Source organism: Podarcis bocagei, assembly GCF_964188305.1.
Source record: "Podarcis bocagei genome assembly, chromosome: 12".
Lineage (NCBI taxonomy): Eukaryota > Metazoa > Chordata > Lepidosauria > Squamata > Lacertidae > Podarcis > Podarcis bocagei.
Window position 1 is genome coordinate 40,363,316 of NC_138137.1, and position 71,096 is coordinate 40,434,411.

A 71,096-nucleotide genomic window follows, 5' to 3' on the forward strand; every position below is an offset into this window, starting at 1 on the left:
TTCTGTCTCTTACAAAGAGGCCTCAGCAGTGCTAGACTATATGGAGAACACACGTGACTATATCTGTATTGTGGTCCTACTGCTGATTTCACAGTGCCCATACAAATGCACAGTCCTGACCCCACACTGTCTGGGGCCTTGTGCCATAAGGCTCCCAACTTCCACTGCCAGCCAAATTCATCAGCTCTCTCTGAATTCTGTGATCCAGCAACCCACCAGTGGGGCATCTTTCAGTGGAAGCCATTATCTGGTTTGGGATGCTACAGAAGCAAAGCCCAATGGAGCTAAGATGTATTGTGCCTTTTGTTTCTCTTTTCACATACTTCCACATTTTTCTAGAGCGGGGCGGCCTAACAGATGTCATTGGGTTACAGCTCCCATCATCCATGGCCATTGGCCATGGTGGCAGGGCTGATGGGCGCTGTGTTCCAGCAACATCTGCAGGGCCACAGGTTAGCCATTCCTGCTCTGAAATGTTCATAGTACCACATTTTCCTCCCATTATTTTGGGGTGTATTCAGTTCCAGCTTATCTGTAAAGTTTACAGGGGTGCCAGAACCAGAACCTTACATGGAATTCAAGAAAATGAATATAATTCATGGGAAGCCTTAGTAGTTCTTCTGTTCAGTGCACTTCTGCCCATCTGCCAGACAAGATGTTGGGGCTGAAGGAGCTCAGGAGCAGTCACCATGGTAAGAGGGGACAGAGAGAGAAAGGGAAGGTGAACCAGGGTCTAGCCATGGTTTAGGAGATTGGGACCTAAGAGCTAGTCTTACATGGTACAACCAGCCATATGGGTGTTGTTTTGAACCAGGGTTGGGGGACCTTTTTCAGCCTGAGGGCACATTCCTTTAACCTGCAGCTTCCTGGGGACCCAGCAGCAAAGAGTAGCAGGGGCTAGAGGCAGAAGTGGAGGACATAAAAGATGTGACTCTCATATCTGTACAGTAGGCTGCATTCCAGCCTTGCAAAAGTCAGAGGTTGATGCACACCCAGGCATTATCACAGATCAAGGATGTGTTCCAGCCAGGCTTGAACCATCCAACTTTTTGCTTCCACTGCAAGCTGCCTTTGTACTCTTCTCGGTTTCTCTCTAGCTGGGCGGAGCTGTGGTGGGATGGTGTTAAACATTTCAGGAACCAGAAATGTTCAGAGAGTTGCTTTACTCATTGTTCCCAAAGGTCTGTGGCAGGAGAGTCACAGCCCAAAGGCTGCTCAAATATGACTGCTACTTACACCTCCCCTAGCTTCTTCCTAGCTGTCGCTGCTTTGTGGATTGTTCTGGTGGGTTGCTGTGTATTTGCAGGCAGAGACTAGTGGTGACACTCAGAAGGTTATGGTTCACCACGGAATCTTTAATAACTGGGGCATATGTGATGTGTGAGTGAGTTTGTTTCCTGGCACCTCCTTTTGTTGGGAGACGGCTCTGCCACAGTCTCCATCCCCTTCACGATGACGCAGAAGACTTGAAGAATCCATTTCCAGAGGAGCAGCAGGTTGCAGCAAAAACAACAGAGTCTTGTGCACACCTTAAAGACTGACAAATCCATTACAGCATCAGCTTTTGCGACTCAAGCCCACTTCATCAGATGCCAGTCCGTTGTGGCATCTACACTGCTGCGGCAGGCAGGGTGGAATCCAATGTGTTTTCCCCAATAGGCAAGGTCACTTCCAGACAGACCCGCCTGAAATCCGAGCGCGATCAGAGGATCCCTCTCACTTTTCCAGGCTGATCCTGAAGCAGCATCCCAGCACCGATCTCGAATGTCTTCCCTCCCGAATGTCTGAATTCCCTGTCTGAGCGCACGAGCCGGAGTCCTCGGCCACCACGTCTCCCACACCTCTGCGCTGTCCCTGCGAGGCAGTTCTTTCCGCGAGGGGTCAGCGCGTTTGTCGCCAGAGCCCGAGTCGGCCAGCGCTGCCCTTTCCGCCGCCTGGAAGGGAGTCGTGATCAGACGCACAGGCAGCGCGTCCCTTCGCCTTCCGCGCCACAAGTCCCGGGGCTAAAGAGGCGATCATCTGGCGGAGCGCAAATAAATACACCCCGCCGCCTGCCCGCCTCCTCTGTCCGCTTGGCTGTGAAAGCGAAGTGCGAGCGGATCAGCACCATGGAGAGCGCCTAGCGCAGCCGCTCGCTCGTCTCCCGCCCACCCAGCCAGCCAGCCAGCGCCGGTGTCTGTCTGGAGCGCACAGCCAGAGCGCCACGCTCAACTGCTTCTCCCGGCGCCGTCGTCGCCGCCATCGCCACCCGCCTTGCCCGGCCCTCTCGCCCAGCCACAACCCCGCCACACGCTCATTCACACACACACACACACGCTCCCTCCCTCCCCCGCCCTCTCCGCGTCTCTCTGTCTTTCGCACACACAGCCCAGGCGCGCTCGCTGCACTTCACCGGCTCCTCGCAAGCACCGCAGATGGCAACTCCCGGCGCGGGTTTTTGGTCCTTCGGGTCTGAAGATGGATCCGGAGACCCTGAGAACCCCGGTCCAGGTAGGAGCCCCCACTCACTCACTCAGTCACCCCCCCCCCCAGGAAGACCACGACGCATCTTTCAGCGCCTGCCTCCTGCGCAAAGTTGCCAGCCCAGATCCTGGAAGGCTTGGCTTGACCCTGACCTGACTTTTTTCCCATCCCCCACCGCTGCCACCGTCGTCTGGTTTTATAATCGTTCGTGCCTTTGGCCGCCTTAAGAAGATCGAGGGGGCCGCCCGTCCCTGACTGGAGAAGGCGCCCCTCTAAGAAGGGATTCATTTGGAGGGGCCAAAATACCAGCATGGCAGGACCTAAAGAAGACGCAGCGGGCCGCCTCACCTGCGCGCAGCGAGGGACCCGGAGCGCCCCTGGCCGGCTCGGAGAAAAGCAGCTCAGTGGAATATCTCTCAGGATGCTGCTACCTGGCTGGGACTCACCCAAACACAACTGGCCCTAAATAAAGGGAAGGAGCGGGGTGGGCAGAAGGGTGGACACAGGTTGCGTCGCTGAGAGGGGACGGGAGCGCTTTTCGCTTAGAAAGTGTCCTGGATTGCTGAAGGATCTATATGCTTGCATCGCCAAGACTGCTTACGCGCATTTGTCCGCTTGCTTCATTCTAACGCGCCTCTTCCCATATGGAGGGCTTGGGGGCAGCTAGCAATACGTGCGCAGCTCAATCCTAAGCATCTTCTTACTCAGAAGTAAGGACCCTTTGATTTCATTGGGGCTTCCTCCCGTCTAAGTATGCGCAGGATTGCAGCCCTTACATTACCCATAACATAACCCATATACCATGCGCTAAATCCTAAGCAAACCCCGGCGAGGGGGAAGCATCATGTCTGGTCTGCAGTGACCCTGTTATGTGTGCTTGCGTGGGGGGCCATCTTCCTCATCGAACCCACACGAAACGACCCGTCTGATCCTATATTCTTGTTTCTCCCCCCTCAGCAAAAGCTTGGTGTCAAGCTGCCCAGAAGTTTACAGGAGGCATTTCAACCAAACTCTGTGGTAAGCGATGAGAAGGAAATGGGGGAAGCAAATCGCAGGAAGAAGCTTTAATAAAATAGGGCGGGGGTGGAGACGTTTTACATAGGAAACAAAACAAAACAAAACAAAAAAATACTCCCTCTCCCACCCCCCAGCGCGCGCACCCTCCCTTTTCCAAAGGATCCGAGGAGGACTTCCCAGAGTAAGTTGAAGACTCGGTGATGGGTCTATGGAGCTGCCTTGAACGAACCGTGCTGGGTCCCCCCACTCGGTGCTTTTGAGCCTCCGCTGTGCCATTTAGGCTTCGCCCTTTGTGTCTTTGTTAGCTTTGCTGTACGGAGATGGGGAGAAGCCCATGGAAACGGGGGCTGCTAAGGAGGACCCGAGCTCGGCCGCCAGGAAGGCCCCTTGCACCTGCAATAAAAAGCCCTGCGGTTGCCAGAAAGAGGATGTCAATTATGCGTTTTTACACGCGTCAGGTAACCATCTCCTAACTGGGGTGGGGGTGTCAGAATGGGGTCAGCCGGACTGGATGCTTTGGAAGCCACTCATCAGCTGGTATATGTTCCAAAGGAGGAAGCCTTTGGGTGGAAAGCATTATAATCCTGGTTCATTAAATCTAATGGGAACTTTGCCATTGACAGAGGCTTGGTAAACATCTCTGTGCGACCACCCTGGCTTCCTCTTGCCAAGAGGATTTCGATTAGGCAGAGGCTGAGCAATGCATAAATACGTGTGTGTATATACCAGGACACACTTGATTGTCGTTAGCATTCTAGGTTCTAAAGGCAATAAATGTCGTTATCCCACTTTAAAGCGTGTGTTCGGTGGTGATGTGTGAATGGGTGTGCGGCGAGAGGGAAATCCAGCAGTTGGAATCAGGTTGTTAATTCTGGAAACTCTTGCCAAAAAGCTTATTGACAGGATATGAATCTTTCTGCTTCATCAAATCCCTCCGAAACCTTCTACGCCGAGTGGCAATGTATTAAACCGATAAATGGCCTTCCTCGGAATCACAGGCGCTGGTTCGACATTCTCAATTAGTCAGCGCCTGAAAATATTGGAGACTGATACCATAGATTCTTTTCCTAACTACCTTATGTGGTTTCAGCACCACTTGGAGGGACAGCGACTAAGAACAATTTAAGCCTTAACTGCGGGGTGAGGCATATTGGTAATTGACGACATAAATGTCAGAATTAAGGAGAAATTAGTGGTGGGAACTCATTACAAAACATGGCATGCACGAAGTACAAAGATGTTTACTATTTTGAAAGCGAGGCAATTGCACCTTGATTTTTTAGTTTTTTCTTTTTCATTTAATCTGCTTTTTGATAGATGATGGTAGATGACTCTTATTTTTTATTTTTTGTTAAAAATAGAAAGCTCAAATATTCAGTATAAGTAGAAACATGAGTAGGAGCAATGAGATCTTTAACGGACCCATTTGCAAGTAATAAATCAACTTCTAACTACAGGAGTTTGCTTACTGACAGAGACATAAAAGTACAGTATTTATATTACCAGGAAACGAACATTTGTAAAATAAAGCTTCAGTGGCTTTTGTAGTCGTCTGTACCTCTGAATAATATTTAATGTAAAAGAGACCAATTTCGATGGTTCACTGTAAGTAGAAAAAGTGTCCAAAACCTAACTATGAAATCAATGTCCTATTTCACCGCTTTCCATCCTTTCAGATCTTCTGCCAGCCTCGGACGGAGAATTAGCTACTTTGTCTTTCCTACAAGATGTTATGGACATTTTGCTCCAGTACCTGGTGACAAATTTCGACAGATCAACCAAAGTTATTGATTTCCATTACCCAAACGAGCTACTTCAGGAATATAATTGGGATTTGGCAGATCAACCCCAGACTTTGGAAGAAATTCTGTCGAACTGCAGGATCGCGCTAAAATATGCCATTAAAACAGGTAACAGCTACATTCGGGTGTTATAATGTAAAATGATTCTAAGTTAAAGTCACAGGCGCCCCCCACCCTCCCTCCGTCTCTTTCTGCTTTTGGAATCGGGAGAGAAACCCGGCCGGTTTTTAGTATTTATTGTCTTGCGATGAGGAGCAATGTCTGACGTTTGGAACAAACAAGCAGTAATTCCTGCGCTGAAAGAAGGTAGAGAGGGGAGCTCTGTCTATTCGGTGCAGATCACTCATAGCTTCTTGGCTGAAAAGATACTACTAGCTGGTTTTGTTTTATGAGATCATGTAGCGATGGCTTGTGGTGGTGACAACAGGTTCTTGAATTAAAGACACACATTTTTGGCGTGGTGTAAATTACAGATTTCCTTATGACTAAGAGTAAGATTGTACAGTCGCTTCTTTTAGACGTCCTCTCCCATTTTTTATTTTAATGGAAATTGAGCCAGCAAGGGGAAATTGTTTCTTCTTTTTTATTATTATATCATCACTAAACATACCCAGGTCCATAAATGAGGTCCCGATCCTTCTTTCTTTCACGTTTAAAATCCTAGCAGGGACTTCCAGAGCGCAAATCTGGACGCAAACCGGACTTACTCCACTACGGCCCTACTTGCTTACCTTGGAGTAAGCTACATTGAAAATAGAGAGGCTTACTTCTGAGTAGACATGTGTAGTGTTGCAGTGTTATGCCACTTAACAGAAGGAGCTCCTCTAAAAGAAGGGTTCAGTCAGACTTCCTGAAGAAAGGAATTCACCCAGAAGGGCATGGGAAGCAATCTGGGCTGTTTGGGCAGAACCAACAGGGCAAGAAGCGGCGGGTAAATTGAGCCCTGGCGCCTGGAGCAAAGTCCTGACCCCTGATGGCAAGTCTGGGCACCCTGAGCTGCACTGAACTGATTCATTCTCCTAAATGGACGGCGGCCCAATAAACAAGGTGAATTACATGCCAAATGGCCTTTTAAACTCCACTTTGTCGCCCGGTTCAAAAAGAGGTTGGAACCTGATTGCTGGAAATATGAGCTAATAATCCATAGTGTGTCGAGGAGATTTCTCTCTCCCCCGCCCTTCTCTCTCTCAGACACACACACATACACACGCGTAAGAGGGTGGACAGCCATGGAGATACAAGCTTTGGGCTGCAATTCTACCCACGCTTACCTGGCTGGGACTGAGCCCACCTTGGAACCTAGTAGGACATTTCTGAATAAACAGGACCCAGATGATTCTCTCGCCGTTGATTCCCCCCACCCCACCCTCAGAAGTAAATCCTACTGTATTCAACGGGCCTTACTTCCAATTAAGTGTCCATAGGGTTGCAGCCTTTGACTACCCTACAGAATCAACAAACACAGAGTGTGAGGTTTGTATTGATTTTGCTTCGAGTTTCTTTTCTTTTCTATTATGGCATATTTCTGATGGGCGGGTTTCATGTGTGATTTTCATTGTGAGTGATGGTTTTTGCCTTCGATTCCTTTCCTCCCTCCCTCCCTGTACCTTGTAGGGCTTGATCGTGTTTTTTAATAATAATAATAATAATAATAATAATAATAATAATACTCCCTGTCAAGAAAACTCAGACCCAGACGTCACGATTGGTTGCATTAGCGTTTGACGTGCTGATTTACGACCTTGCCATCTATCAGCGGAGATGAGATTATTTCATGCCTTAAAGTGCCTCGTTTTGGATGCAATCCATAACACCAGTTAAAGGCGGCGCCTTAAAACGTGCCATTGGTTTCAGGGTGGTGTGGGTTGGCCTTTGACAGTCGGATCCCAAACATAGTCTCTTGGAAGTAAGGCCCGTTTGTTTCAGTGGGATTCATCCTCAAGCATGTATCTGACCGAAGCCTTAACTTACCGGTAATAACAAATCAAGAAACGTGACGGAGGAAGGGACGGCTAAGACCACAATCTTATACCTGGGAATAAACCCTACTGAACTCAATTTGTCCGAATAGACAAATCTAGAACCTTGGGAGTAAGCCTCTTTGAAACCAGTGGGGCTTATTTCTGAGAAGACACGCGTTGAGCGTTATGTCTGCATGCGTGTATTTGTAGGCATCGCTGTAAACACATTGGAAATTAAAGGGTTAGGCGATACAGACGTGGGGGATGGGATTTCTAGTGTCGGCCACACACGTGCACACATACACAGATTTACGTATAAGGCGTGGGTATAGAGAGGGAGAAAGCGTAAATAGTGCGCGCGTGTAGTCAAAATGCCGCGCAATCCAAGAGGCACGATGCGACAGGGCGCGGCTTTTACGGAGTCGGGCTTTCGCGACCCCCCCCCCCAAAGGAAAGTGACATTAAAGGCGATGGGACGTTGGCGAAAGCAGTGAAAGCAGCGAAGCCGGCTGAGTCTCGCCTGCCCATTCTGACCGATGTTCCCAAAGAAACACGAGCAGATAATCGGAGCACGTCCAGAACATCTTTAACTGCCAGGTGGATGTACCGGGAGCTGAGCTCTCCCCCCGCCCGCCGGGTGTGGGGGATGTAACGGGAGAAGCGCCTCACAACGTCTTGGGGATGACAACCTCCCAATCAAAATGATTTGTTAGCCATTATCGATCATTTCCATCGCGCGCTCCTTATTATATTATTTCGATTCCTTCAACGGGTGTAAATTCTTCCAAACGAGGTTCCTACCAGAGCGTCCGCCCTTTCCCGGGATACCTAGAGAGAAGCGTGGCCGATCAAAAACCAGCAATTAGGAGTGTTATGTTGTCAAGTGACTGAAAAACCGAGCCGCGTATAAATTAAATGTATGACGTGCACACTACATATATAGGCATTATTACCTGACTCCAATTTTACAATCACTGTAATACAGTTTCTATTCCATCTCCCTCTCATAGATATAGATATAGATTAGATATATAGATAGAGATAGAGATAGAGATTAGAGATAGAGATTAGAGACATAGATAGATATAGATATAGATGATTTTCCTTAGGAGCAGTTTTGGGGGAAATGATTTAAATATTTTAAATTTGATTTTAGTAGTCCTTCTTGCTTGTAAAATTGGTGTCCCCTTCCTAATTGTTTTGTTGAAAAGAAAGTGCACCTGTGAGTTTGTGTTTATTAGGAAGGAACCATCTATCGGTTCATTCAGTGCCCAAAGCCCTCAACTTTACGGCCCTGAGGCTGAGCCACGTTTGTTTCGACCCGATTCGTTTATTGACTTCGGCTGAAATCCTAAACACGGTCCCTAAGGAGTCCTTTCCATTGAACTCAGGAGCACTTAGTTCTGCGTAAACATGGATAAGATCCAGCTATTAAAAATACAGGGGGAAACGTCAACAAGATTTGCGGCAATCAAATAGCAAATTCTGTTTTGCGTATGACATTTCTGTCCACAAATCGGCCAAACCACCAGTAAACAACCCTGGACATTCTTTTGTAAGCGTCTTCTTTGAAAGAAAGGAGAGTCACTTCGGAATAAGTAAAGGATTCGACGGCTGTGAGGCTATAGAGCCGAATTTCTTGGAAGGAAGCGCGGTTGAAATCTGTTTGAAACGTCTTCCCAGTGACTCCGAAATATTCTGTGTTTTGCGCAAGCAGGAAGAGGTCAAGTGTGTCTACGAAAGCGCAGCTCTCGTTTGTAGTCAGTCGCTCTGGGATCGTACGGGCGATTGAGGATTGCTTCGATTGAGAGGGTGAGGCTGGGGTTGGTGGTCTTTTGTTCTCTCCCCATCTGGGTCTCTCTAATCCCACAGCTGCCAACCTGGCTACTCCGGTTTAAGCGTTTTGTGGATCGCAATCACGGTTGCGCGTATTAACATCCGAGCCTAAAGAAAGATGTATTAATTAGGAGTGGCGGGGGGGGGGGGAGAGACTTTTGCCACTGGGTATTGAATCTGATGCGCACAACTGGATCTGTCGGGTGTCTCGTGTACAGTACTTTAAGGCTGCGTTATAAAGCGAGTAGCTGCTGAAGGGTCACGATCCGCGATTGGCGCCTCTCCAAACGCTCCGAAATGAGAGCAGTTACCCGAGCGGCGATCGTCACATCCCATTTGCGCGTTTCCCTTTCTCAACGCGTTTCCTAACGATCGCCTGTCCCGGAGGGGATCTTATTCATTAGAGCGCCTGGAGCAAGATGGAGCGGGCGGGCAGCCACTACCTGCTTGCTTCGCTCTGCGCCTCCAGGGAGCCTTTTCAGAAGGAACCTGTTATACTGAGGATCGCGGTGCGCGGATATGGCAGGCGGACCCGCTCGCGCGTGTTTTGGGGGAGGAGGGAGCTGGCAAGGAGGAGAAATGAGCCAAGTAGGACACGCGCAACCAGGGCTGGGAAAGGCAGCGAGACACTTTCTTGCAGGACTCTTCGCATTTCTTGCTGCCAGCCAGGCAGCTTGTGGTGAGTCAACGGGCGACACTGCACGTGGGAATGAAGGACTCCATCCTAGGAGGAGGATGGGCAGGTGCGTTAGCAGAGGTACAAAGAGTCGGTTATATCGAGGAAGGACTGTGATCATATGTGTAAGTGTACACACAACATCTTACAAAGCAGAGACATCACCTTGCCAACAAAGGTCCGTATTGTTAAAGCCATGGTTTTCCCAGTAGTGATGTATGGAAGTGAGAGCTGGACCCTAAAGAAGACTGATCGCCAAAGAATTGATGCTTTTGAATTATGGTGCTGGAGGAGACTCTTAGAATCATAGAATCATAGAATCATAGTTGGAAGAGACCACAAGGGCCATCGAGTCCAACCCCCTGCCAAGCAGGAAACACCATCAGAGCACTCCTGACATATGGTTGTCAAGCCTCTGCTTAAAGACCTCCAAAGTAGGAGACTCCACCACACTCCTTGGCAGCAAATTCCACTGTCGAACAGCTCTTACTGTCAGGAAGTTCTTCCTAATGTTTAGGTGGAATCTTCTTTCTTGTAGTTTGGCTCCATTGCTCCGTGTCCGCTTCTCTGGAACAGCAGAAAACAACCTTTCTCCCTCCTCTATGTGACATCCTTTTATATATTTGAACATGGCTATCATATCACCCCTTAACCTCCTCTTCTCCAGGCTAAACATGCCCAGCTCCCTTAGCCGTTCCTCATAAGGCATCGTTTCCAGGCCTTTGACCATTTTGGTTGCCGCCCTCTGGACACGTTCCAGTTTGTCAGTGTCCTTCTTGAATTGTGGTGCCCAGAACTGGACACAGTACTCCAGGTGAGGTCTGACCAGAGCAGAGTCCCATGGACTGCAAGAAGATCAAACCTCTCCATTCTGAAGGAAATCAGCCCTGAGTGCTCACTGGAAGGACAGATCGTGAAGCTGAGGCTCCAATACTTTGGCCACCTCATGAGAAGAGAAGACTCCCTGGAAAAGACCCTGATGTTGGGAAAGATGGAGAAGGGGACGACAGAGGACGAGGTGGTTGGACAGTGTTCTTGAAGCTACCAGCATGAGTTTGACCAAACTGCGGGAGGCGGTGGAAGACAGGAGTGCCTGGTGTGCTCTGGTCCATGGGGTCACGAAGAGTCGGACACGACTAAACAACAACACACACAACGGGATGCACCGACGTGGCTGGCTCAGAGAGAGCGAAGAGGCCCCTAAATAAGCGCAGCAGGGAGGGGATTGCACCAAGTCTATCTCTCCGATGTGCCACGTAGAAGGTTTGTGCGATTCTGTAGCAGAGAACGAGAGAAACACTCGAAAATATGATCCCCTGCGATACTAACATGGTTCAGTCGGTAGCGCAGGAGACTCTTAATCTATGATTCCACCCCACCCGCTTCTGGAAGGATCATTAAAAACCAAAAGCCTGGTTATGAGAGGAAAGTTTTGCCTGGCGCCTAAAGGCTTGGGAGGAAACTCCATAGAATTCAATGAGATTCTATGCGCAGGATTACATTGCCAAGCGCTCCAGTCCGCTCCATCGGATGCATGAAGAGCCTGAAAATTCAATTTCAGAGGGATTGGCTTTCCAGCAATCAGGCTTGTGGCAGCTCATTTACTCCGGAGTAAGGCCCTCTGAGTTTTCAATGGGTCTCGTCCCACCGCTGGTCTCAACTGGATTTAAATCGATCAAGATGTATTTCAGAGATTTACGTTGTTGTCTCACAAGCCCCATAAACTTAACCTACTTCTTGCCCATCGGTTGCGTTCTTCTTTGTTTAATCGGAAGTCAGGTGAGCCGATTTCGATGGGGTTTTCTCCCTGGTAAATGATTCCAGTTTTGTATTGCGCTTTGTTTGCAACCCTGAATTCGAAACTTGGGGAGGAAATACGAAAGCTACAACATGACTCAATTCCATCAGCCCTAGCCAGCGTGACCAATAGGCAGGGAGGGCGGAAAGTGTAGTTCATGGAAATTCAGCTACTCCCGATTTATAAAAGCCCTGAGTGGTTGTGTGAAGTAGAGTGGCTTCTTCATCCGGGTCTGTCTCTGGTTTGGCGGGGGACGGCTGTGAGCAGAGTTCGTACTAAATGCATTCTAAAGAGCAATCAATCCGATTTAAACCATGCATTGCGGGGTTTTGCTGTTAAAGGGAAGGAGGGTGGGGGAGAAAAGCGGCAACATAGGCGGCAGAGGCAGTGGGGGGCGAGCAAGAACAAGAACAAAGGCCTAGCACCGCGTGTGAACGGGCCCGCTGCACGTCCTTGGCAAATTGGACTCTCTTCGGAGTAAAGCACGCGTAGAAATGCTCCGTGGAATCGGTGTTATGTCAAAAGCAGGAGAAAAACATCAGGCCGCCAGGGGGCGCTGCTGTGAGCTTGGATTCTGAAATAGTTCTTTCGGGCTGCAAATTCCAAGCCGGATTCGAACCAAACATTCTGCTCAAGAAGGCCTGGTGTTGTCAGTCTACCTGGTTCCCGCTTTCCAAGCAATGAAATTCCCCATCTAAAGCTGTGAGGGTGGTGGCTGCGTTTGATGTTGAAAAGTAATAGCCAAAAATGATAGCCCTACTACACGATGGAGGTGTCTTTCTTCTGGTTCTGCAGAGCGGGTTGGCTGAACTATGTTGTCCTTTGGCCTCTTCCAGGAAGGCAGTTTTAGTGGATGAGGAATAGCTAATTCTGGTGAATTTTATCCCCCCCTCCCCCACATCAAGGATGGGGAACTTGTGGTCCTCCAGACAATGCTGGACTGCAGCTCCCATGACCACAGGCCATTGGCCATGCTGACTGGGGTTGATGGGAGTTGGAGTCCCAACAGCGCATGGAGGCCCACTGGTTCTCAGCCATGGTAAGATCACAGCCCCTCCTGGAGTTCATTTGAGTTGGAAACTGCTGAGCTGCTCCCATATAATCCTATTTTTTCTTTCTCCTGCTTTATGGCTTCTGTTGCAGTACAGTGGTACCTCGGGTTACATACGCTTCAGGTTACGGACTCCACTGACCCAGAAATAGTGCTTTAGGTTAAGAACTTTGCTTCAGGATGAGAACAGAAATCGTGCTCCGGCGGCACAGCAGCAGCGGGAGGCCCCATTAGCTAAAGTGGTGCTTCAGGTTAAGAACAGTTTCAAGTTAAGAACAGACCTCCAGAACGAATTAAGTACTTAACTCGAGGTACCACTGTACTTCCACCTTTTGCCATTCTGTTGTCTTCTTCTTCCTGTATGTTTGAACTCTTCTAAAGATTTCCCTCCTATGAAAATCAACAAATAGATAGATGATAGATAGATGATAGATAGAGATAGATAGATAGATAGATAGATAGATAGATGATAGATAGATAGATAGATAGATAGATAGATAGATAGATGATAGATAGAGATAGATAGATAGATAGATGATAGATAGAGATAGATAGATAGATAGATGGATAGATAGATAGATAGATAGATAGATAGATAGATAGATAGATAGATAGATGATAGATAGAGATAGATAGATAGATAGATAGATAGATAGATAGATAGATAGATGATAGATAGATAGATGATAGATAGATAGATAGATAGATAGATAGATAGATAGATAGATAGATAGAGGTAATGGTCCTCAAACTTGGTACTGGATATTAACCTGGAATCTAAAAAGAATGCATGTGAAAGTGATACTAATTTCCCATCTCCTGCTGTTCCAATGTTGTTGCAGGGTCATTGTTGGCTAGGTGAAGTAAGGGCAAGTGAGGGCCCACAGCAGGGGTGGGGAAACTGTGGCCCTCCAGATATTGTTGGAGCCAGCTCCCAGCATGCCCGGTGTTCAGAGATCATGGAAGCTGTAGTCCAGCATCTGGAAGATGACGTGTTCCTCACCCCCTCATTACTGCCTCTGAAATAGATTATACTGGAAAATACACTTGCAACACAGTTCTATCCATTTTTACGCTGATGGTTTCTTTTGTGGTCTTCTGTTAAACGGCTGCCTGCTGTTCTCACTGACAGAAGAAGAAGAAGAGTTTGGGTTTGATATCACGCTTTATCACTACCTGAAGGAGTCTCAAAGCGGCTAACATTCTCCTTTCCCTTCCTCCCCCACAAAAAACACTCTGTGAGGTGAGTGGGGCTGAAAGACTTCAGAGAAGTGTGACTGGCCCAAGGTCACCCAGCAGCTGCAGGTGGAGGAGCGGGGAAGCGAACCCGGTTCCCCAGATTATGAGACTACCGCTCTTAACCACTACACCACACTGGCTCTCCACAGGTGGATCTGCAGGGGGATCAGGCCAGTGACTCATCTAGGCTGGCATCCTGTTCTCACAGTGGACAACCAGAATCCTGGGGGAATCCCTCCATCAGGGCATGAGCACAACAGCTCTCTAGCTACCTTTGATTCCCAACAAGTGATATTCAGATGCAGTGGATTTTGGCTTTGATCGCGCTGGGAAGGGAAGAAGTCAGCCTGACCTTCCTGTGTGTGCAACCTTCCCTGTGCACAGCTATTAATGAAAGAAAAACGTGTAGGCTACATATCAAGCAAATGTCTAGCTGGCCTAGGTTCCATGTCATGTAGAAGCACACCCTGTCGGACTGGGACCAGGGAGACCCACAGGGTCTCTCTCACTCTAATCTTCCTCACAGGGTCATTGGGTGGTTGCCAAACCATCTAGTCCACCTTGAACTTAAGGGCCAGTATGGTGTAGTGGTTAGTGTGTCAAATAGGACCTGGAAGACGAGAGTCCAAATCTCTCTCTCGATCATGATGCTCACAGGTGACCTTGAGCCAGTCACCGCCTCTCAGCCTAACCTGCCTCACGGGGCTGCTACACATCACCTCGAGCTCTTTGGAGAAGAGGTGGGACATAACTGTAATAATATAAAGCAAAATTCCTTGGTAGCTGACACATGCCTTCCGCCTGGCATAGCATGGCCAAGGGCTAGGGAGGATGGGAGGGTTTCACATTGCCTACCCCTGCCTTGGTGGAAGGAGACATATTGCTCTTATTATATTTTAAAAAACATAACAAAGAAAAAGGCCAAGTAGCAGAACCAGTGCTGTTTTGCGGCTGCTAGGCACTTCTATCCAGTCAACATCATTTAAGCGAAAGTAGCTGCCTTAGAAGGGTGAGGCAGAGACTCCATTTATAAGAGAATAATGAGTTTTGCTGCTGCTTCCCACACCCCTAATTTCCCTCCTTTTGCTTCACCCACACAACCTGATTTCTGAGCCTTTGTGTGCCCGTACCATGGATGACGGACAGGGCTGAATTCTTTGTGTGGGGTGTGTGTCTGACTGATACAAGACTGCTGGAGACTGATAATTTCCCTCTTAGGTTTTTGTATGCCTTTCCTTAATAGCTCCTCTGTATCTCCCACCTTACAGGCAGGCAGGCAGCGATGTTCTTTTTGCCTGGGTTGGAACAGGTGTTCCTGGCCTGCTTTCGTAATCATCCAATGCTATTGAAGCGCCTCTTAATCTTTCTCTCTCTTTGCTGGTATCGAAACCTAGATAGGGCTTTATTTCGGATGTAGCCAGGCAAAGGTGTTCCGTGGCCCTAATGAGCTTCGGGAACATTTCCTTTATGTTTCAAAACCTCTCTGAAAGGGCTGCGAAAGATCTACAAATCAAAACAATGAGAAGCCCTGTAAATGGACTTATCAGGCCACTGACTATTTTCTCATGCATCACTCTGACACAGCAAAGATGTTGACTTGAATTACATTTATTTGTTGTTGTTGTTTGTTTTTGTTTTTAAAATCACAATTACCAGGAGATTCAGGGCTTCATAACTGTGTGTTCTGACAAGGGAGAAATGATCTGTATTTTCTGGTGTCTGGGCAATCTGCATGCCATCCTCAGCCCCTTCACTCACGGCGCAAAGCAGTCAGCAGAGAGTTCCATTTGCTCATTTTGCCCTGTCTCTTGTAATCATTAGAGGTTATTACAAGCCCCAGCAAGCTCCTTGGCTCATGGGCCTGCTTCCGCCTCTGAAATATAGCGTTCATTGACAACATGTGGCATGTGAGCAGAGGTCTTCCAAAGGGCTGTTGCTACAAGGCACCGTGAAGTTGACTTTAAAGAGGAGAAGGAAATGCAAACCTCAGCTTATCATTTCAAGCTTTTCTTGAGCTGTGATCAGATAGAAAACTGCTTCCAGAAATCCATTTTTCTGCTCAGGTCCAGATTAAATATTTTGATAAGTATTTTGTAGAGCAGGATAAGTATTCTGTAGAGCAGGGTCATAGCCCAGTTGCGCTCCCTGGTTTGCTCCTGGCAGTGTGCATCCTTTTTTACACTGTGTGCCAAGTGTATCTAGAGACACCTCCAAACCATTCACCTTGGCTTATGTCAGATCTCTGCAGTAGTCAATGGAGGCTGGTGCACTGGGGATAATGGGCCACTGTCCTTCCAACCTCAGCCAGCTCCCACCTGCCCATCGTCCTACTTACATGCAGTCCAGAGGCTGGCCCTGCCTGTCAACGTCCTGCTCCTCCATCTCAGTGTTTCCCCTTGAAGAACTTAGCAGAGAAGTGGATGGGGACAAAACTGGAAAGAGTTGGCTCCACCCATCTCTGGCTCTGGCTCCACCTACCGTGCAGGTTCCCTTCCTACCAGTCCCAAGGATCACCACCCCTGAGAATAGCTTTGCAGATCTGCACCCTTTCCTGAGCAACAGGACATGAAGGTCAGCCTTGAAAGGGGCACTTTGTAGTGGAAGAGAAAACACTACGGACTTGCTTGGCATCTGTCTGTCTTGGGAGACAATGGAGGAGTGCGCCTTTGCGGGTGAGGTCAAGCTGCTGGAAGGTTGCAGGCAGTGCCTGCTGTGGCTGTAGAGACTGATATGGGAGAGACAAGTTTTGTTGCAGCTGGGGCAGATGAAGGCGTCCAGTTGTGCTGCTGCAGATGCACCATGGCGTTTCTTCTCGTAGGCAGAGAAGATTAGTCTAGTTGAAGTCTCATAGATATTAATTGGATGTCATTAGCTATACAGTAGGCATGCATGGGGTTGCCACTAGGTCACTAGCTTCCTCTGGATTGGGGCATAAGGTCTTTGTGGCAACCTGCCTATTCATAACAGCACAGGCATTACAGTTTCATTGTAATGCCTGTGTGCTGGTCCCGTGGGTTAACTGTGAGGTGAGGTCCGAGTCCAGTCCGAGGTCGAAGGTACAGCTGGGTGCAGGGCAGAGAGTCGGGTGAGGTCAGGAGCTCCAGCAGGAAAGCAGGACAGGGTTCAGGCAGGAACAGGAAACCAACGATGTTGCTCCCGCAACCTGGGACTGGGCGGGCTGGCCTTTATCTCCTCTAAGGCATAGGGTGGCCCCGATCCACAGGTGACTCGCCTCTCCTGGCCTGGAGGTGAGCACTCCTCCTGCGGGAACTTAGTTCCCTCCGCCTCTCTGCCCTGAGCCTCTGCAGCTCAGGAGAGGCTGGAGGGTTACCGGACCCAGAGGCAACCTGAGCTTCCCCTGATGGGGCTGAGAGTGGAGCACCTGCAGGCAATGGGTCCTCCATCACCTCAGGAGCCAGAGCAGACTCAGCTGGTGCCTGCAGCTGAGGATCCAGCACAGGTGAGGACCCTTCAGGCTCATGCCCCAGCCCCGGCTGAGCTGGTTCTGGAGGTGGGGAATCCTGTGCAGGCTGTGATTCCTCGGGTTCAGCCTCCGAGTTCGAATCCCAGGCCATCACAGCCTGTTTACTTCTCCCCCACCTGCCACTTACCTACCAAGACCTGGATTGCTCATTTTCAGTTCTCTTTTCACTCTCTCTCTGCACCTGAGCAAACCAGTTTTAGCCTCCTGTGTTTGCATGTGTGTTAAAGAACATTCCAAGGTGACTTTGATAAAAGACCAGCCTAATTGGCCAATTAATGTTCCCCGTTAATGTTGAGTCCCAAGGGAGACCCACTTTGTGCAACAGAACAGCATGGTGTGGGAAATAATACAGTTGTACTCCACAGAAGGTCAGGGGATATTTGTCAAGCCCAAGTTCTGTACTAGCATATCGTTCTTCCAGCACTACCTGGTCAGCCATTTTCTGGCTGTCTCCTTACATATGATTTTTCAAATAGTGACAGGGAAATAGGATGGAGCAGGGCCTTCCAATGCGCTCTCTCTCTCTCTCTCTCTCTCTCTCTCTCTCTCTGTGTGTGTGTGTGTGTGTGTATGCATGCCTGCACATGCATGAACATACCCCTTGCATTTTGGGAGGAACACTTGCATGCTGGGGAATACAAGGAAAGTAGGCTGACTACATATCCTGTTTTACAGAGGTCAGTCCTCTGTTTGAAGGCATCTTTTACCAGAAGGGAGAGGAGGGCCCCCTAGGGGTGTCACATGAGCTCATAGTGCCCGGGGTGGGCACGTGCGAGTGCCAGGGGACGGGTGCATTGGGGGGGGCATGGAGGGTGAAGGAACCCACCAGCCCAGAAACAAGCTCCCTTGGCCACGACGCCTCACAGGGTCAGGGCCGATGGAGCTCGTTCTTCTACATGCTGGCAAGCAAGGAGGCAATAAAGGTACAAAGGACAGCTCCCAGGTAGCAGTCAAGTTGCCTTGGCAATAGGCAATCACATATCAACAAATTCAGGTCACACAGTTATAGTTGGTTGGGAGGTCTTACACAACAGGCCCACTGGAAAGTGTGGAATACCACTTGTCTTGATATAATGTTGTTTTAACTTCCCTGCAAAAAAAAAATCAGAATTAATGCTCATTAAGTATAGTGGTACCTTGGTTTGCAACCATAATCCGTTCCTAAGGTCCGTTTGTAAACCAAAACAGGTTGTAACCCAAGGCGCGCTTTTGCCAATGGGGCCTCCCAAAAAAATTTGTTCGTAATCCAAAAAAAATGGGTTGTAATCCAACAAAAGGTTGCAAGCCGGGACACGCACTTCTTGGTTTGACGTGTTTGTAATCGAAAACGTGTGCAAACCAAGACGTATGCAAACCAAGGTACCACTGTAGCCAACATCATCTAATCTCCCTAAAAACAAATCCAGTGGAATACTCAATGAACAGGTTGTCTGGAAGCGCCCGGTGTCTTGCTTGCTGTTTGTGCCAAGTTCTGCCTCCTCTCCAAGGACTGTGAATTTTAAAGGGCAGGAAGCATCCTGACTGGGATGTGCCACATTGAGTAAGACAGGTCATACTGATGGTTCCTTAGGTGTGTCTTTAGCAAGGGTTGTTGGGGATGGGAGGTGAAGACTTGGGACAGATGGTGTGTCACTTCTCAGAGGGTTCGTGCTTGGCAGTTTAGATGATCAGCATGTCACTGAGTTCTTGGTTTTTTAAACAGTTCATATATAGCAGATTTTAAAAGCTTGGAAGCTGGAGCTGTTCAGTCCCACCACCACCCATTCTGTCTCATTCACACAAACTAGCATTACTTAAAAGAATAAATAAAACACAAAGAGGTCTTATTGGCAAACACTTTTTTATTATTACAAAGATGTCTACAGATCCTAAGCCTACATGGCGGACTTGAGTTTCTCAGGGCTGCATTCTACAGCAGAGAGAGAGCGCACAAGGAACAGGAAGGGGTGGAGCTTGGGAGATTAAGAGAAAGCCACAAAGTGTGTTTTCCCCTATCTTTTAGTCTCAACCCTGCCCTCTGCTGGCTGGAGGCCTGCAGGGTTGCTTACAGCCAACAGGAGTCTCATCTGCTTGGTCCTGGTCCAGGAACAGTTAGGGTCTCTTCACATCAGGTCTGGTACTCGGGTTTTCTTTGGATAGATATATATGACTACAGGGGTTGAGTCACTGCTTAAGTCTAAGAATTTGACATCAGGCAAAACCAGTCAGTTCTCTCAGGCCGTTCGCCCTTTAAACGTCTCCTTTCTGCTTGTGGCACACTGAAGGCTGGATGGATTACCGTAAATTTCGCTCCATAACACGCAGATTTTTCCTCCTAGAAAGTAAGGGGAAATGTCTGTGCGTGTTATGGAGCGAATGCCTACAGATGGCGGGGGAATCTGCTGCAGTCGTGAGCAGTCCGTGGCTCGCTTTGAAACAGCAAAGCGGGTGTAAGCGGCTCCTGTCAGCTAGCGGAGCCGGGAAGGAGGGAGAGAAGCAGAGCGGGAGTTGGCTGCTTTAAAACAACCCCGTGCTCTCTGTCCCTGCCTGCAGTTTTTTGCTGTCCGATTTTGGATTAGGCACTGTAGGGGCTGTGTGTGTGTGTGCGTGTGCTTGAGCTATCGTTCTCCTCCTCCTGCTTCCCCTTCACTCTCCCGACGTTAGAATCCACACTCTGTGTGTCTGTGTGTGCGTGAGGGCTGCTTCTCCTCTTGCTTCCCCTTCACTCTCCCCACGTTAGAATCCACACTCTGTGTGTCTGTGTGTGCGTGAGGGCTGCTTCTCCTCTTGCTTCCCCTTCACTCTCCCTCCGACGTTAGAATCCACACTCTGTGTGTCTGTGTGTGCGTGAGGGCTGCTTCTCCTCTTGCTTCCCCTTCACTCTCCCTCCGACGTTAGAATCCACACTCTGTGTGTCTGTGTGTGCGTGAGGGCTGCTTCTCCTCTTGCTTCCCCTTCACTCTCCCTCCGACGTTAGAATCCACACTCTGTGTGTCTGTGTGTGCGTGAGGGCTGCTTCTCCTCTTGCTTCCCCTTCACTCTCCCTCCGACGTTAGAATCCACACTCTGTGTGTCTGTGTGTGCGTGAGGGCTGCTTCTCCTCCTGCTTCCCCTTCACTCTCCCCACGTTAGAATCCACACTCTGTGTGTCTGTGTGTGCGTGAGGGCTGCTTCTCCTCTTGCTTCCCCTTCACTCTCCCCACGTTAGAATCCACACTCTGTGTGTCTGTGTGTGCGTGAGGGCTGCTTCTCCTCTTGCTTCCCCTTCACTCTCCCTCCGACGTTAGAATCCACACTGTGTGTCTCTCTGTGTGTGATTTGCTTCCCATTCACTCTTCCTGCGACTTTAGAATCCACACTGTGTGTCTCTCTGTGTGTGAGGGCTCCTTTTCCTCTTGCTTCCCATTCACTCCCCCAGCGCCCCTGCGACTTCCAGCGCCCTGCAACTTTAGGGCCAGTTCTCTCTCTCTCTCTCTCTCTCTCTCTCTCTCTCTGTGTGTGTGTGTGTGTGTGTTGACCTCACTGTGCTTGTTGGGGCAGAGTGTTGGTCGCACTTTTTCTTGATTTGTCTCAGAGTGGTTACTATCGTGGTTTCCTTGCTGGGGAGGAGGGAGAGATGCAGAGCCTGCTTGTTCTAAAGGAGCAAAGCCGGAGAGGAGCCTCTCCTGCATTATTAGCAGCACCCTTCTCCACACCCCCCCACGTGTGCTCCTTGTCCCTTGAGTGCTTTTCCTTCCCTCCCCACTTAAAACGTGGTTACAAAGCACGGATCCACATGGATCCTCAGGATTTTTGCACTGGGTCACCCCAAATTCACCATCAGATCACATAGCATGTCCATGGCTACAGCCTGCACAAAAAACACACACACACCCACTGTTTCATGGGGCCGCAATGGGGCAAAAACGTGGTTACAAAGCATGGACCCACATGGATCCTCAGGATTTTTGCATTGGGCTACCCCAAACTCACCGTCAGATCACATGTCTGTGGCCACAGCATGAACCACAAAAATCATACATCCACTGTTTTGTTTAGAATATTTTTTTCTTGTTTTCCTCCTCTAAAAACTACGTGCGTGTTATGGTCAGGTGCGTGTTATAGAGCGAAAAATACGGTACATGGGTCAATGCGCTGGCAGGTATGTAGTGCAAATGTAGGTAGACAAGAAGTTCAGCCATGTGGCATTCGTGTCTCATGCTTTGATCGCTTTTCCAGTGCAGTGAAATATACAGTTAACGTTTCAATAAAGTGATTAAGAAAACATGATTCACTGGAAACAAAAAAATGCCATCCACTTTTTCAATGCTATGCAGGACATCCCAGATATTTCAATCAGCTTTCAACTGGACTGGATATGGTCGGATTGGCGGCAGACTGGCTAACTTCTACGGCCAACACTAATATGTAAGTATGTGAATTTGCTGGTGCTTTTAATTATGGGGTCTGTCTAAGCTTAGTATTGAGTCCAGATATCTTTTGAAAAATTTAGTCTGGCCATTACAATCACTGCAATCGTGTTGTTTCCCAATGAAAAAAATTACAGTTTCAAAACTTAGCAACATTCAAGAAATGCAACAGAGAATTATTTTGTGTTTTACGTGAATACATGTATTATTATTCTGCTTCTCCACCAATGAGCTTACAGCCTGTTTCTCTTCCCTGCCCCTTTAAATCTTACAACACCCTTGTAAAGTAGGCTAGACTAAGAGATAGTGTCTGTCTCAAGGTCGCTGCATGAGCTTCATTGCCGAATGAGGATTAGAACATGGTTTTCCCTGAGCCAAGTCAAAACCTTTATTTCCTACATCACTAATCCTCACTAGATATAGGTAAATCTTTTTATTTACTCTGGGATTGTGTGAATTGGTAACTTGTAGGTTTCAGTTCCTTAATCTGCCCTCTATTTACATCTCACACTTGTATCAGTCTTGGAATGCCTGTTGCTGTTAATTAAACTTATTCATCACTCCTTTTTGAGCGACTTGCAACAAATACATAAATGGCACATGCATTAAAACCCAGCACAAAGCAAAGCAGAGAAAAATCTAAAACTCATTCATGTTTTTAAAAGGCGGGACTAAAACATCCCACTCCACTAAAGGAGGCTATGTTATACAGTAGTACCTCGGTTTACGAACTTAATTAATTCCAGAAGTCCGTTCTTACACCAAAAACGTTCTTAAACCAAGGCGTGCTTTCCCCAATGAGGCTTCCTGCCGCTGGTGCCCTTCCACCGGTCGACTTCCATTTGTCTTCCAGGGCAAAGTTTGCTAGCCGAAACACCTACTTTCGGTTTTGCAGAGTGCATTGCCCGAATCGTTTGTTAACAGGACTGTTCTTAGGCCGAAGTATGACTGTAGTTAAATCATAGGGGGGGGGCATTCTGCCCATATCTTAACCAGGTCAATAAAATATGGGCACTGCTGTGTTTCAGGTTCACCTATGAAATTGCTCCAGTGTTTGTACTTTTGGAATATGTCACCTTAAGGAAAATGAGAGAAATCATTGGTTGGCCAGGAGGTGCTGGTGATGGGATATTTTCACCTGGTGAGTGATCTTTTTTAAAAAAACCTATTTATGTCTGTAATGTATGATGTACTTTGCAGTCTGCAAGATTCAGAAGGGCGTTCATTCACTCACAATCCTGAGTATCCTTTCCTGGGTACATAAAAAATGCATATTTATGGCAGTCCAGAGACATGATTATTAAAGACATTAATATCTGTCCCTGCTGAATACTTCCTTCTGCTTCGTAAACACCCAAAGTGGCAGTCTGGGGGGAAATTAATCAGAAGAGACATTTGCCCGGTTCTTCTGTTACATTAAATATTTTTGAAGTGTTCTGAAATGAAAGAAAGGAATTACAGCTATTTTATTTAATATTTACTAATGAGGTAGTGGTGCTCTCTTGAGCCTTTTAGTAAATAGGAATAGAAACACAAATATCAAGGAAAATGTACTCTCTCTCCTGTCTTTAAATCCAAGTTGCCCTGTAAATTTGTGTTTGGTTATTAAAATGTTTACTGCTTCTCAGGCAAAAGCAGCCTCTCAAAATAGTTTGGGGCAGCCTTCTCCAACTAGTCTGCTGGGGGAAATCCTACACTATGTAGGATTTCCCCCCAAACTGCAGGTTGGGACAGCCAGTGTGTCTATAGATATTGTTGGACTCCAACTCCCATAAGCACCAACCAGCGAGGCTGATGGTCAGGGATGATGGGACTTGTACTCCAACAACATCTCGAAGGAATCATGTTGGTTATCTGCCATACGGGACTTGACATTTGACCAGAAGAAAGGGGTGTCCAGACATGGAAGGAATATCTGGTCCCTCACCAGAGAAAGTCAGTTTCCCAATGGGACAGTTTCCCCCCATTCATTCCAATGGGAGAAGTACAGCTAACTAGGCTGGAATCAAACGCAGTGTATATAGAGCCATTGGGCAAGCAGGGTATTTCCAAAATAAATATGCAGCCACGGGCACTTGGAAGTATCTAAAACAAGGGTGGGGAATCTTTCTAAGTCCAAGAGCCATGTTTCCTTATGGGCAACCTTCTGAGGGTTGCATGGCAGTGTTGGGCAAGGAAAAGAAGCCACAGATGCAACTCTTACCTTAGTATGGTAAGCTACATTCCAGCCGTGCAATAATGAAAGGTTTCCATGCACACACTGCATCTCTCCATTCTCTGTCTAGGGAAGAAATAGGCATAATAAACATGGGTGGCGCTGTGGTCTAAACCACTGAGCCTATTGGGCTTGCCAGTCAGAAGGTCAGCGGTTCGAATTCCCACGACAGGGTGAGCTCCCGTTGCTCTGTCCTAGCTCCTGCCAACCTAGCAGTTCAAAAGCATGCCAGTGCAAGTAGATAAATAGATACCGCTGCAGCTGGAAGGTAAATGGCGTTTCCATGCGCTCTGGTTTCTGTCACGGTGTTCCGTTGCACCAGAAGCGGTTTAGTCATGCTGGCCACATGACCCGGAAAGCTGTCTGTGGACAAACACCAGCTCCCTTGGCCTGAAAGTGAGATGAGCGTCGCACCCCATAGTTGCCTTTGACTGGACTTAACTGTCCAGGGGTCCTTTACCTTTACCTTTTTATCTATAATCTCAGTTCAGGAACACATGGCCTGGGGAGAGTCCCAAGGGCCAGACAGAGTGGTCTGGAGGGCTACTTTTCACTCCTGGGCCTGAGATTCCCCAGCCCTGTTCTAAAATGTTCTAAAATGCAGCCCAAGGTCCAATCTACTGTAGGCGGACTCAAGGACATGCTCAGTGGGTTTTCTCCATAGCGGGTGGGAAATGGAGCAACCTAAGATCAAGCCAGGCCCTCTATATGAGAAATGTCTCTTGTTTTGAAAAAGTTGCATGACCAGTACAGTTTGTGCTTAAAGCTTTTGTGCCGTTATGAATAGAGGAAGTAACGCTGTATTACTGTGGACTCCAGGTGGTGCCATATCTAACATGTATGCTATGTTGATTGCACGTTTCAAGATGTTCCCGGAAGTTAAAGAGAAAGGAATGGCAGCTATTCCAAGACTGGTTGCCTTCACATCGGAGCATGTAGGTGTTTTCTCTTTCAACCTTTTGCTAGCCTCACTTCTTTGCTGATAAAACCAGGCTCCTTCAAACGCCCCTTGGGGAAAGACGTAGTCGTTTTCCTACTGTAACATGAGAGTCCTCTGTTTATTTTCTGCATACAAATGAGTTATGAGCTCCTTCTGAAATGTGCTGTGTCAGTTATGTTAGGAAGGTGTGTTTTTATGAAGCTGTCGGATCTCATGTTGACCTTTTTTAGCTTCCATTTATGTCCATCTCATCCAGCCTCCCCCAACATGGCGCTGTCCATGCTGACCACACTGGCTGGGACTGTTGCTGTAGTCCCAAACATCTGAAAGACGCCAAGTTGGGGAAGACTAGACTAATGTAACTCCTGTGGTGTCCAAGAAAAAAACAGCCATCTGAGAGCATTTAGCAACATCAGCACTTCAGAGTTCAAAGCTCTTCCACATATGTTCTGCCAGCCCTTATTAAATTGCATTCGGTGGTTGACTAAACACCTAATCACCAAACAGTCAAGCTATAGATGTTTAAGGTCTCCACGCAGAATTTCCCATTCATTTCACCAGGGCTTGCAAACAGAGCCTCATTTGTACAGGAATAAGGGCTTGCTGGATTGTTCCCCTAGGTGCTGCTTCATGATTCTTTTACAGCTGAAGAAGTAAAGCTGCTCTAAACATTGCAAAAATAACCCATGTGCTTTTTCAGAGTCATTTTTCTGTGAAGAAAGGAGCAGCAGCCTTAGGAATTGGTACTGACAGTGTGATTTTGATCAGGTGTGATGACAGGTAAGCACAGCCTTATGAATGACAGCAGGAATAGCCATTCTTTGAATGCAGCAGAAAGAACAATTTTTTTAAAAAAATATATCAAATGGCCTGTTCATGTAATATAGCCTTGCCCCGTGTTGGGCTAAGGAAGCTCTGCCACATAGATGCTGGGCATTTTTCAGAGAGTTCAAAAAGTGGTTTATAGCAGGTTTGTTGAGCCAAACTCATGGCCCCAGGGCTGTACCAGCAGAGTTATATATTTTGTGACCTGCACAATACATTTTTGGATTGCCGAAGATCTGTCAAGCACCATGTGGACATTAGTTAGTGAACTGTGAGTTCAGGAGCAAAGGCCCTTGAGTACATCAAATGTACTAAAAAACCATAACTCTGCATTCAGTCATTTGACGTCTTCCACCCACTTCATTATGGATAACTTGAGATTCACATAAACATTCAGATTTGCAAAAAACAAAACAAAAGTATACATTATTATTAGTAGTACTGTACTAAGAAACAGTACTACTAAACGGTACTACGTCCCGGGACGCGGGTGGCGCACCTGGACACGGGTGGCGCTGTGGGTAAAAGCCTCAGCACCTAGGGCTTGCCGATCGAAAGGTCGGCGTTTCGAATCCCCGCGGCGGGGTGCGCTCCCGTTGTTCGGTCCCAGCGCCTGCCAACCTAGCAGTTCGAAAGCACCCCCGGGTGCAAGTAGATAAATAGGGACCGCTTACTGGCGGGAAGGTAAACGGCATTTCCGTGTGCTGCGCTGGCTCGGCAGATGCAGCTTTGTCACGCTGGCCACGTGACCTGGAAAGTGTCTCCGGACAGCGCTGGCCCCCAGGCTCTTAATTTGAGTCAGTTGCAAACCTCTTCAACTGACTCAAATTCAGTTAAGGAGGCAAATCATGGAGGGTGGAATGAATCGCTTCCCAAGTGGCTAGTTAGGTTTATAAATGGTGGGTAGATCTTTTCATAAATCACTATCTTATCTAAGTTAACTAACCTGAGTAGCGGACGGAAAGAGCTAATAGCAAAACGCTGGTATTTTGATTTCTTTTTTCCCTTTTCTATTGCAGAGGCAAAATGATTCCATCTGATCTTGAAAGGAGAATTGTTGAGGCAAAGCAAAAGGCAAGTAGATTTCCACCTACAGTCAGTAATCTGTAGGTGTATAGGAAAGCATACCATTTTGGGGAGTGAGGCAAGGGAATTGCCTATGGAATTTCAATCATTGTTTTAAAAGTTGAGTCGCCTTATAAATCTGCACACAAAGATTCCCCACCCCCACCCCGCCCTTGAAATGAGAGCTAATGATGAGTTGGGCCAAGGCACTGAAAGAAACCTGTCCGAAAAATAGACTATTCCGAAATAACGTCACAAAGTGATTCACTGAGTGTGCATGTGCAAGAATGTTGGGTCACCCCAACTCTTTTGAGCTCTCTCCATCCTCTAGTCTAGACCCTGTGATCGTAGGAGGCGCAGGCCCATTGACGGAGAGCATGCATTTTGCAAGTCCCACATTCATTCTCAACAATTTTTTAAAAAATTGAACTGTCTGGTTTTCAACAAACTGTTTCTTACACCGCCCAGCTGAGGCCAGAAGAGTGTAAGTCACTCGTTCAACAGAGTTCAGAATTGCAAAGTAAACCTAGCCTTTCCAGATGCTCATTTTTACTCCCTGCCAGGAAAAGCCTTATGCAAAAGCCAAACATCTGGACACATTTTGTCGCCTTAGCAGTTTGCTGCCACCTGCAGGCAGAAGCATTGATGACATAAGCAAATTACAGTAAAAGGAGGAAGAGAGAATGTCGATGGGTCGCAACATTGGGCTTATCCACACTTAACTTTTGCTCCACTCTCGCCAGGCATAGATCTGGGCTTAAAAGCTGCATGTCTGAGCGTTTTGTTGTGTGTTTTTTTTTTTTTTTTTGGGGGGGGGGTGTTGGTAGAACTTTTTGTCCCAGAGTTTCCCCTACAAAAACCTGCTCTTTAGCACTCAATTGGGTTTTAAGCAGATTGCCCTTTGCACTGATTGAGATTTAAAGAGCAAGTTTTCACAGGGAACGCTCTGAACCAAAAGAAGAAGAAGAATGTGACACTCAGGCACATAGCTTTAAAGCTTGGACGGTTCCTTGAAAGAGCGGAGGAAAGGTCAGTGTGGATAAGCCCATTTGCTAAGGGTATTATAAGACAGTGTGCAAATAAAATAAAATAAATAAAAGGTGTCAGTTTCTGTCCCTTCCAGCATCTCTAGATAGGACTGGGTAAATAGTCCTGCCTGAAACTCTAGAGAGCTATTGCCAGTCCGTTGTAGGAAGAGGAAGCCAAGATGTGCAAGCGGCAGTCTCTTCTAACATCTAAGCTTTGCTTGGCAGCATAAATCAGGCATGTTTCTTAGATGTTGAGTCTGTGATTACTGGTATGCCTCGCCCTAATGATATTGTTTCACACCACCCCAATCTCTGCATGTGATTCCAAGGATCTCGGGTGCTTATCTAGGGTTCGTGTTTCCTTTTGGGAATGAGGCACAGCGGAGAGTGTGGTGTCTTTAGGATATATGGTTTATTTACACACATATATACCACCTGAGCCTATGATGGAGGTGTGGATAGCATTACACCCCAAGAGGGTCTTATGCTTCTCCCATAGGTGCAGCAGTCTTGGGTCTCAAAGACAGAAAAGCAGTCATGCTCTCTGTCTCTTTGTTACAGCCTATCACAGCCAGCCAATATGATGTTCCTCCCCCCCCCCACCTTCTTCTTCCTTCTCACAGCTAACAGACTCAAACAATTTCCCTGGCTTATCTCCTCCAATCCAAAACCCTACACCCTTTAATCCCTTTGGTCTATGTCCACTAACACACACTGAAGGAGAGCCCCTACCCCTCCTGGTCTGGCATAGTTTTCGCTCTCTTGAAGGCTTTCCTGGTGAGTTACTGACTCGGCCATTATCAGCTTTGTTCCTCCACTGACCCACACTCTCAGGCTGGCTTGGCTTGTTAGCATTAAATGCATCCAGCAGTGTATGGCACAGTTTAATCAAACCTTGATTAATTCTAACTTTCACTAAATCTAGGAATAACTAGGAGGATTTGGCACCCAGGAGTTTTGGGAATCCTTGCCTTCCCCCAAAACTTTTAACAGTATTAAGCCTCTGTTCCACGCCACTTCCCAACAGGGCTGTTGTGACTGAAAGACGCTCAATTTCAGAAAATAGTCTCTATGTCTAAAGGAAATTTTCTCCGCTGGAACATTTTCCTGTTGTTTTTGTTGTTGTTTCCTCCCTGCAGGGATTTGTTCCTTTCCTCGTGAGCGCCACAGCAGGAACTACGGTCTATGGGGCATTTGATCCACTTATAGCTATTGCAGATATCTGTAAAAAGTACAAGATCTGGATGCATGTTGATGTGAGTACAGAATTACAGTCTAAAAGGACTGAGCTACAAAACAGTAAGGTGGCAGAGCCAAAAACCATGCTGTTCACTGTGGAAATGCATTTCCTAGCAGAATCTCTGAAGGATGTTGAGAACCACAGATTCTGGAAGCTGTCAAGGAGAGCAGGAAGTTGTGGGCCATCTCATTTTCTTTGTCCCAAGTTTTTGATATTCAAAGCTATATTACCTCGAGCTCTTGTGGTTAGTAGCAAGTAGTAGGCCCATCCTATACGAATAATAATAATAATAATAATAATAATAATAATAATAATAATAATTTTTATTTATACCCCACCCTCCCTAGCCAAGACTGGGCTCAGGGCGGCTAACACCAGGTAAAACCAATTGATTAAAATACAACTTAAAAACAAGATTAAGTACAACATTAAAATGCAGCCTCATTCCAGTAGAAACTCAAATCAAAAACTTTTGGGGGATGAAAACGTCAAATCTTCACCAAGGCCAACTATCTAGGCTGGTCCTACGTGGGCCAGAAAAAAGCCAGGGAAGTCAGGGAATGTGACTGTTTATTTAAGAACATTAGAAAAGGCTACTAGATCTGGCCAAAGGCCCATCTAGGCCAGTATCCTGCCAAACCCGTAAGCCGAATTTGTGTACAACAACGCTTTCCCTGCCCAAAAACTGGTATTTGAAAGCCTACTGCCGTCAACAGTCAGAGCTGGTTCAATCTAAGCAGCTGTGTAACTTCTGCTAGGTTGCTAGGTCATGTGACCAAGTTGGAAAGGGTTTGGAACAGGTGTGAGTGCGCCCCTGCCCCACTGTGCCCCCATCACTCCCTTGTTGGGGGACTGGTCTTGGCCAGGGGTGTAACATGGGTGGGTCTGCTGGGGCGATGGTCCCATTTTTTCTTGGCAGGGCAGTGTGAAGAGGCTGCAACAGGCATGCATGCCCCAGACACAGTGGAAACATGCTCTGATCTTGGCCTCAGCTAAGCCAGCTGCCCCAGTGTACCGCTAACTGAGCTGGAATGAGGGACTTGAACTGGGTTAGCCCCAGCTAAGCCCAGACTCAGACAGAGATTCACCTGTTTCAAACTCCACTCATCCCAGAAGATCTTGGGTGTTGGATTGCTCTCTTGCTTTTTTTAAAAAAAAAAAAAAGCTGGGAAAACAGCTTATGATTTATCAGGGCTTCCTCCTCTTCCGCCCACTGAGATCCAGTGTGGTGTGTGAGAGCCAGTGTGGTGTAGCGGTTAAGAACGGTGGACTCGTGATCTGGTGAACCGGGTTCGCTTCCCTGCTCCTCCACATGCTGGGTGACCTTGGGCCAGTCACACTTCTCTGAAGTCTCTCAGCCCCACTCACCTCACAGAGTGTTTGTTGTGGGGGAGGAAGAGAAAGGAGAATGTTAGCCGCTTTGAGACTCCTTAAGGGGAGTGATAAAGCGGGGTGTCAAATCCCAACTCTGCACAAACATCCACACTCCTCCCTGACCATTGGTCCTGTTGACTAGGGCTGGCAAAGTCTAACAGCATCTGGGAGGCCACAGGTTCCCCTCTCCTGTTACAGCACAACTTTTGTCTGCACAGAATTGACAAAATGCAAGGGGACAGTCACTTGAATTGAAGGGCTTAAGGTATTTCTTTCTTTTCTACAGCCACTTAAACCAACGGCGTCATTTCATCATGTGGTTGTAAATTTCAAATGTGCACTTGGGGAACATGTTTCATACACTTCCCCTGTTTTGAAATTTCCTCAACAATATTTTTTTGGCTGCTTCCCTGATCACACAAGGAGAACATTCAGAAGTGACTTGTGGACTTGGATATTAGAGCCTTGAAATCCATACGACTGAATACAATTATTGCTCTTTCTTTTCTTTTCCAGGGAGCATGGGGTGGTGGGCTGCTGATGTCAAGGAAACATAAATGGAAATTAAATGGTGTCGAAAGGTAGGGATTATGGACATGTCATTAAATATCACTTATGTGCTGCAGTGACTGATGGAAATATTATTACACACTACTCATATGCTGTCTTGACTGCCACCAAAATTCCTGCAAATTTAAAACCAGTCAATATCCTCTTGTCAAATGTAGCAGCAGAAACTATTTTTCAAGTTCCAATCATTATTAAAATATTTGACCAAATATTTGCAAAGCATAAGAGCCTGCTGCTGTTCCTTTTACGTTGTTGTTGTTGTTTATTAAATTTGTATACCACCCTTCATCCAGAGATCACAGGGCAGTTCACAACATAAAAAATACAAAATGAGAACACAAATACATAATAAATACACAATAACAAATCAATAACCCCCCTCCCACAAACACGTTTAAAATATTTAGCCAAAGGCCTAGTTAATAAGCAACCCTGAGGAGAACATTTCACAAATGGGGAGCCACAACCGAAAAGGCCCCTTCTCATGTTGCCACCCTCCAGACCTTTTGAGGAGGAGACACACAAAGAAGGGCCTCAGATGATGACTGCAGGATCTAGGTCTGTTCATATGGGGAGAGGCGATCCTTAAGGTATTGCGGTCCTGAGCCATTTAAGGCTTTATAGGTCAAAACCAGCACTTTAAATTGGGCCTGGAAACTACCGTATTTTTCGCTCTATAAGACGCACCAGACCACAAGAGGCACCTAGTTTTTAGAGGAGGAAAACAAGAAAAAAAAAATTATGAATCTCAGAAGCCAGAACCGCAAGAGGGATCACTGCGCAGTGAAAGCAGCGATCCGTCTTGCTGTTCTGGCTTCTGGGATAGCTGTGCAGCCTGCATTCACTCCATAAGACGCGCACACATTTCCCCTTACTTTTTAGGAGGGAAAAAGTGAGTCTTATAGAGCAAAAAATACGGTAATTGGCCGCTAGTGCAGTTGGGCCAAGATTGGTGTAATAAGCTCAAATTCTGTGGCTCCGGTGAGCAACCTGGCTGCTGAATTCTGCTGATGTTTCCCAACCATCTTCAGAGGCAGCCCTGCGTATAATGTGTTGCAGTAATTTAACCTAAAGGTTACCAGATCATAGACAACAGAAGTTAGGCTATTCCTGCCCAGACAAGGGTGCAGCCAGTGGCGTAGCGTGGGTTGTCAGCACCCGGGGCAAGGCAAGTAATTTGCGCCCCCTAACTCGTGGATTTGCACCCCCTAACCCTAACCCCCAGATGTTGCGCCCGGTGCAGCCGGCCCCCCCTGCACCCCCCACGCTACGCCACTGGGTGCAGCTGGGCCACCAGTCAAAGTGCCCCATGACATCCAGACACAGGGAACTGTGGTTTGTTTGGTTAGAGAAAACATGCCAAGGTACCACTCTCTCATTAACCATAGTCTAAACAACTATGGACTTGTAAAAAGACATTCACTGGAAAAGCTCCAAGCTGAAAAATCTCTGTCATTTCTAAGGAACATTATCTGTGCCAATACATTTATATTAACTGTTATTGGATGTTCGTAAAAAGCCTGATTATGGCATGAAATAATGACTCTACATTACTTTATTTTTTAGCTTGCTTGGCTTATTTTCAGCCTTAATGTTCTGGCCATACAAGAGCCGCCTTTTTATTTTGGTTTTGCTGTTTGCATTTTACGCCTCTGTGAATGCAATCCGCCATTGCCGCACCTCATGTTAAAGTTTGGTTGCTGTTCTAGGGCCAATTCTGTGACATGGAACCCACACAAAATGATGGGGGTCCCGCTGCAGTGCTCCGCTCTGCTCGTACGAGAAGAGGTATGTTTACATCCATATTGACACCTTTCACCTAAAAAAGAATAATAAAAAATCTGTAGTCAATCTGAAATCACAAAATAAAATTAAAAAATGGGTGCAGTGGTTGTTGCCTAGAAATGGGGATATCAGGAGGTGGAGTCAGGCATAGATCAACAGTAAAACAAAAAGCACCCAATGGCAGTGAAGTTAACTCTTTATTCAGAGAAACAGAACAGCTTGGTCACAGGAACCCTTCTCAATAGTTCTTGCTGTGAGGACTAATGTTCTCCACCTTCTCCTGCTCTCCAAAGCTCCTCCTCCAGTTCCTTCGACAGCAGCGTAAGGCTCCTTCACCCTATCTTTCTTTTCCCAACTAGTATGGAATATTATGGGGGATTCCGTGATGGGGGCACTATGCTACTTTAGCAGACGAGTGAATATGAGAAGCAAATGGGGTTTCCAAAAGGTTCCTAGCTTTCCTTACTGTGGATTTAAGAGCTCAGCGACGCACAGTTGGTTACTAGGTACTCCCATCTTCACAGCAGCCAGGACAGGAAAAGCCAACATGGTGTCTTCCAGATGTTGTGGACTACAACTCCCATTATGCCTGACCGCTGGCTGTGCTGGCATGGGATGATAGGAGCTGGAACACAACAGTTTCTGGAGGGTGCCCCATTGGCTACCTCCGGCTTGGGAGCCCCCGGTAGGAGGTGGGAGCCCCTGGTAGGAGGTGAAAATAGCACATATTCAGCTGAATTGTTTATAGAGTTGGGGACGAGGGTAATAGCTATAATGGCAAGAATATATTTATGTGATGATGTTGCAAGCAAGTCTGGGCTATGTGTATGGAGCCTGGGCTGCCCTCTCGGCCTCACTGATGTGGTCACAAGGAAAGCAGAACAATACATTTGGCACCAGCTTGGCTGCAGAAATTTCCAGAAGGAGGCGTACAAGACTTCATCTTAGGGACTCCACTCCAGATCTGTGTAGAGTTTGCTCCTTCTTAGCCTTTTCTTCTCCCAAAGGTGTCCCACAAGCATGGACAAAAATAATGCTCTTGACTTCATAATATAGTCTAAAGATACAACTGATGGCCCCTTCGGCCAGCACTGGAGCCTGTATCCTTTGCTTAGGAAACCTTAGGGAGCCAGTGTGGTGTAGTGGTTAAGAGCGGTAGTCTCGTAATCTGGTGAACTGGGTTCGCGTCTCTGCTCCTCTACATGCAGCTGCTGGGTGACCTTGGGCCAGTCACACTTCTCTGAAGTCTCTCAGCCCCACTCACCTCACAGAGTGTTTGTTGTGGGGAGGAAGGGAAAGGAGAATGTTAGCCGCTTTGAGACTCCTTCGGGTAGTGACAAAGCGGCATATCAAACCCAAACTCTTCTTCTTCTTACAAAGTCAAAGAGTTACGAGGCCTTCACACACACACATCAACTGTTCCTCGCAGCACAGCCAAGGATGGGGAATTGTTTGCAAGCGCTTTCTTGAATCAGTAAAACTTCCCTGTTATTCCACTTGCCCTTCAGAGTGTGTTTGCTTCTTTAAAGGGCCTGATGCAAAGCTGTAACCAAATGCACGCTTCCTACCTCTTTCAACAAGATAAGCACTACGACCTGTCATACGACACTGGAGACAAAGCCTTGCAATGTGGGCGCCATGTTGATGTCTTCAAGCTATGGCTGATGTGGAGAGCAAAGGTGAGTATTTACAATGGAAGAGGGAGCGAGGGAGTCAGAAAAAGAGAGGGGAAAGTAGGTGTCTTATTTCCCTCAGAGAGGTACAATTCCCAAATTCCCAAAGTTTCCTGGAAAGAGTGACTCATCATCATTTATTATTATTATTTATTATTATTAGCAATATTATTAAACTTATTAGCTTCTTTACAACTCTCAGCATCCTTAGCAAACTACAGTTCCCAGGATTCTTTGGGGGAAGCCATGACTGTTTAAAGAGGCCTAATGCTGCTTTAAATGCATGGTATGAATGGGGCCTTTGCCATATAAAGTGACTGGTTGGGATTTTGTACTGAGGTATATATAGATGGGTGTGTAATTGTGAGCATTATTGGTTGAACAGCATAATATCTTAATGGGGTTTTTTTATTTCATTATAAATGCATTGTATTGCATTTGAGTTCTGTTTTGTATACCGCTTTGCGATTCTTTTGAATGCAAAGCAATTAAGAATTTTGCTAAATACGTAAATGCTGGTTGCTAGGTTGCTAGGCAACTGCGGCTGAGCATTCCTACAAGAGCTGTCTCTGGGTAAGCCACTGCCCTCCCTAACACAATCCTTCTGTGCGTGAAATAAATAAAAAGCGCAAACCTGGGAGTGAACAAATGAATAATAATTGGCAATTCACCTTTCAGCCATGAGGAATTGAGTGCCGCTTTCAAGCTTCGAGCCTGTGACATCATGGAGCAGTTGCTGCACCTCGACTCCAGCCAATTTGGCAGCCCAACAATTCTGTTTTAGCGTAATCGGGCTAAAAGCTTTCGAGAACGACAAGAGGATTTTGTTGTATGAATTCTTAAAACTAGACATGGCAAAACTGTGACTAGAACACCTGCTTCCATTTTATGCAGCAATTAGGAGCGGGCGTAATATTGATGTGGGGAAACCAATTATAAATCTGTTGTTTTCTAGGGGCATATTTGTAAAGACTCTCCGAGGACCAGCTTATTTTGCAGTTTGGAAATATTGCCAAATATAATGCTTCCTGCTGAGTGGTTTCAGATTCCTCCCCCAAGATTTCCTTTAAGATGAACAAATTCATTTACTACAATGGCCTGCAGGAAACACACATTTCATGCGGCTGTAGATGTTTTTGCCACCCATTGTTGGCATCATCTTATAGCTAACCTTAACCAGGTTGCCACTGCTTTAAGTCAGGTGTGCATCATTTTTGATCCAACAAGGAAATGCACACCATGTCCCAGTTATAGAGGCCTTGCAGCTGCTCCATAAAGCTCCTGGTTTCTCTGTATGTGGATGCAAAAAGAGGAAATGAAGGGAATGATCCAGGACCGAGCAGCACCATAACACAGAGCTGGTGGTTCATGAGTTATGTAGGCCCGACAGACTGAATGAAATCAAGGTGATTTAACTCATTGATTTTATCCACTCAGGAAAAGAAGAGGATGGTTTAAATCAAGTTTCACCCTGACTACATTCATATACCATACTTTTTGCTCTATAAGTGTGATGGCCTGGGATTCGGACTCGGATGCTGAACCTGAGGGATCCCAGCCTGCACAGGATTCCCCGCCTCCAGAACCAGCTGGGGCCTGAGCCTGAAGGGTCCTCACCTGTGCTGGATCCTCAGGTGCAGGCACCAGCTGAGTCTGCCCTGGCTCCTGAGGTGATGGAGGACCCATTGCCTGCAGGTGCTCCACTCTCAGCCCCATCAGGGGAAGCTCAGGTTGCCTCTGGGTCCTGTAACCCTCCAGCCTCTCCTGAGCTGCAGAGGCTCAGGGCAGAGAGGCGGAGGGAACTAAGTTCCCGCAAGAGGAGTGCTCACCTCCAGGCCAGGAGAGCCAGATCACCAGAGGATCGGGGCTGCCCTATGCCTCAGGGCAGATAAAAGCCAGCCAGTCCCAATCCCAGGTTGCGGGAGCAACATTGTTGGTAGCCTGTTCCTGCCTGCATCCTGTCCTGCCCTCCTGCCAGAGTTCCTGACCTCACCCGACTCCCTGCCTTGGTCCCCGCTTCAGCTTTGACAGACAGCCTCCATACCACACCCTCGACCTCAGACTGGACTCGGACCTCGCTGCATGGGTAACCCTCGGGACCAGCACAATAAGGCGCACATTTTCCCTTCCAAAAATTAAGGGGGAATGTTTGTGCGTCTTATGGAGCGAATGCAGGCTCCTTGGCTTCAGCGATAGCAATGCGTAGCCTCCGAAGTGCAGTGGGAGCGCTCCCGTCGCGCTCCGGAGGCTTCACGTTGCCTTCGCTGAAGCCTGGAGAGCGAGGGGGGTTGGTGTGCAACGACCCCTCTCACTCTCCAGGCTTCAAAGATAGCTGCCTGAAGCCTCCGGAGGCTTCGGGTTCCTTTCGCTGAAGGGTAGGTGCCCCTTCAGCTAAGGCGCAGTGCCCCTTCAGCTAAGTGGGAGGAGAAATGAAAGGGGCTCTGTTTCTCCTGCCACTTCGCTGAAGGGGCGCTGTGCAGAGAGGGGGATATATTTTTTTCTTGTTCTCCCCCTCTAAAACAAGGTGCGTCCTATGGTTGGGTGCGTCCTATAGAGCGAAAAATACAGTATTTCTCGAATTGTGGAATTAAGGGTTTATGTTCTGTGATCTCTGTACAAAAGGATGCATTCTAACTATGCCTACTCAGAAGGAAACCCTACTGGATTCAATTGGAAAACTTTCCCCAGAACTTTCCAGGAGCTTGAGCAATAATAAATACAATATGCAGCCTGCTGCTTTTGCTACTTTTTAAGGAGGACCTTGAGCGAGGCCTCCTGTAAGTGAGCAGAGAGGGTTTTAAGGTGGGAAGTGGTGCAGATACCCTCCCATTTGTGATCTTCAGTTAGGTAGCCTGTTTCTGATTCCCATACAATTCAGAGACCTCCAGCATCCCCTGCTAATAGATTGCTGTATATTAGAGAAGCAGCACCCTTCAGGTCATATGCTGGTCTGTTGCATAAGGATTTGAACAAGGCAGTGCCTGCTGTGATGCTTTTTTTTTTTTTTTTTAGTGCATCCTCCAAAATCAGAAAAAATAAAAATATTTTGTTCTCTTCTGATTGTAAATTTCTTCAGGGGTTCTTGTAGCCAAGTGATATATACATTTAACAAACCTAACCCTCCGTTCCTCTCTCTTTCTTCCTTTGTTCCAAAGGGCACTGTAGGATTTGAAGCACACATTGACAAATGCTTGGAACTTGCAGAATACCTGTACAACAAAATAAAGAACAGAGAAGGCTTTGAGCTGGTGATTGAGGGAAAGGTCTGTGTGTTTATTTTAACATAGCTTTGAAAAGCAAATCCCTCCACACTTACCTAAGAGTAAGCATCACCAATCACAGAAAGGCAGACTTCCAAGTAAAAGTACATTGGGACTGCACGGCTCCAGAACATCTATTACTACACCATTTTATAGATTGGGGATTTTATTAATTAAAAAGTCTGCCCTGTACTTGCTAATCATAGAGATCAGACCAAGGGACTGTTTGTCAAGTAATCTTCCCACCCAGTGTGCTAGAAGGAATCGACGTAAGCACTAGCAGAATGATTACCATGCTGATTTATGAATCAGTTGCAAGATCAGTGTAAGGAGCCCAGAGAGCACCTGAATTGACTAGAACATCAATCAGCCTTCCTGCCTAGCAGGAAGACAAGAGTGCAGGCTTCCCATAGGCAACTGGTTGGCACTGTGCCATTGGCCTAATCCAGCCAGCTCGTATTATGCTCTTAGGTTGTAAATCTAACCCAGTGAATACATATGTGTATTCCCTGTTACATAAAAATGTAAAGGACCCCTGGACAGTTTAGTCCAGTCAAAGGTGACTTTGGGGTTGCGACGTTCATCTCGCTTTGAGGCCGAGGGAGCCGGCATTTGTCCACAGACAGCTTTCCGTGTCATGTGACCAGCATGACTAAACTGCTTCTGGTGCAATGGAACACCGTGACAGAAACCAGAGCACACGGAAACACCATTTACCTTCCCGCCGCAGCGGTACCTTTTTATCTACTTGCACTAGTGTGCTTTCGAACTGCTAGGTTGGCAGGAGCTGGGACAGAGCAATGTGAGCTCACCCCGTTGCATGGATTCGAACTGCTGACCTTCTGAGTACAGGCACCACAAGTGATACAGTCAAACCTCAGAACTCGAACAGCTCCGTTGCCAAATGTTTCAATTCCTGGATGCCGAAAACCCAGAAGTGAGTGTTACGGTTTTTGAACGTTCCTCGGAACTTGAACATCCATTGTGGCTTCCGCTATGCAAAAACCTAGCTGTCAACCAATCAGAAGCCGCGCCTTGGAACTCGAAGGTTTCGGAAGTCAAACGGTCAGCTGGAATGGATTACGTTCAAGTTCTGAGGTTTGACTGTAGATCTAATTGATGTCAAACTATGGACACCAAGGGAATTAAAGGAATCCATAGGAAAAATCAAGTCTGCTCTTGAAACCCTACTATATCTCAGTCTCCTCTAACTGGCAGTGGCCCTCCAGGGCTCCAAGAAGAGATCTTTCCTACCCTTGATGCCAGATCTTTTTAAGTGAAGACGCCAGGGACTAAAGCTCAGACATTGTGTGTTCAAAGCATATGCACCCATCACCTTCTCCCAGTATCTATTATCGCTGCCACATTAGGTTGGATCCAACATATCTGAGTTGCACTTAGGTCCCATTGAAATCTACAAGTTTCAAAACCTGAAACTTGGAACATTTCAAAATCAAAGTTAGTCATGGCTATGTGAATACCCATTCATTTCAATGGGAAACAAGTTTAACTAGCATATTCTGAATCCAACCTGTTGCTACTGCTGAGTGCAGAAGGTAAGTAAACAGCACAACCCCATGCATGTTTACTGAGAAGCTCTTCTCACTGGGTTTAATGGGGCTTATTCCCTAGGAATTTATACTGGAGACTGCAGCCTAAATTTATTAGTGGAGGAGCTGAGGTTCAAAAAGGTTGAGAAACAGCACCCTGCTCAAGCTTGGGGTTGTTGGTTTTTTGCTTTTGATCTAGTGTCATAGGAAGAGCTGTGTGTGGGAAAGGGGAACGCATGGACCTTGTGGCAATTGAGTTGCTCGTGCAATCTAAGATGTTATTTTCTTTCCATTAGCCTCAGCACACAAACGTTTGCTTCTGGTATGTGCCTCCCAGTTTACGAAATATGGAGGATAATGAAGAAAGAATGAACCGTCTTTCAAAGGTAAAAAGAAGAAGACAATGTGCCCATTTCTATTACAGAATGCACTTTCCCCCTTTTCAAATGAGACCAGACCACACCTGCACATTTTCACTCTATAAGACACACCAGGCCACAAGACGCACCTAGTTTTTGGAGGAGGAAAATAAGAAAAAAAAATTCTAAATCTCAGAAGCCAGAACAGCAAGAGGGATCGCTGCGCAGTGAAAGCAGCAATCCCTCTTGCTGTTCTGGCTTCTGGGATAGCTGCGCAGCCTGCATTCGCTCCATAAGACGCACACACATCTCCCCTTACTTTTTAGAAGGGAAAAAGTGAGTCTTATAGAGCAAAAAATACGGTATAGAGCAAAAAATACGGTATATGCATTTGCATATGAGCAGCAGTTTCGGTCTTTCCCATTCATACCTGTCAGCATTCCCTTCTGTGTTTGCCCCTGCTTTCTAATTTGTTGGCTCAGTATCTCTGTATCAGGGAAACTCAATTTACAGGCAAAAAGCACTGAGACTGGTGTTGTTTGGGGGTAATATCATGTGGACTGCACAAATTAAATGGGAACACAAACAGCTGCAAACACACAATAATCTCCAATGCGGACAATCCCTAAACGGCATTGGTGGCCAGATGTCCAGCATGAACTCAGATCCCTTGCAACTGAAGAGCGTCCCTGATGCAGTTATTGCACAAGGCTGCACAGTTTATGGGAGCTTGGGTTGGTTGCTGAGCCAAGTAGGACAAACGCTACACTGGTGTAAACCCAAGAAGTGGTAGCCAATGAAGGGAGAGACATAGAATGTGGTCATATATCAGAACACAGGTCACCCAATAATGTTGAGTGGGAGGGGAGATACATGGAATGTTGTGACATCAGAACACAGGTCAGCCAATGATGTGGCAGGGGAAGGGAGAGCAACAGAATGTTGCGATACAGGTGAGTTCTGCTGGATGCTATAGGGAGAGGACCGCATGTCTAGCCTGCCCCTAAGAATATGCTCAGAACAGAGGCAGTAGAATATTAATTTTGTTTTTCATACTGTGTCTGTGAAGGTGGCTCCAGTTATTAAAGCCCGAATGATGGAGTATGGGACCACAATGGTCAGCTATCAGCCCCTGGGAGACAAGGTCAACTTTTTCCGCATGGTGATCTCCAATCCAGCAGCAGCTCACCAAGACATTGATTTCCTGATTGAGGAAATAGAGCGCCTTGGGCAAGATTTATAATTGTGTGGTCTTCCAGACCCTTCTGAAATGTCTCTCTAGGTAGACAATTAAGTTGTCACAAACTGTGGTGAATGTATTTGTAGTTTGTTCCAAAGTGAATCTATTTCTATATTGTGCCGTCAAAGTAGAGTACAATTTAACACTTAAGAACATTGCTCCTCTTTAAAAGTATTTTTCCCCCTCCCCATTGAGTTTGTGAATATTTCCCAATTAGAAAATATAAAAAGGCTGCATTCAAACAAATCCAGAATAATGAAATGCTCATGATTCCACCCTCCAAATTTTAGTGCAGTTAGTAAAAGTGATAGTTTGCATTAAACGTAGCCAAATTTGCCCCCAGACAGTCACAGAACACAGTGAGGGGCATTGTAAAGCATAAAACAAAAAATGCTTTCAAATAAAGAAATGTTGCCTTTTTTGTCTTGGTATATTAGAACAGAATTTCTAATTTACATACATTTCAGATGTATTTAACTACATATAATTTTACAAAAGAAATATATATATATATTATATATATTAAAAAGATCCTATTTTGTAAAATATAGATTTTTATTTTCTATGGGTTATGAAGACTGCAGGGGCAAAAAATAGTAATAGTAGATATTAAGATCCTTTATTTTCCTTCAGAGAAATTGCATTGAATGCTTATTTTGAGACAGAAGCCCACATAAATTATCCAACAGAAATGTCTCTGTTCTGCTTGTCACTTTACATCTCCAGAGTTTAGTACTACAAAAACCTCAAGAGATTACTGCAGCTCTTCAACAACAACACAAGATCAATGACAGTGAAATTATAAAATCTTTATGATCTTTCTCAAGTGGCCTATCTAAGCAGACGCACAATCATCATAGAAAGTGCTACCCACGACTTAACATGGCGTTGTATTGGGAGTCTTCTCAATAATAATAATTAAAAGGTCAAAGTTCAGATCAGTTGCTTGTGCCATCAGCATTTTAATGAGCTGCAGGTAAAGGAAGCCTAAAACTTCTTAACATAAGTAGACCAAACCATAGGGCTTACCAGTGAGGGAGCCAAATTGCTGGGTTGAGAGCTATGGGGTGGAGTAAATCTTGGAATCATGTGGCCAAAATTCACCAAAGCAGCCAACCAGAATTCCTTTGTGCAATCCAACCTCTATACAAAGATTCAACGTGAGGTGACATAGCTGCAGAAGCCCCTATAATTTTTGCCCTACCATTAGGCAGAGTGAGGCAGCCAGTTTCCAGTGCCATGAAAGGGCAGCAATTTGGTTTGTTGTTTAATTTATTATGGTTGCATTTTTCCCCAACCAGGGAGGCAAGAGAGAATTTGGGTTTTTTTCTGCCTCAGGTACCAAAATAACTTGACCAGTCATGGGTCCTCTGCACCTTGACACTAACATGGGGTTGGAGAAGCATCAGCAGCTTTGCCTCGGGCAACAAAAGATCTTGGACTGGGCTGTTGGTCCTCCTTCAAGCCACTCTCTGCACTTATACAGAGATGGAGGGTTGCAAGATATGAAGGAAATACCTTCAAATACACATAAAGCACTTTAGCTTTACCTCTTTGCAGTTTCAGGCACCTCTTCTGATTATGAGGACCATTTTTATGGCATATTGAAGGCCCACCAAGACTTTACACTTGCAAGTTAGGCCATGTTGCAAGCAGGCAGGGTGGGGGTGGGGAGGAGGGAGGAAAATTCCATCTACCTGAATTTCACATCTTGGAGTTGTCTCTACTTATAACACTGGCCAAGTTTTGGGTTTTAGCTTTAACTAGGATCAACATGGCCACGTGGGTTTGTAAAGCAATATTGTTTTACGCTCTCTCAAAATACTTGAAGTAAACCAGTGCGATGTCGTCAGAATTGATTGAAAATACTTAAATTTTTTGGTACTGGCTCATTGTAGCATTGCAAAATAGAAGAGCAAGGAGATGAAGCTGTGTCTGTAATTTGTGTTGCCTTTTAAATTATATTGATAGCAAGGTTTTATTTTATTTTTTGTCACCTCGGACTGAGGCTGTGCACTTTAGACTTAAAACTGTACAGTGTTGCCAATCAAACATGTATCGCTGTATAAGCTTGTACAATATATTAACTGAGCCGTCCTTAATTGTGTGGTAGCGGTATTGAACCTTGATATTGTAAGAACTGCATCCGTTCTAGTTTCTCTATTGCTCACCTGCTTCGGATCACAATCTCTTCCACCCTAAGCTGATTCCTGTGAAACGATGTTTAACTCTAGACAATTAATGCTTAAGAGTTGGAAAGTGAACAGCTCTGCCAATAAGATCCCTACTCAGATAACAGCAGAGACTATAGAGGCCTCTGTGAATAATGGCTTCTTCCTTCCATTCACTTCATTGGAGGAGAACAGCCGCAGGATTGGTGGGGGCAGCCAGAGGATCTCCATGAATCAGGACATTTGAGGACCACCCAGCAAACTCTGCTGCTGTGTAATCTCCATTTAGTTGGTGCTACTGCGACTTCCACTGAATGAAATGGACAGTTGCATGGCAGTCAAACTTGGGATAACAGCTAGTTTGCAACACACGAGCCAAATGTTCCTGTTGCCCCAGGGGCAGGGAAGGTACAGGGAGCAAAGGCAAAGAGGATTTATAGGCCTGGGTTACATCTTGCATGTGATCTTTTTTAAAAAAAAATCATTTGTTTGCTTTGCTTAATAAAGCTAATTACGGTCCGTGTAGATATTACTTGTGTGTGCTGATCTGAGATCTTCAACTGGTGTTTTCATGTGGATAATCACCAGCAGGATTTTCTTTTCCATGTTAACTCTGTTTGTTGCATCTGAAGGGGGGGCGGGGGGGAGAACTACATGGCAACCTGTTCTTCTTGTATTTGATTAAAGTATTTTATCTGTGATGTCACTCAGAACCCAAATAAAAAGTGTAAAAATGTGGCTGACATGTCTCTGCGGGGTTTCCACACGCCCCTCCCTCCCTTTTCATTACCGACCTGGGAGATCGCAAGAAGCAGGAACATCTTTTGTGCCATCTCTCACCAAAGGTCAGGAGGACTAGGGAGCTTTATTCCAGCTGTCACCCGTTGTCAGGTTGTTGCTTCAGCACATTTTCTATTAAATGTGATAAGCACAGAAATAATGGGACACTGTCACAGGCTCTTGATTCCCCTCTTATCTTTATATACATAAAGTGGTTTACCTGTTTCATTATCTTATAAGGGGTGTGGGGTCACAAATAAAAGAAAATGTGTTTTTTGTAAAGGAGAGGAAAACCTGTAGCTCATTTGGCAACTTATGTTTCTTTTAACAAGCAATCTCTCTCTCTCTCTCTCTCTCTCTCTTTCTTTCTTTCTTTCTTTCTTTCTTTCTTTCTTTTCCTTCCTTCCTTCCTTCCTTCCTCCCTCCCTTCTTTCCTCCCTTCCTCTTATTGCCTTTCTTTCTTCCACTATCGGTGGACTCATAATCTGGTGAACTGGGTTCACTTCCCCGCTCCTCCACATGCAGCTGCTGGGTGACCTTGGGCCAGTCACACTTTTCTGAAGTCTCTCAGCCCCACTCACCTCACAGAGTGTTTGTTGTGGGGGAGGAAGGGAAAAAGGATATTGTTAGCCGCTTTGAGACTCCTTGGGGTAGTCATAAAGCGGGATATCAAATCCAAACTCTTCTTCCTCTTCCTCCTCTTCTTCCTCTTCTTCTTCTAGCCAGTCTCCCATTTGGTCCACAGCAATCTCCAGCAAGGTTCCATATGCCTTCAGCTCATTCATTGTAATGGACCCACTGAAAACCTTTTCCCCATTTTAATGCTTGTCTGCACGGTTGCCACTGTGTCAAGGACTGGCTGGACAAAGAGAAGTGGTGGGAGGTACCAGCCAGGGGAATACCCGAGGAAAACACCAGAGGAGGAAGGCCCAGAGCCTGGGGATTGGTGGTGGGACACTGAGGAGAAGTCAGAGGAAGAAGATTGGGAGGAGGTACCTGATGCTGAAGGGGCAACAGGGTTTAGTGAGCAGGTAGAACCTGTGACAGGGAGCAGTTCAGACTCTGAGGCTGAAGCAGAGGGGAATCTGCTGAAGCTGCTGAAGAATCCAGGGAGTCACCCTCTCCTCCTGCAACAAGCTCCCCTCCCCCCTGGATAGTGAGGAGAGTGGAACAGAGGTCAGAGAGGCTTGAGGCTGCTTGGGAGATATCCTGGAGAGGAGGAGCCTTAGAATGGGTAGAAGGCAGGGACCTTCAGTCCTGGAAACTGCTCTATAGGGGCAAGACCGACTGGGACGTGTTGCTGAGTTATATGCTGTTTCCTTGAATAGTTAACTTCACTGACAACTGACTCTGCTTCTACGTGCTGACCTGCATCTGACTCCAGCCCTGACACACTGCCAGCATCCCTGTTCAGTGTTCACCATGAGGGCTAGGAACATAGGAAGCTGCCTTATATTAAGACCGTTGGCCCATCTATCTCAGTACTGTCTACACTGCTTGGCAGTGACTCTCAAGGGTTTCAGGCAGGGGTCTTGCTCAGTCCTATCTGGAGATGCTGGGGACTGAACGTGGCATATCTCCTACCGCTTAGCCTTGTGGTCAGGTTTATGTGGTCGGGTGCAGGAAATCTGTGATTCTAAAACCATATGGAAATGTGAGCTGCATGAATGCCTCTCCCATCTCCTAGCTGTAAATATCCAAATATTAAAAATGGTTGGTAAAGCAGCTGGGGCAGCTAGCTTTCAAAAATCTGAGTCGGGTTTTTGTTTTAAAGCAGATGCAAAGGCTTGGATTCTGTGCCCAAATTAAGCCAATTCCAATGCTATTCTCCAAAGTGTGTGCACAGCCTTAATTAGCACCCTTCAGGATAAATGGGTAGGAATCGTTACAGCTGGTTTGAAATGGCTAGGAGGAAAGAGGGAGGGGGATTGAGAAGTATATAAATGGAAACATTAGCTGAGCACTGACTCACAGCATTCAATCTTCAAAGCTCACCATCTGTTTGCTCTCCCTTCTCCCAAATTCTCCAGCTGCCAAGTACAATAAAGAGGAAGGAAAACAAAGCAATGTTGACCACCAAGAGCAAGCACAGGGGTACTGCAGCATGTGGGACAACCTGTAGGATCTCCTTTTATCTCAATCTGCATCATCAGATCATCTGTTTAAAAATGGGTAACCAGGTATCTCAGCTTGGGAGATCTCAGCCTTGCCCCTATCTAGATAGGTGTGCATGCAGTATGCCTCTTAACCAGTGCTTTTTTCAGCTGGAGAGTGCCAGAGTGCAGTTCCGGCACCTCTCAGGTTGCCACCATTGCAGGCAGGCCCTCCCCCTGCCCACTTTTTGCCCTTACGTACTTCTGAGAAGCCCAAAATGAACATTTCAAGTCAAAACTCCACCTAGCTCCTAGCTGTTCCTAGCCACGATCGGTCAAGCTATGGGCAGGGTCAACTCACATATCCTTTTCTTCCATCCATCTCCCGTGAAGCAGGCTTTAATCTTTCCAGCTAGGCCTCAACCGTTGCATGCGTCTGTGTTTGCACGAGGGCCCTTCCAAGCTGCCCTAGCTGTTTGCCTGAAGCTGAGACTCCAATACTTTGGCCACCTCATGAGAAGAGAAGACTCCCTGGAAAAGAACCAGATGTTGGGAAAGATGGAGGGCACAAGGTGAAGGGGACGACAGAGGACAAGATGGTTGGACAGTGTTCTTGAAGCTACCAGCATGTGTTTGACCAAACTGCGGGAGGCAGTGGAAGACAGGAGTGCCTGGCGTGCTCTGGTCCATGGGTCATGAAGAGTTGGACACGACTAAACAACTAAACAGCAGCAACAACAAGAGAACGAGGGAGGCAGAGGTGCATTTATTTGACCTGCACCAGAACCAGGGGCTACCCCCAGCTTGCCATACTTTTTAGCACCTCCATGGGCAGCTATAGGGAGGAATGGGGAATAGTAACGCAGTCTATGAAAATGGTGCCATGTGGCCAGTCCTAGACCCCCTAAGCAAGTCTGACACCCTCAGGTGCGCTGGAGGACATTGTTCCATTCCCAATGTTGAAGAAATATTCAACAACTTTGGTTGGCATCTGTATGTGGAACTGGGGAGGTGGGTATCCTTCCCTTCAGGAAAAGAAATGTCTTGGATCAGGCCTGTGCATTGACCAGACTTTTCAATTCAGCAATCTTACAGCATCAGGTGTCTGCAGACCATGGCCTGACCATGGCTGAGGGTGTCCCTTTCAGAGAAAGCATAAACAACCTCCTAAATGAAGAATGTACCCTAAGGGTATATAAGCCTCCCAAACACATTTACCAGTAAGAATCTCTAGGCCACAGAAAGTGTTGTGCACTGGCCAGAGTTCCTGATCCATCTTCAGGGGTCAAAACTGTTGCTAATAGGGTTCCCAGAAGCCAAAGACAGAAGGTTTGCAGGACAATGGGCTATTTCTTTGGGCTATTTAATAAAATATTTAGCCTTCACCCCATCTGTGTGTTTATTGTGCTCCTAATCCAATAAGAACCGTCACACCTTTGGGCAATAGGAGGACACGGGCAGGAGAAAGACTAACAGAGAGCAACATGTCGTTGGTATTTTCTACAATAATTCTGAACTGGAAATGCTGTGTGTGTGTGTGTGTGTGTGTGTGTGTGTGTGTGTGTGTGTGTGTTCTCTGAGAGTCTAGGCCACATGATAGCTTAAACAGCCTCACAAATTATTCCCTGACAGGTAGATGATAAATCATAGCACTTACAAAAAATGGCAAGTGACTCCACGTCTCATTCTGTCCTTGTACAGAACCTCAGGCAGAGATGAATTATGAAGCCGCTGACAATATGGGTACCCTTCCATGCTCTAGCTGGTAGGTATTCCTCCTGCTTCCTTCTCTCCAGCTTCCCTGCCGGCGACTCACACCACTTCAGAGTGGCTTGTGAGCACCTTAAAAACTTTGGCTAATATACTAATATTGTGGACATAAGATTTCAAAACACATTTAGCTTGTTGTGGAAATACCATTATTTAAAAAATTCACCTTATTTTGTCTGTTGTTATAATTGTTTGTATATAAGCTAAAATAAATAAACTTTATCCTCCCAAAAAAATCTCAACAAATTTATATAAATATTATTATCAATAATAAAAGCAATAACCTGTAAAAAAAATGGAGTGCAAGTTGATGCAAACCCTTTATCTTGCGCATGGTTTGTGCTTCAGATAATCCATACTTTCTTTTGAGGCTTGTTTGACCATACTGAATTCCCCATAATACAAGGCAAGTAATTTGCGATCAGGATTTCTTCACTCTGTTAATGGCTGAACTGGCAGAAATGCAAATATTCATATGTCACGGTTAAAGGCTTCATCCTTTAGTGGGTGTTTGTCACCTTTTCCCTTGGCAAGGCTCCTGTAACTTTACTAGTTTAATTTTTACCTGACATGCAGCTGTTAAAGTTTCACCACCACACAGGGACGCGGACTTATAAAAAATATTGGGGGGGCCCGGGAAAGCTCATGAATAATAAATAAGCTCATGAATATGCAAATAAAGTGGCGCCGCCGCCTCGTGAGCGAATAGGGGAGAGCGTGCTGCGCCTGTTAATCAGCTCCGAAGGAAATTGGGTGGAGCTTTTGCTCGGGAGGGAGGGCAGGAGGCATGCAGCCCGACCCTGTGCATTTTGGGCTGGGGGAGGGGTGGCGGTGGCGCTCTGCTGGAGGGGTGTCCCAGATTATTGGGGGGGCAGAGCCCCCCCAAATGAATTTTTGAGGGGGCTCGGGCCCCCTCAAGCTCCATGGAGTCGGCGCCTATGCCACCACAGCATATCCACATGCATGGCAGGAAGAGCATCACCAACTGCATTTCTTGAGTTGCTTCCAAAAACAAAAGTCTTGAAGTGATTGCAAGAAGAATAAAATATGTTAATAAAATCACAGGCCCGTTTAATTGTTTATAGCAACAGTCTCTCCTTGTGTAAAGCTAGAGAGACTGTGGGAGATCAAGGTGTTCCCCCCCAAAGGAACAATCCCATATGGTCTAAAACATGTAACAATGACTGTGTCAGGTGCCAAAAAGGCCCAGTTAGAAGCCATTTACACCTCCATCAGAGCTATTAACACTTCAGAGTGACAAAGACATTAAACAGGGTCAGGAGAGGGGGAGAGCTGGGAAATAATCCCTCCTGGGATTTCTGGCATTAACCAGTGTTTTACAAGTACACTGGTATCTTGGTTCTCAAACGCCTTGGTTCCCAAACACCGAAAACACAGAAGTAAGTGTTCCAGTTTTGAGCTGAACATCCAATGTGGCTGTCGGCTATTGTTTCCGGGGCGCCTGCATCAATCAAAAGCTGCGCCTTGGTTTTTGAACATTTCAGAAGTCAAACGGACTTTCGGAACTGATTAAGTTTGGCGCTTTTGTTTTTGCTATTTATTTTGCATTTTTGTTTTTGAGGCTTTCTCGTTTAATTTGTTTTTGTGACTGTGTGGAACCCACTTCAGCTACTGGTTGATTGTGTGACTGCGGAAATGGATAAAAGCCCCCCATCCAAACAATGACTATCATCAGTGCAGGTAAGAAAAAATAATAATTTTAATTTTCATCATCTACAATACTGTCATTTATTTTATAGTGCAGTACATTGATTTTTGCTTTCATCTTATGGATCAATGGTCTCGTTAGATAGTAAAATTCATATTAAACTGCTATTTTTGGGGTTGTTTTTAAAAGTCGAACAGATTACCGTAATCCAGTTTGCATTACTTTCTATGGGAAAGCACGCCTTGGTTTTGGAACACTTTGGTTTTGGAATAGACTTCTGGAACAAATTAAGTTTGAGAACCAAGGTACCATTGTATATCATTAAAATAAAGGAACAAGGCATACACCACACAGGACAGGTTACTTCCCCATGCAGCTCAAGAGCCCAAATGAGTCCAGTATTCTGGGACTGCATTAGATTTGGCTTCCTAGGTCACCATCTTTTTGTTTGTCTGTTTCAAGGATATGTACCTTCTATGCGTTTGACAACAGCCTGGCACACACAAAATGTAGGTGAGCCTTTTGGCTGATCTATGCTGAACTTTTAAAGTGCATTTGAAGCGCATTCTTGCCCTCAAGAGAATTCTGAGCACTGTATCATAGAATTACAGAACTAGAAGGGACTCCGAGGGTCATCTAGTCCAACCCCCCCCCCCCCCGCAGAGCAGAAATCTTTTGCCCAATGTGGGACTCGAAGCCGCAACCCTGAGATTAAAAGTCTAATGCTGTACTGACTGAGCTATCAGTTGCAGGGAAACTGTAACTCTGTGAGGGATAAATTGCAGGGGCTAGAATCTGGGAAATGGGTGCAGGCCAAATTTGGAAGGTCAGAAGTTCATCATGCCAGAAAAAGAGCATGGACCCTAGGAATGAATGAAGCGGGGGGGGGGGAATGGCATCCTCCCAGCAAGGCCCCTGTTACCCCAAAGGGTTGGCAGTGGGGTGGTCTTCTCAAGGCACCTTACAACTGCCCAGGCACAGAACCATTTGACCAGTGATTTCAAGCATGTTTTCAGGTGCGTACAAATTGCCATCTAGACATTAGTGTGGTGGTAGTGGTTAAATTTGGACCAAAAAGACATTAACATCTCATCAGTTTTTCATCAAATTCACCGAAGTGGGCACAATCCTGAAATTAGGGGCACATATTCCCATTCTTAAATGCCTGAGAAAAGAGCCTGTGGTTCCTCATCTTTCAAGGAGCATTTCTCTCCCTCTTTGTCAATGTCACTTTAAGAGACAAAGAAAATATTCTGCAGATCTCAGCAAGCCCCAGGGCTATGCTTTGTCATTCATTCTGCAACTTGACCTCTAAAGCTGAGTTGACTGTGGTAAGGGCCATTTTAACACCCATCCCTGAGATACATAATCCACAAACGGCTGCCTGTACTACTGTGGGAAGCCTCCTGCAGCAGCAATGCTAATAAAGTTGCCATTCCAATAAGTTTAATGAGAATGAACTAATAGGTTTTTAATGCTGTCACTCCCAATCATAAGAGGTAAGTGGGTTGCTTGCCCTGTATACTGCGTAAGTGCCTAGCTGTCAGTGGCAATCCCAAAAATGCTACTGCAGCACTAAACTTGACACAACTTTATTGTAATTGGTAAAGATTGTGTGCTTGGTTTCTATCATTTGTCAACAGGGAGGGGAGCAAAAAGATATGCCTGCAGGGCATGCACAGAACTGAAAAGGAGACTGCTCTGAAACTGTAAACTTTTTTTCAAAAATTGACAAGCAAGATTTGACAGTCACCTCTGATTGATTGATTGCATTTATATATCTCATCTTCCCTCCAAGCAGTGCCGGATTTACATATAAGCTAAACAAAAGCTATAGCTTAGGGCCCCACTCTTGTGGGGGGCCCCCAAAAAATTAAAGAAAAAACCCCTGGATGTACATTTTCAAAATATGAGATAAAAAACAAATAAAATAAAACCTACATACAGCAACAGTGTTTTGTGTTGTGTAGGCTCCTATGATGTAAGTAAAGGGCCCTGCCTGCTAGCCTGCTCCCTAAAATATCACTGGTTTGCTCATTTCCATATATAGGGTGCCTACATTCTGCATGGACTGGTTGCATGGCAACATGTGCAAATGGCTTTAGATCATAGCTGTGAACTTTTCCCTTTTCTTGCGAGGAATCCTATTCGGAATAAGGGAATTTCCCTTTAAAAAAGGGAAACGTTGACAGCTATGCTTTAGATACCTATGAGGTCCATAAATTACCATATAGCATATATTCCACACAAGAAACAGTGGCAATTTGTTGTTGACAAAGGACAGCTGGACACAGAAAGGGCCCCATTACCTCCAGTAGCTTAGGGCCTCATCAAACCTAAATCCAGCCCTGCCTCCAAGAAGCTCAATGTGGCAAACATAGTTCTCCTCTTTCCCATTTTATAATAATAAGAAGAACAATAATGTTATTATTTATACCCCCACCCACCTGGCTGGTTTCCCCCAGCCATTCGGGGCGGCTTCCAGCAAAATAATAAAATGTCAAACATTCAAAACTTCCAACAACCCTGTGAGGTAGGTTAGATTGAGATCACCCAATGAGCTTCATTACTGAGTGGGGGTTTAAATCTTAGTCCAATACTCTTATCTACTACCCTGCCCCCTCAAGGAATTATAGAGAATCCCATATATATATATATATATATATATATATATATATATATATATATTCCAATTTATAATATACGTTCACATCATAACACTCCACTTTATGTCCCTCCCGCCTCATGGCTTTCAAAATTAACCTTTTTTGTCACTGCATTTTGTACGTTTTCCAATTCTAATTACACACATTACGAAATAGCTCAAAATTTAACTAAAAATATAGAAAGGTAGAGAATTTCTCATTGCAAGTCTTCAGACAACCCTGCTAGTGATGTTTATTACTTACAATAATCTTTCAGATATCGTATAAATTTACTCCAGTCCTTTTGGAATGCTTGATCTTGCTGGTTTCGGATTTTTCCTGTCAGCTTCGCCAGTTCTGCAAAGCCCATCATCTTCATCTGCCGGTCTTCTTTCATTAGTGCTTCTTGTTGTTTCCATTTTGGGGCTAAAAGAATTTTTTGCCACAGTTGCTGCATACATAAACAGTCTTTTATCCTCCCTTGGTATCTCTTCACCCACTATACCCAATAAAAAGGCTTCTGGTAAAAGTGAATTCCTTTTACTTGCCCCCACCCCCCCAAATCCCCTGAAAATATTTGGCAGACTTAATCCACTACGGAGGGACTCCTCAGTGTGTACATTTCATCCACTTTAGCCAGAAGGAAACGCTATAAACGTTTTGAGAGTATCCGTTATCATGAATTGGGAGCACTAATCAAAGCAGAGAGAGCACAGAGGAACTCAGAAACAGATAAGAATTTCTAAAAAGCACAGATACAGATAAAAGGCATGTCTTGGAGCCTGTGCACACCAAGACAAGTCCCTTACACTTGAAATCATGCTTAGTCATTCTGCTGCCAGTCAAATGATTTCACTGTCAAGAGGCACAGGAATTCTCAGTCCTAATAAACAGGATGACCTTGGTTAAAGACACAGCTAAACCTTTTTCAGGCATGGGACAAAAGATCCCAGAAGGAGCCAATGATAAGTAACATGATATTTGAGGAACTGACCCCAATCTCTGGGTAATGACCTGTATCGTGCACATTGCTACTACAGAAAGCTCAGGGAGACGGAGGAGGAGATTCCAGCATTGATAAAGGTAGTAAATGTAGCCTTGTACCCGAGAAAATAAATTGGTTACTATTGATTCAGCAAAACAGAGCTTCATCAAGTCTGCTTAAAAACCTGGAGGACACATAGGTGAAATTGAGAAAATTGGTGTTTTAATCTAGCTAAACGTCACCCACTGAATATAAAAGCATCTTGGAGGATACACTAAAGCAGGGATGAGAAAACGGTGGCCTCCTAGATGTTGTGGGACTACAATTCCCATGAGCTGGTGGTCAGGGATGAGGGGAATGGTAGTCCAACAACATCTGGAAGGCCACAAATTCCCCATCCCTGCACTAATGAAAGCATGCATTCCATGACTGGTTCCAGCTGCAAACTTGATTGGTGGCAGAAGCTAGGCTGGCAAGCTGCCGTTTGAAATTTCACACAGTGCCCTGGAGCGGCACTAGTCATGGACCCTTTTTTTTTTTTTTTTTTTTTTTTGCAAGCAACTTTGCCAATATAATGCATTTTTGTAAACATTCATTGGCTGGAGGACTGCGCCAGAAGATTCAGAGACGTGCATATTTCCAATGATAGCTATGCTTTGGTTTGCATATTAGTCCAAGGTAGGCAGTTCAAATCCCCGCGACAGGGTGAGCTCCCATTGCTCGATCCCTGCTCCTGCCAACCTAGCAGTTCGAAAGCACGTCAAAGTGCAAGTAGATAAATATGTACCACTCTGGCGGGAAGGTAAACGGTGTTTCCGTGCGCTGCTCTGGTTCGCCAGAAGCGGCTTAGTCATGCTGGCCACATGACCCGGAAGCTGTACGCTGGCTCCCTCGGCCAATAAAGCGAGATGAGCGCCGCAACCCCAGAGTCGGCCACGACTGGACTTTACCTTTACTTAGCCTCCCTTGAAAATGCAAACAATGTCAAATCTTCCTCCCAGTTCAAATTTAGGGGATAAAACTTGTTGGAGGAAGTTTTTTACAAGAGACAGTGGCCCTAGCCTGTCCTACCTTACAGGGCAAGCTGGAGAAAGTGTGTTTTCTTTCACTCACCTGGCTGTTTTGTAGGGCAACAAAAGAAGGAAGTTAATATAAAACAGCCCTGTACCAGCTATTCATCCATTAGACAAGGTGATCTTATTCATCTCATTCAGGAGATGTTGCTATTGTGCCTTAAATGACAAAATATTGACATTTTTAAAAGAATTATTGGCTGCCACTGGAATGCCAGCATATCTTGCATTGAGCTGTGAAGCTGGGCTGCGTTCAGCTCCAAGGGTCATGAAATGCAGGACAGAATTAGCAGGCCTCAAGCATAGAGAATTAGTATCATGCACCTATTCCAGCCTCTCAAAATAATGTTTTGCTGTTTCCCTATGGAAGAAAAATCAAACCAAATGCAGTTCTTAATGCCAATGTTCTTGGCATGGCTGGAAAAGATGTGTTGAATTTGGAAACGGAGAGGTTTTTCACTATCAGATGCAAAATTCCAGGGAGACAGGAGCACATTTCCAGACTACAGCTTTTGGCAAAGAATTTGAAGCTCTTCTAGCATTGGGAGGTATTCACAGATGTTAAACATCTGTATCATGCAAGGCGAAATTGCTGGCACCCAAAGTGCAGGAAGGGTAATGTTACGTTTGTGAGTAGACATTGGAAGGAACCGATGCTCTTCAAAGGAATCCAGTTTTGCCCACTCACATATCGTTTGATTCATCTTTCATCTCAACCTCAAATAACAGCCAGTTTCTTAAACTATACTCCCTCCCCCATTCTGCTCACTGATATTCCCCCTCCACTCCACAATCTAGCACAACATTGTAGCCCAGCATTTTGCAGCTGAGAACAACCTACAGCAAAACTGAATGGAATGTAGTGGTCTGTTTATTGATGAAGAAGTAGAATTTTTATTTCACCCAAAGTTACACCAGGAAAGAAGGAAGTTGCCTTATTATACTGAGTCAGAATATTAGCCCACTTAGTCCAATATTGTCTACACAGGTTATTGGTTGGTTTTTTGGAATTTCTGTTTCTCCCAGCCTTGGAAATGCCAGTGACTGAATCTGGAACTTTTCATATGCAATGTGAAAACAGTTTGTCACTGTACCTGAGACTAATTCCATCTCCTGTGTCCAGGGGCCTTTAAGCAAAAGACAGTTTTCCCTGGGGAGATGTATGCAGCAGGGGGAAATGGAGTCCAAGATGCTGTCTGGTCCAGTTTTGAGTATTTGGGTGCTAATTCTCAATCTAGTAACTTTCTAAAGTTATTAGGGATCATTCAGTAAATTACCACCAACAAAGAACCAATGAAAATAAGACACGGTTATATTCTTCTTTTATTTTATTTTATTAATGCCCCATATTAAAGAGATGCCTTTTTCTTCTTATGTCTTTGCAATACAATTTATTGTTGGCATCGACCTGTCTCGGGAGACCACAGAGGAGTACACCTTTGGGGGTGAAGTCAAAATATAATTATTATTACTGCTGCTGATATTCTTGTTCTTATTCAAGGTTCTGGGCCAGCCTTTGCCAACCAGGCATCCTCCAAGCATTGTTGGACTACAACTCCCATCAGCCCCAACCAGCATGGGAGTTGTAGTCCAACCAAGGTTGGACAGGGCTGATCTGGACAGATGCATTTATGGAAGCTGGTTGAGCAATTCCAAAATACTTTGCTTAACATTAGCATTCAATATGCTCCCAACTATCACCCAGTCATTCAAAGGACTCATAATCCACTTTTTGAGAACATGCTTTACATGTTAAGCTCACAGCATACATAAAAATGCAAGCATTTTATTTAGCTGAGTTGTTCCATTGTCTCCTGTGGGACCTATTGTAGAAAAACTTGAGAAAGGGCAGGAAAAGTGATGGAATCACAGTTCACATGGAAACTGCAAAAGGATTCCTGCGATGTGTTGCTGTGTACATTTCTCCCAAGCACTATGATTATTTTAAAGATGGGGTTGGGGTGGTTTTATGTGCGTATCGCATAGATGAAAGCAACACAACAGTCTAATCCTAAGGCAAAGATCACAAGGCTATCACATCCATCTGCTGGCAATAACAGATGGCAATGCTAATTGTTGTTCAAGGAATTCATATTGTTCTAATTTTGTCAAGGGCAGACTAGGGAAGCAGACGTGAGGCTTTTCCGAAAGCCACGTTTTAACGCTAGTCAGAAAAGGGTTGCAGATTATTTCCAGTTGGTGCCGACAAGCCACCATGGGAAAGAAAATCCTGGCACAGGCCTAGGGGACCTGAGGCTCATGCTGTCCAACCCCAACTTTCCTTCTCACTAAAAACACACCTTCCTAGATGAAACCAGCCAGGTATGAATATTCCGAAGAAACAAGGACAGGGTCTGTCTCTAGCACAGCCCCACTCCCATCAGCCCTAGCCAGTACAGCTGGAGGGAACCACATTAGCGAAAGCCAGTTTTGCAGCCCCATTCAGTTTCCTTTACCTTATTTTTCCTCCCCCCATGACATAATTTCCCCAAGATATAGTGAAGTCATGAAATCCTCCACCAAGCACAAAACCTCATCAAGTTTTCTCTTTTTTTGCAGCCATCGTATATACTTAGTGAACCAGACATGAGGCTTTCTAAGGGCCTCCTCCTAAAATGTATTCAAGGCCTTTCCTGCAGCCTCTCCTTGCCGTTCTTGTCTAAGCTGTTTGCATGCATACAGACACATGCAATAGATATGCTGAAACATGGTCAAGGAAGCAATACAGATCCCATTTAAAACGTCAGTGACTGTGCTTCCAACACTTATTCATTCTCAGATAAATTCTGACAAACCAACAAAATTAATTAAAATATATTCTATAAATCAGCACCAGGCAAAACGGGGGACTAAGTATGGAGTTATAACTAAAAACTTACTTTAGCAAGCCAGAGCGCACATTTAATTTAGTTATATGTACTTCTTTCTTAATTCTTAAATCTCATAAGTATATTACTGCTTTATGTACACCTCTTAAGAGATTTCTAAGTGAAATGGTTTATAAATTTAAAGGGTGGGTTTCTTGTTCTCAAGCTGTACATATTGAGACTATACAAAATAACTAGGTAGAAGTATAAAGGTAAAGGACCCCTGGACGGTTAAGTCTAGTCAAAGGCGACTATGGGGTTGCAGCGCTCATCTTGCTTTTCAGGCTGAGGGAGCCAGCGTTTGTCCACAGACAGCTTTCTGGGTAATGTGGCTAGCATAACTAAACTGCTTCTGGCACAACGGAACACCATGACAGAAGCCAGAGCGCACAGAAACACTGTTTACCTTCCCGCCACAGCGGTACCTATTTATCTACTTGCACTGGCATGCTTTCGAACTGCTAGGTTGGCAGGAGTTGGGGCAATGGGAGCTCACCCCGTCGCGTGGGTTCGAACCACCAACCTTCTGATCAGCAAGCCCAAGAGGCTCAGTGGTTTAGACCACAGCGCCATCCATGTCCCTTTTACCTTTACAAAATAACTAGAAGAGTTTTAACTATATAGAAGCCTAGGTAAAAAGTAATCAGGCAAGTAATTGTTTAGCTGGGTAGCTAAGCTGGGAAACTGTTGAAAGACTGGAAAGGAAGGAAGGGAGATTTCTAGTGAATCTTTCCATGCAATCCTATGCACGTTTACTTAGAAGGAAGTTCCACAGTATTTGGTAGGGCTTGAACCACAATAATAGTACAGTCCTGTACACGTTTACTCAGAAGGAAGTCCCATCAAGTTCAGTGAGTTTACAAGTAAGAATCTGGGCAGAGACTTGCAGTCCAGGTGGGTTTAGTTACTGTTGCTTTCCTGTACACATTTTCCTACACACACAAAACTCAATAGGGCTTGCTTCTGAGTAGACCTGTATAGATTTACAGTGCATGGAAATTATGAAACTACTCGTTGACAGCCCTTGTAAATTAGTTTGTTTTTTTCCTTTTTCTCAGCTTAAAATTATTTTGTGAGCTCCAACACCTCCAACCGAAGAGGAAAAATTATAATTCCTGTCACACAAAATATTTAATCGTTGGCAATGCATAATAAGCTGAATCCAGCGAATAAAATAAATTAACTCAGAAGTCTGAATGAAATTGCCTCCCAAGAATTTTAATGCTCTTCCAAGCATGAAAATAAAACACATTTGCTTCAGGTACTTGTAACCACTTGGCACAAGATAAATGTGTTTCCTCTTCCTCCCCGTTCTCCTTTCTTTCTTAATAAAACCAACAAAACATTTCCTTGACCAAACAAAGTATTTTATAGTATACACTAAATCCTTGTCCAGTTTTGGCCTCCCAAAAGGAGTTTTATTTGTGTCTGATGCAAAGCATCTGTAACTCTCTTCTGATGCCACCTGCTTTCCATCTATTAATGTTCTCAGAAGGCTTTTATGCTGCTCTAGGCGAGGGCCGCAGTCATGCAATTCAGATGCGATTACTGGCTTAAATCACTAGATGGGCCCTATTTGCTTTGAAGTGATTAGATGAAAGCTCCTCTGCATACATCACAGGGGTGTCTTTAGCTAGACTCGTTTGCAGCAATGAAGCAAGCAGGTGAAAGTCACCCTTAAATAGTGGCACAGGCAATGCACCTGTGTTAAGCAAAGGCCATACCAGCAAGGATGCTTCCAAGTATTACACAATTCCTATCCAGAAAGCATGCTTGTGGGATAATCAGCAGATAATCAGAATGCAGGTCAAGGGATGTAAGGTCCCCTATGTCTTGTTGGGCTGCTATAAGTACATACAAGAACAGCAGTGATGAATCCTTTGGTTGTGATCCCATTGAGTCCAATGAGGCTCAGTTCCAGGTTGCATAAGGTTACAGCATAATTCTGCACACTTCCATTCAGAGGAAAGTCTCCCTGTTTTCCATGGAGCTTATTTCCAAGCAAGTGTGTACAATACTTCCCCAACCTAGTGCCTTCCAGAAATTGTTCATCCACAGCTCCTATCATCCCTACTGGCCATCCCTATTGGTCCAACAATAGGCAGGAGAACACAGGATTGGTGTATCTTGATAGGACAACTCTACAGACAACTTCTTCATATCAGGCCATTAGACAGTAAGTAAAGTTAAAAATCTTTTATTTGAATTAAATTCCCTCAATTCAATATATATATATATATATAAACAGATCAAGAGCTGTGCTTTTGCTTTTAGAATAATTAAAGTGATATTTGGCTATAAAAACAAACATAAATATAGTTTTCAGAATCTTCCATAAGTGGTGTAGCGTGGGGGGTGCAGGGGGGGCTGGCCGCACCGGGCGCAACATCTGGGGGTTAGGGTTAGGGGCGCAAATCCACTGGTTAGGGGGCGCAAATCCACGGGTTAGGGGGCGCAAATTACTTGCCTTGCCCCGGGTGCTGACAACCCACGCTACGCCACTGTCTTCCATATTCTGCATAAATGCCCAGCACAAAGCACAAAACCAAGAAAACAACAGTCACAGTTTGCATACTTTAAATTCATATACTAGAAAAAGCCCCCATGTCGGCACACTTTAGCCAATATATAAAATTGTCTTAAAGCATAGAAAAGGTATCCCAATAAAATCTGTAAAATGTGACACAAGTAATTAGAGGATTAATATTATACCTTTTATAAAATGGCGACTGGATATAAATCAAACCTCTCTGTTATTCTGCATACAATTCCTGGCAGACCCTCCAAAGTCTGAGAGGAGAATTAAGCAAGCAGAGAAGATTTGTGTGTGTGGGTTGCCTTTTTTAATGGTCACAACTGTCCCTACTGCAGCCTGTGTGGTTGCAGAGGGATTGCTTTGGTGCGGCTAGGACCCAATAAACACCAGAAGAAATGTCTTGATCATAAGAGGATTTGATAACAGGACTAGTTACTTAGACTAGTGGTTCCCAAACTGCCCCCACAAACTACTTGAGAATTGCTGAGGGTCTTAGCAGACACCTTAGCGATTTCCCTGCCTTTTGTAGCAATTGCAATGCTACAAGGCTAGATCCATTGTGATTTTTAAAATGCATTTTAATTGCTTCTTTTATTTCTTACATGTTGTGTTTTATTGCGTCGAATTCCATAGTATACAGATTTTGAAACAATGCAATAACATAAGAAATCAAAGAAGCTGGGAATCGCAAGTGGGGAGAGTGCTGTTGAACCTAGGTCCTGCTTGTGGTCTTCCAGTAAGCATCTACTTTGGCCTGATTCTGCAAGTCTCTTCTTATTTCCTGCATCAAGCAAGGGGCAGAGGAGGGTTTTAGGGAGCATGACCAGTTTGGTACACTGGGTGCCGAGCCTTGGGGGTGCCACAACTATGGTCTGGAATGGAGCGTGAGGGGTGGGGGAACTTTGGCATTGCACAGGGTGCCACTGATATTTGAGACTGCGAGGTCCACCACTGCAAGGGGTTGGATTACATCAGGAGTAGGGAACCTGTGGAGCTTCCCTATGTCATTGGACTACAATTCCCATCTTTCCTGAACACTGGCCATGCTGGCTACAGCAGATGGGAGATGGAGTCCCTAGCCTTGGACTGGAGATCTACAAAGCTCTTCCTAATTCTTACATTTCTATGATTGTATGAAGCATGGCTCCCAGGGTGATTGTATGGACTTACATGCAGGGTTGGCCCAAGAAAATTTGATGCCTGAGGCAGAGCAGCAAATGGTGCCTCTCTTCCTGCCCCAACTCAGAGTACCAATATCCATCCCAGCCGTCAAAATACAACAATAATAAACGGAAGCTCTTACAGTTTGCTGGCTTTCGTAACACTCAAAATCATGGCAAAGTGGCTTCAGCATCACTCTATTAATATTTGAATGGGCAACTGCACATCCAAGGCATTGCTATGTCTCAGCTAGATATTAGTCCTATTGAAAGTCAGCTGATTGAACTCCCTAGAAAAGTTCACCAACAGAGCAGAGGCAGCCAACAAACTGCCCTCTGGGTGTTCTCAGACTCCGGCTCCCATCAGCTCAGCCAACGATAAGGAACAATGGTTCCCCAGCCCTGTATTCTGCGTTTTGTCTAACCTGTTCTCTTAGCGAGTTCTGTGCCATTCAACTGCAGCTGGAGAAAGGAGAAAACGCCCAACATGGGCTTACCAATCACCTTTCCCGATTCCTTCCGTACTTTTTATTAACTGTCAGTTTCCTCCTGGGATAGATGAAACCCATAAAATGGACAAGCCGGTTCCGTGCTGATGTGCAATGTGGTTGACCCTGCCACGCACACAGTCCAGAGAAACAGATATCATTGTACCATTACGAACTTCAAAGGAGGAGCGAAGCGCAACGCTGGTCCAGATACTTCCTTCTGGCATTTGCCCTCCAACCTGCTGCGCAATTGAATGAGGCTGCCCATGATCACCGTGGAGCTGATTTAGAGTCACCCGGAGCATATTACATGAGTGGATCAGCTTTATTGAAAACACAACACTGGCGACTCCCCTTTCGGTAAAGAGAAAGTATTTCTGAGCAAGTTGCCCAGTAGAAACCAAACAGATCTGCTTCTCAATGGAGGAAACCTGAGTGAAATCCAGTAATTTGTTTCTGACAGCTCCTGTGGGCAGCCCCTTAACGGAGACCGAGGCTGAGAGAGCAGTGGAAACTGCAGATGGGATCCAGATGAGGCTCAGCGTACTAATTCCAGAGCTGTCTCCAAAATAACGAATGTTGCATTGTGCTGGCGAAAGGACCTCAAAGCTAATCAGATCCCCGGCTTCAACTTTGGTGGCCCCGGAGGCAGATATTGACGTGTCTCGATAATTGACGCCAGACTTGTGCACCGTCATTAGTTCTATGTTAGTGCCGTTTCGGTTGAGATAAGACACCAGGGAAAGGCCTTCGTGGATGCAGGTGGGGCCCATGGAGTACAGGGCTTGGTGCAAAACGAACTTCACCACTCCCCTTTCCGTAAACTTGACGGCTCTGCCATCGTGGGACAAGGTTAGCATGTAAGGGTCGGAAAGGGAAACCAATCTGAAAGTTGGCCGGTAGTTCGTTTGGTAGTGCATCGCGGTGGACAATTGCGCAGTCATGGCTACCGCCCCCGTATCGTGGGATAACCAAAGCAAACTGAGAGGCGTGTTGAGGTCGTAAACGTTGAAGTCTTTACTTTGGTTGCAGAATTGATTGGGGCTCTTCAAAAACAGCCAGAGAGCTTGGCCTGGCTCTACTTCCGCCGCGCCGCTCACACTGACGCTCTGGAAGATTTTGCCTTCCGGCTGCTCGATGCGGACCGCGCTCAGCTCGCAGCCTTCCTCCTCCTGGCTGCTGAATTTCAAGGCAAGCTGGAGGAAATTCCTGCAGTTGTGTTTCACGGCAAAATTGAAGTCGGCCCACATTAGGCCGTGCTGCTTGAAGACCAGGCTGTTCTCTTCCACCGCGACGATGTCCCACTCGTGCTTCCCCTTTATCTTCAAGGTAACGCCAGGATAAATTTGAGAAGCGCCAGAATTTGCCATGGGTAAAATGGCGTTTGCAGTCCAGGACTCGGACAGCTTGTTCTCACTGGCTGTTGAGCAAACGGTGTCGCTGACAGTGGAGCAGGGGAGAACAACCGCCCTGTCTTCACACATTAAGCAAGCCTGGCACTCTTGCAGCTCTTTGTTAAAGAAATACTCTTCTCCGCACAATCCCAAGGCAGCTTCTTTTGCTGCAATTCCAAGGCATCGGAATCCTCCTGTTCACACACAGGGAAATACAGTTTCAGTCGCAGGCCCATGCTGCATTATTATTACTCTACCATTATTGTTGTTGTTGTTGTTGTTATTAGTAGTAGTAGTAGTATTTGCACTTATTAGTCATGCTGTTTTTTCCCTTTTACACAAAGTGACCCAAAGCAACTTACTAAGTTTTCTGTTTTACAATTTAAGATACTCATTTTACATCCTTAAGTTATCAGTGACTTCCCTTCTTCTCTGTCAGTGGTTCATTTTACATATAATAAATCCCTGCATATTTTACAGAAACATTTAGTATTCCATCATTGCATCCATCAGAACTTATTTACACTGTTGAATTTATCTTGATGCTGCTAGCATTTTCAGCTGTACACAATTATTTCCCATATACTGTAATCCATAAACGTTTTCTAATCATCTTTAAGCGTATGTTTTTCTTGTTCTCTCATTCTATATGTTAAGACTGTGAGTTGTGCATATTCTGTCAAGTTGCCATTCTTCTTTAATTGGGACCTCGCTCGTTTTCCATTTTGGGGCTAACGAAACACGGGCTGCAGTAGTGGTATGCATAAATAACCTTTTTTGACACCCAAAGCAACATACAACCAGTTGCTGAAAATATTTATATCCTGTCTGTCCATGCTCTTAAGGCACCATAGAATAAAAATGTAATGTTGCAGAGGCAATATATACCCCAAGAGGGCTGTCTGATTTTAAAAACATTTCTCACCTTCTAAAACTGCTAGCACATTTGCAAAGCTAAGCAGGGGCTGGCGTGGTTTCAAATTAGATGGGGGACCGCATTGCAGGGGGTTGGACTAGATGACCCAACTCTACCACTCTATGCTTCTGTGTTGATTAAATTGCATGAGTTTCTATTGAAGTATTGCCATTACTTACATACAAATATAACTGATAGACCCAATTTTTAGTTTGCATGCAATAATTCTGAAGCACGTTGGCTGGAGCTGGTGGGAGTCCAAAAATGAAAGAAAAAAAATAGAGAGTGTAGTGAGTCCTGCTGAAATGGCTTGAAGGGGATGTTCAGGGAGTGGGATATATATGAAACTGAAAACTTGTGTATCATCAAACTAAATTGGGAGGGGTTCCCCAGTATATATTTCATGACTAAGTATGGCTGCCACTAAATTATTTGCAATAATTCTATAAATGCAGCACTTGTAAAGAGATCATATTGAATTGAAATAATGCATTGCAACATAAAAGTGTTTTTTTTTTCCTAACAAAGAGTCCTAAAAGCTCTTATTCTTCAGCCCAACTCCACAATTTCCACTTGAAACTGCACCATGAGGGAACATTCCTGCCTTCATGAATGGCTTCATTCACAGAAATGCAGCAACTTACCTGGAGTGTTCAGGCACTTTATCCTTTCTCCACAGATGTTTGGTGATTCAATGCACTCATCTCTATCCTATGAGTAACAGATAACAGAGTCAAGTTCAAACACTTAGCATTGCTCTGGGGAATCGTGCTGCTTGGAGCACAGCCAGTATGGCCAGGTAAGGGTCCATTGACCGAGGAGGGAGACCCAACGCAGGACACTTTGCCCAGGGGCCCATCAAACTTGGATCTGGACCTGATTACAGAGGTTTATGGTAGTGAGATATAAATCGTGTGAAGGGCCGTAGCTCAGTGGTAGAGCATCTATCTGCCTTGCACGCAGAAGGTCCCAGAGTCAATCCCTAATGGCATCTCCAGGTAGAACTGGAAATAATCCTGTCTGAAATCCAGGAGAGCTGCTGCTAATCGGTGTGGACAATATGGAGCTAAATGGACTTGGCGTAAGGCAACTTTCTATGTTAAATGTGTAATTTGTGCTGGAGCATACAGGCAAAAGTGATAAGACTACAGACATAATAAACGTCGTTTACACAAAGAATAATGCAACGAAATCCAAAGTATATAATACTGAAACATGGGTACAGTGGTACCTCAGGTTACAAACACCTCGGGTTACAAACACTTTGGGTTACAGACTCCGCTAACCCGGAAGTAGTACCTCAGGTTAAGAACTTTACCTCAGGATGAGAACAGAAATCGCGTGGCGGCAGCGGGAGGCCCCATTAGGTAAAGTGGTACCTCAGGTTAAGAACGGTTTCAGGTTAAGAACGGACCTCCGGAACGAATTAAGTTTGTAACCAGAGGTATTTGTACTTTAACTTTAGTTGGTCTGTCTGTGACCTTTCAGTGAGGCTGTCCCTGTTTGGGGGAACAAGTACTGTTAAGATTCCGAGCACAATGATCTTTCACCTGGCATATCCGATCAGCATTTGTCGAGCACTCAGACAGCTGGAAAAAGCCAGCAGGGCATAAGGTGCATTTTTCACACTGCGAGGGTGTCTTTTGGAAATTACAAAATTCGTCACTTTCACAAAGGCCACAGTCCATTAAAGGTTCCCCAACATCAATCACTTTGGCATCGACTTCTACTTTATGCATGGAGTAGGACTTCTGGAGATGGCTTTTGACTTGGTTCTGAAGGCCTTGGAGATTGGCTTCGAAATAATGTTGAATATCCTCTTGCAAACTCTGAAACGACATTTGCTTCACTGTGTCAAAAAGCATGCCATACTGGACCTTGATCAGGTCCATTTGTTCATACATCTTCCTGTGTTGCTCTACGATTTCCCGCTGCTGTGCCACCAACATGCTCTGCTGCTCTGCAAGTTTTTGCTGTAAATCCACAATCACCGCCTGCTGGCTTTTCAGCAAGTCGACAAATTTCTCTTGTCCTTTCGTAAGCTGAAGTTGCAGCACAAGCGCATCCTCAGACGGAACCTCATTTTCCCCTAAAATACAAACAACCTGGCATTAAAACATAAATCCTTGGTGGTATTTCTCAAAACATCATCAAACGAGGTCACCAGAATGTGTGACAGCCTTGCTGAAGCATTCAGCTGTGTGCAAGCAAATAGCATTCAAGGGCAGAAATAAAGCAAAGCCGTGTGTGCGTGTGTGTGTGTGTGTGTGTGTGTGTGTGTGTGTGTGTGTAATCCATAAGGGGAAATGTCCTACCATTAAACCAAGATGATGTACCATATTTTTGATACCCAGAAGTCTTCATCAGGCACTATCAATGACTTCCCTTCGTCTCTTTCCATGGTTCATTTTGCATATCATAAGTCTCTGCATATTTTACATAAACTAAACCATTCAGTATTCCATTATTACAGTGTTTCCCAAACGTTTTTGGGCAACGGCACACCTGTGTACTAAAAAAAAATCTCGCGGCACACCACCATTAAAGCCCCGCCCCGTGACGTCAGCGCGCAGCGTCACGCCGGGAGGGACGCACAAAAGTGAACGTTTTTTCCCTCGGCAGCTCCTCTCAGCTGCGCTCAATCCGCCTCGGAGCGCAGGAGCGATGCCTCTCTCTGGCTCTCCCTCCGCGCAGGCTGAGGGAGGGAGGGAGGGGCGTGTGTGACCCGTCTCTGCTGGGAGACCAAACCCAGCGAGACAGAGTCGCGCGGAGGCGCCCAGGCAGCGCTGCCGGCTGCGAGGAGGAGCGCCAGGCAGCAGCAGGAGGCGCGGCCTCTCCTCGCCGCCCCCGCCCCGCCTCTCGCCGCCCGACTCGCCCGCCTCCCTCCAGGCATCTCGCGGCACACCAGCCGGTGTCTCACGGCACACTCGTGTGCCGCGGAACACCGGTTGGGAAACACTGCATTATTACATCCATCCAAACTTATTTACACTGCTGAATTTACCTTAATTCTGACAACACTTTCAAGTGTACACAAGTTCCCCCCATATATTCAATAAACATTTTCCAATCTTGTATAAACGCATGTTCTTCTTGTTCTCTTATTCTATGTGTTAAGTCCGCATGCTGCACATATTCCATCAGCTTAAGTTGACATTCCTCTTTAGTTGGGACCTCGCTCGTTTTCCATTTTAGAAGTGGCCTAGTTTAGACACCACACCTACCTGGTTTGACATCACAGGTCAGCTGAACGCCCAGGGCAGCACCGCCTAGATCTGAAGCTGTGTAGGCAAGGTCTTCCCCAATGAACTGGGCTGCCCTCTCAGTTGCTCTGACCAAGGTGGGCTCACGACAACCTTCCCCCTGGTTTGGAGGGCATGGGACGGTCTGGGTAGCTGGCCTGGACTTCTGGCGGATGTGCAGAGGCAGCCTGCACTCAATGCCCTTGCAGTCCCGAACGGTGCCATTGGGAGCGCCAGCGCTGCAGTCTCCTCCTCCAGAGCAACTCTCTTCTGCACCCCTCGTGGCGGCCAAGGCAGCATGTCCCAGGTTGCTGCCCCCTAGAGGCTCCTGCAGCTGCCCTTGCACAGGTGTGGTGGAGTGGACAAAGGCACGAGAAGGGTGCCTTGCCCTTCCTGAGCAGTGGGGGCCCTGGCAGTGTTGTCTGCTGGGCTGATGTTCGCTGTCACTGCTCCTGCTGCACGGGGGGCTCCGGCAGTGCGCAGCGCTGATGCATCCTCTTTCGCCAGCCAGAAGCCACAGGCAAACCCCTAGCCAGCAACAGAAAGCCCAATGGAACTGTCTCGCCAGCATCTCCAGCGTCACCTGCAAGAGGAAGAATGACCTTGGCAGTCCCTGGGGCAAGAAGAATAGGAAGAGTTTGGATTTGATATCCCGCTTTGTCACTACCCAAAGGAGTCTCAAAGCAGCTAACATTCTCCTTTCTCTTCCCCCACAACAAACACTCTGTGAGGTGAGTGAGGCTGAGAGACTTCAGAGAAGTGTGACTAGCCCAAGGTCACCCAGCAGCTGCAGGTGGAGGAGCGGGGACGGTTCACCAGATTACGAGTCCACCGCTCTTAACCACTACACTGGCTCTCTTGGGCAAGGGGCAAGGAAAGCAGAGGGGCAAGGAAAGCACTGGGGCAAGGAAAGAGAGACCAAGTCTGTGCTTTTAGGGTATTGGCATACAGGTCCAATTTGCAGGTAGCACTCTGCCTTAATATGAACCAGCAAGTGTGCGGATTCTTGGAGTAAAGATCTCCAGTACTAAGCCCCTTACTCAGTCTGACTGCTGCAAGTCTACTCAGGTCTAAGCCATGATTTGGTTTAGCTTTATGTTCAAATTCAGGCTTACGTTCGTCTCCCCCAGAAAAACCACAGGTGGTAAATGAAAAGCAAACCCTGGTTATAACTTTTGGTTTTCCCCCAAAGCAATACAAACCTCAATCATGGAAGCAGCAGGAACTGGTGAGGAATACAGCAGCTATGAACCTGCATGTTTGCTCGTTCATGCTAAGGCATATTTTCGTTTAGCATTACATGCATATCGGATCAAAGAAAGAAAAACAACAGCTTTTAAAAAAGACGCTGTCTGTTAGAAACTAGAAAGCCGTGGTGTGTTAAGACAGAATCCTCGGTCTGGATGGACCAAGTGCAAATCCCAGTGGGACAGGCAACCACTGTTATCTCTACTACCTCTCAGGATTATTGCAAAGGCCCATGGGAAAAATGGTAGAAGTCACTGTGTCATAGTGGTTAGAGGGCTTTATGCCACACCAGCAGTGACGTCACAGGGTCACTGTCCAATTGAAGTGTCTGTCTAGAACAACTGCTGTTCCTACCCCACCCCAAGATGCGATAGCTGTGCTTGCTAGGGGCAAAACAACCATTTCTCCCGTCTTAGCAGTGATTCCTGAAACAATATTAACTAGGCTGATGAGCAGAGGTTGGTCAATGTTTACAGATGCCCTAAAACAAAATCCAGATTCTTAGAATAGAGGAGGGGATATTTGACATACCATATTTATCCTGAGGAGAGAAATATCCATTAACAATACTGATATTAAAAACGGAGAACAACAACAAAACAGCAAAGCATAAAATGTTAGGAAAGCTATTGTTGTTAGTGGGAAAGGGTCCAGATAGGAACATAGGAGGTTGCCTTATATGGAGTCAGACCATTGGTCTACACTGTCAACACTAACCGACAGCATCTCCACATTGTTTCAGCCTGGAGAACACTGGGAATTGAACCCAGAACCTTCAGCATGCTCTACCAATGATGCTCTACCACTGAGCTATGGTCTTTCCCCCAAGGATTACGTCTGCAATTGCAACTGACAAATTTCCTTAGAGAGGGAGCTCCACACAAGAGTGCCACCACAGAGAAGGCCCTCACCCCTCAAGATCCTAACAGGAAAATCCAGAAAAGGACCTTACTCCAGGGATGGGTGACCTTTATGTCCCTTCAGTAGTACTCAGCTCCCATCATGTACCCAGGCATCATGGCTAATGTGGTCAGGGATGATGGGAACTGCAATTCAACTGGTTCTGTATCCCTGCCTTAGTGGATTTCACTAACAACAATCAGGTTTGGATGGAAGAAGACAGCCTTTTAAATCTTGATCCTGGAACGGAATTTAAAGATGAGAAGCAGCACCTCTGTGCCCAGAAGCAAACTGTTGATCAATTGACAGTATTCCAAGATATCCCTTCTGAGAGGCTCAACCCTCTCTTCTGGTGTTAAGGTGGGGCGGGGGGGATCAAACATACATTTTAGACTGTAAATGTTTTAAATTTGCATTACAGGCAGAGTGAAACATAAAACCCAAAGGGAGTCTCGCAAATGTTGAAACAAAATCAACAACCACAGCAGCGAAGGAACTTCCTCCCAGCCAACCAACCGCATCCCAAACATGTTCCTTGGAAGTTAAGCCCCACTGATTACTACAGGCCTCACATTCCTATACTTAGTAGGATATCACACTTTTCTATTCATCTGCCTTAGAAAAACAGAAAAGATCAGATGCAGCAGATCTGAGAATAGCCCATCTGCAAGAAGAATTCTAGTTAGGTTCTAATACCAAGCAATTTTTTAAATTGTTGTTCTTTTCATTCTATTATCCTAACTACCTGTCCCATCAACCTTTCAAGAAAGCTCTAAAAGGGCTCCCTTCGTTGAATTCAGGGAAAATAACTTTATTCTGGCAGATCTATCCCCATTTGGAGAAGCAAAGCTGCAGTAAAAGTCTTTCTCCTTACAATATAGACACACACACACACACCCCACTCCCTGGCTGGGCACATTCGCCTATGAACTTTTAACTGACTGTTAAAACACTCTTTTTTAAAAAAGAGCATGATCCAACCAGTCTTACGGGAGCAAACGAGCTGCTTACCTTAAAAAAAAAAAGAGGAGCAGATGGAGCGGAAACCAGTAGCTTTGGGGAGATCCAATGTTCTGCTCTTTTGGATCTGGACTGAGATGAATCAATGTTCGCGTGAAGAAGGCAAAGTTTGTTTTGCCTCCACGGCGGGAAACTGACCTCCTCCTCAGAAACCCTGGAAGGGAATGTTAAAGTGCAACAATTCTTTTAGGCATCATTAGCATCGGGTTTCCCGGGACCCTCCCTTTAACTCTTTAAATCCCGCGCTGCCGCAGAGGCAGGAAAAGGTTCAAGGAGGAGGAGGCTCCGCCGTTCAGAGGTGAGTTGCGATTGATTTAGTCTCCCTGGTTGCTGCAGCTTCAGGAGGAGGAGGAGGAAGACAGAGCAACACTGGGAATCTGGTTACGGAATTAACTGAGCGCGCAGGTCTTGACCGCAGGGAGAGGGCGAAGAACCGCGTTTGGGCGAAGATGAAAGACTCCTCCTGTCACCCCCGAGTCAAAACAAAAAGTGACGCCGGTATTAGCGTCAAAGCCAATCAGCATCAGGAAGGGATTCAGCCCGCCTCGGCCGGCCACTCTGACCCCTGTCTAACAATATGTGCAACCAGTGCTGAATTTACGTATTGGCTGAACAAGTTATAACTTAGGGCCCCACTCTCTTGGGGACCCCCCAAAAAAATTAAAGAGGAAAAAAACCTGGATGTGCATTTCCAAAATATATGATAAAAAGCAAATAAAATAAAACCTACATACAGCAACAGTGTGGCTAGCTGTGGGAAAGAATCTTCCCGGAAGTTTGCAGTAATGGGCCCTACCTGCTAGCCTGCTCCCTAAAATATCACTGGTTTGCTCATTTCCATATATAGGGTACCTACATTCTGCATGGCCTGGTTGCATGGCAACCTGTGCAAATGGCTTTAGATACCTATTAGCTCCATAAATTACCATATAGCATATATTCAACACAGAAAACAGCGACAATTTGTTGTTGACAAAGGACAGCTGGACATAGAAAGGGCCCCATTACGTTCAGTAGCTTAGGGCCTCATCAAACCTAAATCTGGCCCTGCGTGCAATGTTGCTCTGCAAGTTAAAGAACCCAGATTTAGCCATTGGTTTCTCCCTCTGAGACAGGGTTGAGAACCTGCGGCCTTCCAGAGGCAATTGGGACTTGTCCACAGTTGCGCATTATTTGGCTGTTAAGCCACTTCCTTCTGTTTAAAAGTGAAGACCACACACACACATAATAGGAATCTATATATCAGGAACCACTTTGGATTTTTCTGTTCCCACCAGTAGGTGTTCCCTTTTGTATTTTG

General features: G+C 45.8%; 2 protein-coding genes across 4 annotated transcripts; one reads left to right on the forward strand and one right to left on the reverse strand.

Moving 5' to 3' along the window:
• Nucleotides 1-1,201: 1,201 nt before the first annotated feature.
• GAD2 (glutamate decarboxylase 2) lies at nucleotides 1,202-43,748 on the forward strand. 3 transcript variants are annotated; one of them, XM_081163221.1, is made up of 16 exons: nucleotides 1,203-2,490; nucleotides 3,421-3,480; nucleotides 3,786-3,938; nucleotides 5,157-5,390; nucleotides 21,623-21,713; nucleotides 22,744-22,856; nucleotides 24,750-24,865; nucleotides 25,571-25,650; nucleotides 26,715-26,769; nucleotides 28,928-29,044; nucleotides 30,919-30,983; nucleotides 32,682-32,760; nucleotides 34,287-34,436; nucleotides 37,586-37,693; nucleotides 39,537-39,626; nucleotides 40,669-43,748. In XM_081163221.1, exons 1-16 carry the CDS (start codon nucleotides 2,415-2,417, stop codon nucleotides 40,840-40,842), a joined length of 1,761 nt encoding a protein of 586 aa, XP_081019347.1. In that variant the 5' UTR covers nucleotides 1,203-2,414; the 3' UTR covers nucleotides 40,843-43,748. The 3 variants fall into 3 exon arrangements, with proteins under 3 accessions (XP_081019348.1, XP_081019347.1, XP_081019349.1); XM_081163222.1 differs by lacking the exon at nucleotides 3,421-3,480 and having other exon boundaries at nucleotides 1,202-2,490; XM_081163223.1 differs by lacking the exons at nucleotides 1,203-2,490; nucleotides 3,421-3,480; nucleotides 3,786-3,938 and adding an exon at nucleotides 4,227-4,341.
• A 15,654-nt stretch (nucleotides 43,749-59,402) lies between these two features.
• On the reverse strand, nucleotides 59,403-67,214 carry LOC308569365 (uncharacterized protein). Its single transcript, XM_081163181.1, has 4 exons — nucleotides 66,611-67,214; nucleotides 64,937-65,475; nucleotides 64,031-64,097; nucleotides 59,403-62,664 (listed from the first exon to the last, which is right to left on the reverse strand). Exons 1-4 carry the CDS (start codon nucleotides 67,197-67,199, stop codon nucleotides 61,127-61,129), a joined length of 2,733 nt encoding a protein of 910 aa, XP_081019307.1. The 5' UTR covers nucleotides 67,200-67,214; the 3' UTR covers nucleotides 59,403-61,126.
• Nucleotides 67,215-71,096: the final 3,882 nt, after the last annotated feature.

Excerpts from the sequence above, each read along its gene's own strand:
- GAD2 (XM_081163221.1), top strand. The coding sequence starts at position 2,415 with ATGGCAACTCCCGGCGCGGGTTTTTGGTCCTTCGGGTCTGAAGATGGA. Across the intron at positions 3,481-3,785 it reads CATTTCAACCAAACTCTGTG|CTTTGCTGTACGGAGATGGG; the intron begins GTAAGCGATGAG and ends TGTCTTTGTTAG. Across the intron at positions 29,045-30,918 it reads AGATCTGGATGCATGTTGAT|GGAGCATGGGGTGGTGGGCT; the intron begins GTGAGTACAGAA and ends TTTCTTTTCCAG.
- LOC308569365 (XM_081163181.1), bottom strand. The coding sequence starts at position 67,199 with ATGCTGGCGAGACAGTTCCATTGGGCTTTCTGTTGCTGGCTAGGGGTT. Across the intron at positions 65,476-66,610 it reads GACCTGTGATGTCAAACCAG|GGGAAAATGAGGTTCCGTCT; the intron begins GTAGGTGTGGTG and ends TTTGTATTTTAG. Across the intron at positions 64,098-64,936 it reads ATGCTGATCGGATATGCCAG|GATAGAGATGAGTGCATTGA; the intron begins GTGAAAGATCAT and ends TGTTACTCATAG.